The following is a 72,089-nucleotide window of genomic DNA, read 5'->3' on the forward strand; positions in this document are numbered from 1 at the left end:
TGTACCCCCGGTAAAGTCATTTTCTGGTTGAACTTGATGGGCCTATGTCTTTTTTCAACCCAAATAACTATGACTGAAATAACTACTACTAATGTGTACCCCCTAGGCTCACCTATCCTTTGGAGTGCCTCCTCCAGTGTCCCCAATCTTCTTGCAATCACTGCCAGGGGCACCTGTACCCCGTGACCCTGACAGCTTGACCCTAACTCGTACATGCCATCACATGGTGCAGGCGCCTGCCGGGGATGTAGAGGAGACACGGGACACTGGAGGAGATGATCCATAAGTTAGGTTAGTCCAGGTGGTAGACATTACATTGCTGAGGGATACACGTTAAACATGAGGAGAATGGCATCAGAAAATTAAACCCTGTTGCAGCCGTGCACCTGACCAAGCCCTTTTGAGCGAGAACTTTACAGCATGCTGGTATGATTGATTTCTGGATGAAATTGATTGAAACAATCAAACTTACGGCATGGATCTCTTGCAGACTCGATCCTAATGATCACATCTGCTGGATATCGATGCCGCAAATCGAGTAATGTATGGGCACCTTTCCTTCAGCCAGCAGTCTAGCTTATAGATATTTAAGCTTATAGATATTTATTATGATGATGTTAAATGTTGAACTGCTTGGCAGAGGCTGTGTGTTGTCATTAAAACTTTTAGATAATGATTATTAAAGTACAGATTTGTGGGTTAATAATAAATGGTGTTGCAGGCATTCTCCCCCTCTTGGGAATAGTTATTTCACTTTGACATAAGAAGCCTCCTTTAAACCTCTACCAAACCAATTTTCTGAGGCCTTGTTTCTCTAACACCCCTCTCCTGCCTTCGCAACCCCCGTCCACAGCTATTTACTTGTTCCAGTACCGCATCTATTTTCTTCTTCAGTGTCATTTGCAGCCATCCACGTAAGGCCTTTTTCCACTACACACGTATTCTACATGCAGAAAAACTGTCTCCAATGAATGTCTATAGGCCTGTTACCACTTCACACGGATTCTGGATGCAAAAAAACTGACTCCAATGAATGTCTATGGGCCTGTTTCCACTAAACGTGATTTTTCTGATGCAGATTTCCCATAGACATTCATTGGAGTCAGTTTTCTGCATCCAGAATCCGCATGTAGTGGAAACAGGCCCTAACTCACTGCCCTGTACGGCTCCCAAGATTCCTGTCTGCAAGAGCATTGGCACCTAAACTAAACAGGGTAGTGCGTTAGCAGGTGGCTGCAGGGATGAAGCGAAAAGACCCAGTGCTGGAGCAGGTTAATAGCTTTCCTGCTCTGCTGTGTATACTCTGCATATAGAGTGTCACCATACTCCTGACTGGTGACAGCACTAACTTTTATTGGTGATGGAGGTAAGGGAGTCAGGTGGTCATATTTGTTATATTTTAGGTGTGTGTGTGTGTGTGTGTGTGTGTGTGTGTGTGTGTGTGTGTGTGTGTGTGTGTGTGTGTGTGTGTGTGCGGGGTGGGGGGGGGGTGAGTTATGATAGCTGCACTTATAGGGGTACACACAGGATGTAGATGTATTTTTATGCCAGCCGCACTAGTTATAAGATATGCTAGACACACTTATAGGATGTGATCAGCTGGCCTCACTTATTATGGAGGGCAGTAGATATGCTCACCACACTTGCTATGTAAGGGCCTGGGGTGTGGAAGAGTCATATCAACCACACTTACTATGAGGGTAGGTATGCTGGTCACACTTATGGGGAGTGGTTGTCCATATGCTGCTTTCTACACTAGTTATGGAGAGAATATACTGGTTATACTTGATATGAAGGGAGAGGGGAAAATATGTTGGTTGGACGTGTTGAATGCCCATGGGGATCACCATGGAGAAATTGGAAGCCCCATTAAAATTTTACTGGAGGACCCCATGAGTTTTAGTTATGCCCTTAGGTGTATGGTCCAAATGCTCCCAGTTTTAACATATTCTTTGTCTATCATCTTTGAGCTGCTGAACGTGCAAAGGAAGAGTGCACATTAGAGAGTAGCAGATGCAGTGCTTGGTGTTTAAGCGCTCCACATCAGCTGCAGTGTAGAGATATAAGCTACTGAAGAGCAACAGATGAGGTGAACAGAAGTGTACATCAGGCACTCAGTGAGTCCAGTCTGCTTTTCTCCCTACATCTTCCTACTATAATTCCTCTGTGCTGAGGCCACTCTCCTGGACATGGAAAGCAAATTAAACTCATCAACCAACAGCAGGGATGAAGGAAATAACATTGTTCTGGGCAAAGCTAAGAAAAGTATGATGGCATACAGTTCCAGCATGAAGAAGCATGTCAGTACTATATGCTTCAAAGTAAAAAGAGATAAGCATGTGGTCAACTTTGATGATGTGGACAGGGCTTCAAGCAGAGATAGTTAGGCTTGGTGCTGCAGCCTGGAGCTAAATTCTCCCTTTGCAAGTTTAGAGGCCACATGGATCTGATCTGGAGAAAGAGTTGACCTGAAGGCCCTTTCAATCAGACATTGCTATAGGGACTTTAGGTAAATGGTTAATCGGATGGGTGGGAAGACATTATTTTCAAGAGGCACACATGTAGAGCAAAATCGCTGAAAAAAATGAAATAAAGGTCTGTATTTAGAAACAACACGTACACTGGTAGATAAATTAAACTGCTTATCTCTCATTGGGCCTAATGCATGAAAGCATGGTAATATTGCCATGCTCAGACATCGCAAGTTAATATTACTACTTGCATTGTGTACCGCAAGTTGCGCTATTAGTGCAACCCGTGGTACTAGACTAGCACGACCGTTGCAATGGTAATGCGTGTTATTTACGAGCATTACAGTTAGTAGCGCACGTTACCTTAGCAACGGTCATCCTAGTCAAGTACTGATAATTACCAATTGTGACGCCCACATGACCTGATCCACTGAGCAATATTAAAAGTTAAAACTCTGTTTCAAGCTTTATATAGTTGTTAGGCTACTGTGTTCAAAATATCAGTGATTTAAAAAGGAGGTATCCAACATTGTTGCATTTCCATTTCTACTGACTATTAAGTTTCAGTAATCAAAATATAAGGGACTCAGTCCACTCCATAACACTTTAATCTTGCCTGAAGATGTATTCTACCTAAATAACATTGTTTATAGTTTTAAGGTATCCATTTTGCTGAAAACAAACATTAAACACAAAGCTAGTTCAGGCCTTAAATGATTAATATGACTAATCTGCAATATTATTGATAAGCTATTTTCCATTTTTATTCATCCCCCGATGAGGATTTAATGGCTCCCTGTAGGCTATTCATAATTGAACAATGCTTTTAAGAGTTTAATGATACATTTTGGAAGGTGCCTGTTTTATTGTAGGCATTGTCATTTTGATCAATTATTTTGCTAATGTTTTTAAGGGTCTCAGAGATGAGACAGATTGATGGATGCAGAAAGAATCAATGATCTTTACCGTCTTGGACATCATTCAGAAACATGAATTTACAAGGACAGCTTAGAGTCCCAAGTCTAGGAACACAGACATATTCAAAAAATATCCTTATGGTGGCCATACATGGTACAATTTTTCAATTAGATAATTTAGTTCGATTATTCCATTAGATCGAATATAAAGATTTTTCCAGCATGTCCGATCATTTTTCCCGAAAAAACGGGATAATCGTTCGAATTTCTTGATCGAAAAATAAAATATTTTCAACTTTCATTCAATTCGATCATTTAGATCGAATAAACGGGAAAATCAAATGTTTTTATTGTACCGTGTATGGCCACCATTACATGTAAAATATATTTCAAGAGCATGTAGATTTTATAGTTTACTGTAGATCAGTGTTTCTCAACATTATTAATGCATGTACCCCTTTTATTAATGAGTGCACCTCAAGTACCTCACCACACATATATATTTGTTAGTACACCATAAGTCTGTATAAATGTCCTCCAAATATTCCAATTTGCTTTGAATCAACTATGAATAAATGAACACGTTTGTTTCTATTTTATTTCTTATTTTTTTTAATCTCAAAACTTACTATATTGGTTTGACTATGGCAAGTTCAAGTACCCCTTGGGCCCTACTACAGTACTCCCTGGGGTACACGTACCATATGTTGAGACCCTAGGCTGTAGATGATCCATATGTTTCAGGTATTTCTGTAAGGTCTTTACCAGCTCATAGGTTTTCCATTTCCCTAAGGCTCCTTTTACACTTAATCAGTTGGTGTGCGTTAGTGTGCGTTAGTACGCGTTGGTACGCGCTAGTTCGCGTTTTTTCCATAGCAGTGCATTGTGACAAAGATTTCAGGTAAAACGCGTCAAGTGTGAAAGGTGCCATAGAAAAACATGCGCATTACTTTGAAAATCAGTTTTCTTTCCGTTTTAACTGAGAGCAACTGATTAAGTGTAAAAGGGCCCTGACAGATAGCATAATTGACTGCTATCCAGGATTGTATTTGATTGACCAGGATAACCTTGTTATTACTATGCATAGAAAAAAACCTGTTGTGATGGAAATTGTGGCATAACTCTTTCAATCTGTGGAGTTTTCAGCACAATGACATGTATTGCACAAACAAGATTAGAAAAAAATGATAGAAAACTCTTGTTGACAAAGGCTTGCAAGAATAAGACGTTTTACATGACACATGGCTAATTGGCGATATGGCTCCTATTGACAATATGAAGAAACAGTGCTGACATATTACTCAGAGCTTTATAGTGAATACAATCATGTCATAAACTGTCACTCAGAGAAGCTCACGATTGAATCCCTAGCATTATAGCAAAATCAGTCATTATATTATGCCCCTATTGTCTTCAGTCAATGTTGGGGGGAACAAACAAACTTATCTTCATATTTTTGGAATGTGGGAGGAAACTCATAGAAACAAAGGGAGAACACACAAACTCCACACAAATAGTGTCCTGGCCTAGAATTGAACTGGTGACCTAGAGCTGCAAGGTGAGAGTACTATCCACTACACCACCGTGCCACCTGTAGCAGAGGTAAGCCCATTTTGTTGCAACTTCCTAAAACAAGTTGTGTACAAGTATTTAGATTCAGGGTAGGAAGAAGTAAAAAGAGGTATCGTCATACATCACTTCTTGTTAATGGTGGAAAATAGGAGAAACGCGATAGAATTGGAGCGCAGTCGTGATAACCAATGCGTTTCTCAGTGGAAAACAGCCCTAATTGTATTTCATGCAGGCCTCTCATTCTCTGAACATCAATCCTCTTATAATTAAAGAAACAATGCATACCTGCAGCTTGCATCTAAGAACTCTTAAGGTAGCCATACACTGGTCGATTTGCCATCAGATCATCCAACAGATAGATCCCTCTATGATCGAATCTGATCAGAGAGGGATCGTATGGTTGCCTTTCCTGCAAACAGATTGTGAATCGATTTCAGCATGAAACCGTTCACAATCTGTGGAGCTGCTGCTGCCGCTGCGGTCCCCCCTCCCCCTGCATACATTACCTGCTCCGGCCGGCACGAGTCCCCCGGTCTCCGCTGCCTTCTTCTCCGCTCCGGGCTCCAGCTTCACTGCACTTCCTGTCCGGGGAAGTTTAAACAGTAGAGGGCGCTGTACTGTTTAAACTTCCTGCCGGGACAGGAAGTTCAGTGAAGCTGGAGGAGCCGAGCACGGAGAAGTGACAGCGGAGAGAGCGGGGACTCACGCCGGCCGGAGCAGGTAATGTATTGCCGCTAGCGTTGGTCGTCGGGCATTCGAACGACGCTATCGACGCACTCCCGACCCACCGGTGATCGAGGAAAATCTTCTGCACAGACGGATCGACAGTAATCGTCAGGAACGATCGATTTCGGACGGAAATCGATCGTTCGGTCAGCGTGTGCGCAACAATTTCACAGCCGTGTATCGGCAGGAAAATCGTTAGGTGTATGGGCCCCTTTATCAAGTTATCATTATCCACCAAGAAGTATAGTGGAGGAATAAATATGTTCCTAAAAAAAGATATAAAATAAAGTATTTTGTATTTTATTTAGCTTTAGGGGTCCCTTAACTACCCTATTTTGTACTATGTATTTGTAAGGTTGAGACAAGCAATTTACATTGAATAGGTAGATATCCCGTATATATCCTTTTGTGTGTATACATAGGAGCAGAGCTGGGACAAGGTCCTCCAGCAGCCAAGGCTGAGACACCAAAGTGTGCCCCTCCATCCCTCCCACCCCAGACTTCACACACTGATTGCTATTAGACTAAGAAGGCCACAGGGCCCACAACCTCCCCAACACCTTAATATCTAGTTCTCTGGCCTGCAGTCACTGCTATGTATCCCCTTTTCTTATTTCTTTCTGCTTCATACACAATTAGGAATGACAGCTGAATGAATTGTGCGCCCCCTCCTACACTGCGCCCTGAGGCTGGAGTCTCTCCAGCCTATGCCTCGGCCCGGCCCTGCATAGGAGTAAATATAACACACACAACATTACACACAAACAACAAAACAATTCAACTATTTAAATTCACAAAAAAGAAAAATAGTTGTAATTAATGTGCATCAGAACGTTTTCTTTGACTTTGCAGGTAAAACATTCACTGAAGTGCACACTGAAAGATGTCCAAAATATATCAAAATGGCATCAGCATTGATTTATTAATGCTAGGGCATGCTGCTCTAATTGAAGAGATATCCAGGAAGTCAGTTAATGTAGCTGACAGCGATACAGGAATTTAATCTCCCATGTGTACAAATTATGACGATTTCTCTCTCACTCATTGTTGACTGTTAGAGAAATATCAAATCAATTCACATTTCTATGGATTACTACAATGGCAAGCAAAGAGAACACATTAGTCGATGTGTTCGTGTTTGAAAGACCATAGCCTGGGGTGTTACTGTATGATAATACCAAAACTCTAATAATAGCCTGGACATTGTGTGTAAGCTTGCTAGTAATGGCAAACTGAAATGTTTTTATATTTACAACATACGTTTATGGCATGCCTATTTCTCTTACGTTTGTAGCAAGGAATATTACTTTTACACTCTAGGAAAAATATGTTATTTTAATGTTAGATATTAGTTAAAACATCTTTTGGATTTGTACATTCTTGCAAACTTTAGAGACATTTATAGGCTATGGGCTGAGGGTGAAAGTTTAAATTAGGGCTAAGCATTTGCAAGCTAGTGGGTTAAGATTAGGTACAAAGTTGGAAGTGTTACAGTAACCGTACAGAAAAGCTTACAGCTAGCTTTAAAGGATAACAGAGCTGAAACATATAGTAAAAATGGGGGAGCAGGCATGTATATGTAGCAGTCCTATGCTCACCGCTCCCTCCGTTCTCCTTCCTACTCCTTTCTCCAGAAAATGCCCCCACAGCTACTTCCTGTCAGGCATTAGTGCACAGGTGCTGGCCTAGCTGCGCGGGTCCTGATCGCATGCAGACAGGCCAGCGCGTACGCATTAATGCCTGACACTGCCAACTGGGAGGTAGCTGCGGGGGGATTTGCCAGAGAAAGGAAGGGGGCAGAGGTAACCGGTGAAAACGTAGTAAAAACATTTACAAGGAGCAACTGCTGATGAGTAGTAGCCATTACAAGCGCCTCCGGAATGGCCTGATGAAGTGGGCATAGACCCAAGAAACGCATTGCAATAAGTTGGAACTGTGAATAAAGTGATTTTCGCTGATTAACTGGCTTGTGTGACTCTACTGTGGGAGGAAAATCCACCACTACTTCCCTTTTTAAACAGCTTTTAAATGTTTTAATCTAATTTTGGTGCCTCTGTTATACTGTTTATATTGCACTTGAGCCCACCTTTAGTGGAGGGGGATACCCCATCTCCTTTTCCTATTTACAGAGAACAACTTTTTAGCCCGAGTGGGGTCGGGCCTAATCTCCCCACCTGCGATCACAGTGGTTACCTTAGTGGTAACCCACCTTTGTGAGTACCAACATTTTATTATTTCAACATTATTCAGAATATCTAACATATCTAACATCAGAGGCTCTCGATCTCCCTTTGTATTCTTTTACAAGCACCTGAATAAGTTTGGGACTAGCTTAGCATAAATATGTGCTATTTTTACTGAACAGCATAAGAGTGTGATTTATAAATACATGTTTCATGGCTCCTGTCTTGTGCAGGAAGACTGGTAGAGCAGATGACTGTTGTTTAACCCTCATGGATAAGCTCATCGTAGCTTTGTGAAGGCCAGAAACTCACTCTGGATTCTCACAGCCCTGCGGTCATTAAATATTCCCTGCTGCATACACAAATAACTCTCTACTCTTTTCCTACATACAGATAACATTGAGAAATGTTAATTAGCTCAACAGCTAATAGCCCAACTTTACCCACAAATGTGAACCATGTTGCCCCTAAAACCACTGACGGGTTAGGAATAAAAACTGAAACCACATTTGTAGTAAAATGGAAAAAGGAATTAAGAGACTCTATCGCTTCAGCTGGCCGCAGGTAGGAGAAAATGAATTGGCCCTTGACTTAATCCTTATGTGGTATAAAGGGCAACTTGTGGGTTTTGCAGACACCTCGCTGACCATATAGACAGTTGATTTACTGTGGAGTCATAATTACATATTGCATGATAAAATAGAAGTGTATTTAATGACATATCCTGCAGCTTGACTGTCGAGAGACATTGAGTACCAGTCCAGATAAGTGTGTAAATGGCTGTGCTGTGCTGTGAGGTCAGACAAGACTCTGTGGAACATGTAAAACACAGAAATCAGTTTTATTTAATACTATATACTATATATCAATAATACTAATAATAATACTAATACTGTATATCAGTTAATGCAAACTTTAATTATAAACTATATGTAAAGACAGATTAAATAACAATAATTCATGCATTGAACAGACTGAATGTTTGAATATATCTGTTAAAGCCACACTGCAGGCACAAAAGTGTTCCTAGTGCTTATGTAGTAATGCTGTGGCAGGACTTGTTTCTATATATGCAGAAGTTCTGTATCTTTATAAGTCATTGTCAAATGAAGCACATTCAAAGTCCTGATCCGGGTCAGGGGTCCAGTCATCATCCACTTTCAGTTCCTGTACTACTGACTTTTATGGCATACCTACAGTCTTACCAGAAATTTCACTCTGTGCCGACCCCTTGAACAGCAGGATGATGCAATCCAAGAAGCATCAGCAGCAACCTCACACGCAGCCTGATATTAACTACACAAATTCAGCTGCTTCTCATCAAATAATCATATATATTTATGTGATTCTTGTTTTACACAAAAAAGCCCAGTTGGAACACTAAGCTATTATTATCTGTAGATCTGTTCTTGTTCTTGGACTTTAAGTGGCGAATGCATTGAATAGTCCTGTGAAATAAATATAAATGCTGATAAAGTGAAACTGTAAAGCTGTCCACTAACGGTCCAATTTCTAGCGAAAAATCGTTAGAACGATCAGAAATTCTGATCGGATTGGTTGGGGCACAATCGATAATGAACGATTATAAAAACAAATTCGTCTGATTGAATTTTCGTCGAACCAAAATTTGGATTTTCTTGTTGGTCGTGATAGATAGGAAGCAATGATTGGTTAGTTGATGATGTAGTGAACGATTTTTCATCTGATCAGAATTTCAGAATCGCTCGAACGATCTTTCACTAGAAATTGTACCGTTAGTTGCCACCTTTAGAAAAAAAAGTGCATCTAGGGGGTACTTACCTTGGGATGGGGAAGCCTCTGGATCCTAAAGAGGTTTACCCCATCCTTCTGAGCCTCAAGGATCCAGTGATGGAAGCCCCCGAAAATCCGTTGGTGGTGCGTGCATGCGCTGCAGTCATCCAGCTCTAGACCTATAACAAGCCTGTGATGTGCCTCGCTCAGGTGCACTTACGACTTTCTGTTCGGGTTCTGGCGGAATTAGCCGAGCATGCTCGGGTTCGCCCTACTGCGCAGATGTGCGCCTGCGCAGTAGAGTGAATCCAGTTAGGCTCAGCTATATCCACCAGAGCCCACCGGAAAGCTGCTCCTGTGCCTGCACCAGGCACATCACAGGCTTGTTATGGATGCTGAGAGTTCAGGGATCTCTGCACAGGATCACGCTTGCTGCTTCTGGCTGAGCAGTGTGTTCTGTTCTATGGAAAGGTGAGGGGACAGATGTTACTTGAAGTTGCACAGCATTGATGTCATAATGTATGTTAATGATACTGATGTCTTGTGAACTGACCTTTTTCTGACCATCAAATGTCTAACAGAACCACTAATTGATTGCTAATCATTTTCAAATAACATTTTTAAATTGTGAAAGAGCCCACCAGCAGTTTGTTTTATGGACTGGAGTTATGCCTTAATTTCGAGACATGGAAGACTCAAAACAGACTTCATAAAACAGATAAGTGAAATGAAGTCTGAGATGTCAGTGCACGGTTATTATCGATGATTGAATTTGGAACCTTTCAGGGCTAAATGGATCAGAGATTGAAACTGGGAGATTGTTTAACAGGATGGAAAAATTTTGATAGTAAGTCATTGTACATGCCTGAAGTGATGTACACAGGAATTTGGAGAGAGGAAAATTGCATTTATACAGTTCAATACTGTACAGTGAAATTCGATCGTAAGTGCTTTTGTTGTAAACACTTTGTTTTTATTCTGCAAATGGAATATTTAAAGATGCTTTCCATGTAAACATGCAGTGTCAGTGAGCTTATTCTTCAGATTGTGCAAAGGGAGTTTTAGGGAGTATAGGATTTGCCTCCTGTTGGTGTATTCTGGTATTACACTTTCTCCAATCATTGAAGCAAGACCAGATTTTTTAAGGCATCGATGGGGTGGTACTTATCAACAATCATAAGTGGTCCTGCAAAAAACATATCATCATTAATATCTGTTGGACCCCTGTGGTGCCTTGTTTTGAAAACATCGTACTCTTAGTTTAGCATTACAATCGCTTATTAAAGCGTAACTGTCAGACATAAAATAAAAAATCAATTCTTTATTTTTATCTGGTAAACAAGTAATAAAGATGCTAACTAGGCAATCCAAAAGTTAAAAATCACTCTTACTTTTCTTCTCCATAAAAGATCATTCATCTGCCGCACAACAGAAGTTGCAGGGCATACTAGGTTTTCTTTTTTTCTTCTTTACTTTCCCCTCAGACATAACTAATGCAGCCTGATTGGCTGAAGCCTCTTTCCCTCCCATACCTCTGTTCCTCTCTGATTGGTCAATATTTCTCATGCTGAGTGTAACGATTGTATAACGTTTTGATGTAGCAACACAGGCGTCTGATTATGTGGTGATCTGCAGAATCACCAATAATACAGACGCTATACCTGATTATGTGGTGATCTGCAGAATAAGGCAAGTATAGCTAACAGGAACACAGAATGAGATGTGCTTGGTGCAACAGTAACTGATTAGTTTAATGAGACCTCACCAGAGGAGCTGGTGGGTACTATCAGAAACAGTAACTGAGTAGATTTAACTAAACCTCACCAGAGGAGCTGGTGGGTACTATCAGAAAAGCACCTCACCAGTGGCAAGGGCCCACTGGTGAGTAGAGAGGTCAGACAGGCTAGGTTCGGCAACTGAGAGGCAGATACAGTACAGAATCAGTAGGCAAAAGAGTAGTAGGTATTCAGGCAGAGGTTCAGCAACTAGATCAGATGGGCAGAGGTACAGAAACGTTAAGCAATAGCGGAGTTAGAGATAAGCCAGAGTCATACACAGAATATCAATAATAATACAATAAACAATAGTCCTAGTCTTGTGTGAAATCCCTGGTTTCCTCCCAGATCAAAGCACACCGGATACTAGTCTATGGTCTGAGCGCTAACACGTATGTATTCGCAACCGCAGACAGGTTGCGAGTGAAGTGTGAAGGCGTAAGAAGCACAGCCGCGCCCCCAACAATCAGCTAATCCTGAGCGCCGTGAGTCCCCTCTGACGTCAGCCGACCAGCGGGTCAGCTGACGCGCCTCCTCCCAGCATAAAGGTCCTGTCTACGTGCGCGGCCGCGCGATACAGTGACCCTATGTGCAAATGACAGTTCCGTCCTCGGCGTGCTAGACGCTGGCGGAATGGAAAAAAACTCTGAGCAGGGAACCGAGGCGGCTGCGGAGACACTCTGCGTGCCCGCAGCCGCAAGCACAGCAGATGTTACAGTACCCCCCCCCCCCCTTGAGGCGTGGACTCCGGACAAGGTCCACCAGGCCTGTCCAGATGCAACCCCTGGAACTCCTCTCCAAATTTATCCGCAACAGAGATCTCAGGGAGGGAGGGGGAGGGATGCTCCTGCGATAGCGACCCAGAGAGGGAGACAGAAGAAGATCTAACCTCCCCCCCTCTGGACGGCAGGGCCCACAATATGTCCCATTCCTCAGAGTGTCTCCACTCGCTTTGTTGAGAAGAGCTCACAACCGAAGCCTGAACATCCTGAATCCCTGCACTACCCAGAACTACTCTCTCGGGAAGAATGCTCACTGGAGTGGTGGGTTGCACTGTCTCAGGTTCGAAGCATCTCGACAACGCATCTGCCTTAAGGTTTTTACTTCCCGGCCTATACGTAATGATAAACCTGAATTGCGTGAAAAATAAAGACCATCGAGCATGTCTAGGGGTGAGACATTTAGCCCCTTCAATATACTCTTAAGTTTTTATGATCCGTATAGACTGTTATGGTATGTTCAGCCCCCTCCAGCCAATGTCGCCACTGCTCAAACGCGAGTTTGATCGCCAGTAATTCCTCTCAGCGGGAGAAAACTTATTAGAAAAAAAAGCGCATGGATGAAACCTGCCTTGTAGGCCGGAATGTTGGGAGAGCACAGCCCCCACCCCAACCTCCGAGGCATCCACCTCAACGATAAAGGGAAGGGACACATCTACATGTTTCAAGATGAGGGCAGAACAAAACAACAGTTTGAATGATGAAAACGCAGCTTGTGCCTCTGACGACCAGTTGTAGGTATCTGCCCCCCTCTTAGTAAGTTCAGTAAGGGGTGACACTACAGAAGAGAACCCCTTTATAAATCTTCTGTAGTAGTTGGCAAAGCCAAGAAATCGCTGGAGTGCCTTCAGACCCAAAGGCTGAGGCCACTCCAGGACAGCAGACACCTTACTGGGGTCCATAGACAACCCTGCTGTGGAGATCACATACCCCAAAAAAGGAACTTCCGAAACCTCAAAAAGGCAGTTTTCTATTTTGGCGTCCAGGGAATTCTGACGTAACTTCCTCAAAACATACTTTACATGTTCCCTGTGTTTTGCCAAGGTGGGTGAAAAAATGAGGATGTCATCTAAATAGATGAGGACAAATTGCCCCAGAACCTCCCTGAAAACTTTATTGATTAGTTCTTGGAAGATGGCGGGTGCGTTGTACAACCCGAAGGGCATAACAAGATACTCGTAGTGCCCGTCGGGCGTGTTGACCGCCGTCTTCCACTCATCACCTTGCCTTATGCGGATCAGGTTGTATGCCCCCCTAAGATCATGTTTGGTAAATACACTGGCATCAGTAATCTGAGAGAATAAATTGTCGATCAGGGGAAGAGGATAACGATTTTTTACTATAATCTTGTTCAAACCCCTGTACTCGATACATGGCCTAAGTCCACCGTCCTTTTTCTTAACAAAAAAGAAGCCTGCCCCGGCCGGGGACATAGACGGAAGAATTAACCCTTTGGCCAAGTTGTCAGCAATATATTCCTGCATAGCAAGTTAAGCAATAGCGGAGTTAGAGATAAGCCAGAGTCATACACAGAATATCAATAATAATACAATAAACAATAGTCCTAGTCTTGTGTGAAATCCCTGGTTTCCTCCCAGATCAAAGCACACCGGATACTAGTCTAAGGTCTGAGCGCTAACACGTATGTATTCGCAACCGCAGACAGGTTGCGAGTGAACAGGGAAGGCTTAAGAAGCAGAGGAGACCTCACAGCCGCACCCCCAACAATCAGCCAATCCTGAGCGGTGTGAGTCTTTTAACTTACAAAAGATACTTATTCAGGTTTATTTTTAACAACTTCACCACTGAGGGGTTTTACCCCCTGAGCACCAGAGCAATTTTCACCTTTCAGCGTGCCTTCCATTCATTCGTCTATAACTTTATCATTACTTATCACAATGAAAACAACTATATCTTGTTTTTTCCGCCACCAATTAGGCTTTCTTTAGGTGGGACATTATGCCAAGAATTATTTTATTCTAAATGTGTTTTAATGGGAAAATAGGAAAAATGTGGAATAAAATTAGTTTTCGGCCATTATAGTTTTTAAATAATGCATGCTACTGTAATTAAAACCCATGAAATTTATTTGCCCTTTTGTCCCGGTTATAAAACCATTTAAATTATGTCCCTATCACAATGTTTTGCGCCAATATTTTATTTGGAAATAAAGGTGCATTTTTTTCAGTTTTGCGTCCATCCCTAATTACAAGCCCATAGTTTATAAAGTAACAGTGTTGTACTCTCCTGACATAAATATTTAAAAAGTTCAGTCCCTAAGGTAACTATTTATGTATTTTTTTTAATTGTAAATTTTTTAATTTTTTTTTAATTACAAAAAAAAAAAAATGGGGAGTGTGAGAGGTAATGAGTAAATTTTTTGTGTATAAGTAATTAATTTGTATGTGAAAAATGTTTAGGGTGTAGTTTTACTATTTGGCCACAAGATGGCAACAGTAACTTTTTGTTTAATGCGACAAGGAGGCTGGGTAAGCGGAAGTACTAGGAGGCTGGGTAAGTTTTTTTTTTTCACAATGATCGCGCTGCTTAGCGGAAAAGCAGCGGATCATTGCGGGGCTTAGATCAAGGAACGGGAATGGATTTTCCCGTTCATTGATCTCCGGGCGAGCGGCGGGCGGCGTGTTTACCCGCGGGAGTGCGCGCTACAGCGAGCGGGAGCGCGGGCAGCGGCGGGAGCGGGGAAAGTACGGATTTCTCCGTCCCTGGGGGTTAAAGGATGGAAAAAGGGACGGAGAAATTCGTACGGGCGGGGGTAAAGTGGTTAAATGGTTTATGCTTTTTTAATCCCCAGACCCACTGTAATCGACTGATTATGACAAGTTGAAGTACCCTCTAAAACCAACCTAGACAGATATATGGTGGCTGCAATATTTATTTCCTTTTAAAGGACAACTGAAGTGAGAAGACTATGAAGACTGCCATGTTTGTTTCCTTTTAAACAATACTAGTTGCCTGGTAGCCCTGTTGGTCTGTTTGGCTGCAGTGGTGTCTGAATAATACCAGAAACAAGCATGCAGCTAATCTTGTCAGATCTGACAATAATGTCAGAAACACTTGATCTGCTGCATGCTTGTTCAGGGGCTATGGCTAAAAGTATTAGAGGCGGAGGATCAGCAGGATAGCCAGGCAACTGGTATTGCTTAAAAGGAAATAAGTATGGCAGCCTCCATAGTCCTCTCGCTTCAGTTCTCCTTTAAACAATGCATATTGCCTTGTAGCCCTGCTGATGTCCTTGGATTATTTATTTATTGTATTTATAAAGTGCCAACATATTACGCAGTGCTGGACATTAGTTTAGGTTACAGACAATATTTAGGGGTTACATACAGCAATACAACAATACAGGAATACATGCAAACCAGATCACGCAGCACAGTTTGAGTACAAGGTAATACTTAGTCAATCACTGGATGGGAGCATAGGGATTAGGCAAGTTGAGTTCACTCATATCCATATGATGGGTGTACAGTAATGGAGGTGCATGATCAGGTAGGACACAAAAGGAGGAAGACCCTGCCTGAAGGCTTACAATCTAGAGGGAGAGGTAGGTACACGAAAGGTAGGGGACCAGAGTTCTGCTGCGGGTTTAGAGCACTAGTGAGGGGTGGTAGGCTAGAGTGAAAAGGTTAGTTTTGAGGATGGAGTAGTGTTTGAATCACACCCCTGAAACAAGCATTGGGTTAATTCAATCCGATCTGCATGCTTCTTCAGGGTCTATGGCTTAGGGCCCATTTACACTTAATCAGTTGGTGTGCGTTAGGACGCGTTAGTACACGTTGGTACGCATTAGTACACGTTTTTTCCATAGCAGTGCATTGTAAAAAGATTTCAGTTAAAACGCGTTAAGTGAGAAAGGTGCCATAGGAAAACATGGGACTTACTTTGAAAATCAGTTTTCTTTCAGTTCTAACTGAGAGCAACTGATTAAGTGTAAACAGGGCCTAAGATTATTAGATACAAAGGCACAGCAGGATAGCCAGGCAATCTACATTGTTTAAAAGGAAATACATATGTCAGCCTCCATATGTCTCTCAGTTCAGGTATGCTTTAATACTTAAAGGGAACCCAAACTGACCAGGATATGGATTTTTCCTTTTAAAATAATACCAGTTGCCTGACTCTCCTGCTGATCCTGTGTCTCTAATACTTTTAGCCACAGCCCCTCAACAAGCATGCAGATCAGGTGCTCTGACTGAAGTCACACTGGATTAGCTGCATGCTTGTTTCAGGTCTGTGATTCAGACACTACTGCAGTCAAAGAGATCAGCAGGGCTACCAGGCAACTGGTATTGTTTAAAAGGAAACATCCATATCCCTCTCAGTTTTGGTTCCCTTTACAGTACACCTAAACTGAGAGAGATATGGAGGCTTACATATTTATTCATTTTAATGTTAAACAATACAAGTTGCCCAGCTGCCCTGTTGATCTTCTGCCTCTAATACTTTTAGCCATAGACCCTGAACAAGCATGCAGCAGATCAGATGTTTCTGACTGAAGTCTGATTTAATTAGCCACATGTTTGTTTCAGGGGTGTGATTCAAACACTACTCCAACCAAAGACATCAGCAGGGCTACCATGCAATATGCATTGTTTAAAAAATATATATATTGCTGCCTCCGTAATCCCCCCAGTTCAGGTGTCCTTTAAGCAGAAAGTATACCAATCTCGTCCTTTTCTTTTAGACTGTATATTTGTGCAAAGCTCTGGTCACTCACAGTCACTGCTAGTGACACCTTGTGGCAGTACAGAGATATTGCGGGTGACCAGACGTCATGGCTAGATATGAGATAGTCAATGAGATGCTAATTATTGCAGCTTACGGGCACCGGCGTAACAATAGGGGATGCGACCCCTGCCCCTGCGGGGGGGCCTAGGGCCCTCCTAGGGCCCGCTCAGAGCAGTTTTGGGGGGCAGTAGGGGTCGCAGCATAAGAGGAGAGCGTGGCCGCAGATCGGTGGGGAAGGGGGAACATTCCCCCCCTCCCTCACCTTGGCTCTCCTGTCCCCCCTCCCCACTGATCTGCGGCCACGCTCTCTTATGCTGAAACCCCTCCTGCCCCCCAAAAGTCCCTGAGCGGGCCCGGGGGGGGGGGGGGGACCCAAATTTTTTTTGCAGGGGTGCCCGGGGATTTCTAGTTACGCCCTTGTTTAATGCAAATTGTATGCAATGGGAACTGGCCCAATCATTTGGAACCTCCTATTTATCTACCCTGGCCCAATTCCAAACTGCATACAATGGTTGTATTTGCATGCAAGCCAGAATAAGCAGTATCTCATTGACCATGTGTAGTTATGCAGATCCTGCTTTGTCCCACACATAAATAGCTGCATAACATAAATCATGTTGTCATTTATATTTTAGCCCCTCTGTCACACAATGATAAAGCACCAGCATCATGAAAAGTGCAGTGACCTGCAGTATGGCCTGAAACTCTTGATTCAGCAATCGTTGACAAATGTAATCGTACAGTACCAACATTTTAATATACATTAACAAACCACAAAAGCAGCTCTCCAACCCGAGAAGATCTATTTGTACATTTTCACATGTTGTTAAAAGCACCACAAATTACTTGCTAATGAGGCCTCACCTATCTTCTGTTCCCATTTTCTACTTAAGTATCCTGCTTTTAGCTTTACCACTGTTTATAGACTTTTTTCACTGAAATACTTACACAGCTGCTCACGCTACAGGCTGTGAGCCCAGGCTCTTGGTTTGGTATACTACTTTAAAAAAATCAGATCAATGGCAAAAATGGTAAGTTATTAACATTATTGTATTTATAATGTGCCAACATATTATGCAGAGCTTAACAATAGAGTAATAGGGAGTCAGACAACAAGGTACGAGAAACAAGATTGTGAAACAGAGTAAAGTCTTAGTGATCACATCATTCAAAACCAAGTAAGGAAGGGTGCCTGATGAAGGGGGTGCATGATCAACGTGTATATACTAAGGGGGAGGACCCTGCCAGAGGCTTACAATCTAAGTGGAGGAGGTAGGGACACACTAGACAGGACTTGCAGCAAAGTAAGTTATGGCATTGATGGGGGAAGGGGGGTAGCCTCTTGAAGAGGTGAGTTTTGAGGGTTTGTTTGAAGGTTTTGAAGGATGGGGCAAACCTGACGGGTGGTAGAAGGGAGTTCCAGAGGGTGTGGGCAGCTTTTGAGAAGTCCTGCAGTCTTGCATGGGAGTGGGGTATGCTCGGGGCGGTAAGCCGCAGGTCATTGGAGGATCGGAGGGTGTAGGGGCGTAGCAATAGGGGATGCAGAGGTTGCCCTGAGGGGCTCTCTCTCAGCCGCAGCCCGCAGTATTAACTCTTTAATGGCCCTGTGCTGGTAATAATAACCTCTATAGATCCTTTGATTAGTAGTAATCATTAACAAACTGGTCTCCATCCCCCTCTTGCGCCTCTGACATTGTGGTTGTCCCTGGCAGGTTTGGTGTGCCGTATGAATTGTTATATACTGTATAGAGTGCTTGGTGGACTCAATGTGAAATTTGCACTGGTGTCCATAGCTCCTTAGTTACACCACTTAGCAGGAGGACGCATGTCTGTGGACGAGTTCAGAGATGCAGATCGTGCAGGTCTTGTGTACAGACTGTACAAGCCAGGCAGAGCATTTTGTAGTAGAAAGTTACAGGTAGAGTTGAGTTATACTAAATCATGTAGGATAAAACAGGGAGAGAGTAATGTAATAAGAACTAGCCAATCAGAGACGTACAAATGCAGCAATGAAAAAAAACGGATGTCACTTCAAAGCACGATGTCACTTTATTTGTAAATTTCTGCCTAGATGGTGGTCACAATCACATGGCCATGTTTAACTTCTGCTTTTTGTTTTATCCGTATGTCTACTCTCTAGTCATGTGAGTAAACAGCAGCTATATTATACCTTGTAAGCTGACTTTTAGAGTGGTATTTCTCAAGAACATCAACAGATCAGCACTGTGGCTTGGTCTCCTCAGTTAAAAAAATGTGTTAAGACAAAATGTATAAAATATCAGTGTAACAAAAAGTACAAAAGTAACACTAAAATAATTGCTGCAGAATCTACTAGACTATCATTACAGGGTACTGTGATGATATTTATACATATGCACCGTTAAACAGTAACCTTGCACAAGGAAATGACCCTCTCCCCGTTCTGCACATCAGTCTCTGCTTCCATAAAAGACAATCATAGCCTAAATTTATTCAGTTAATGCATCTAAATATTGAAACACTGCAGATGGCAGAGAACTGAGATTCACTAATGGGAGATTTTGCGGTTTTAGTCCTCTACGCTTTTTTTTTCTTTCACATGAAAGATGAAATTATTTATGGCCATAAGAATATGACATCTATAGTAATCTATCCCCAGGAGAGTGCACAGTGGATATAGTTTGTCTCAGTAGCATCCCCTATTCTGGAGAGTCCATTAAACACATTTATTTATATCAATTTGAAAATCAAATCTCTAATGAGTGTATGCATACACCCTTAAGAACAGAATACTATAATTAGGTCATTAATGTACTCCAGAGTGATTTTTTTCTCTGCCAATAGAGGAGAAGCAAAGCAAGCTTTTATGGCCAAGTGTTCAGGAGTGCTTTCTGATGGCTTTCAAACTACTAGCCAATAAATTAATAATATATACATATATATTAGTAGATTAGATAATATTGTGGTAAAATAATATGTCTCTGTGTCTGCAGTATTTTGTTAACTTTGCACATTTCCAACATTAAGTCTTTTATAGGGCGCTGGTTATTTCCCTTGTGATAAAGTCTCTGTATTGTTAATCAGTCTGCCGTACAGCCAGCATCCCACTGACAGCTTGCAGCGCCTCAGATTGGAGATGCTAGTCGTGTTTCCTCATGTGTATGGGTGCAGCAGGTGCCAGCAAATGATCACTCTCAGACAGGACCAGGTGTATGCACCCTGTGACAAGGGGCACAAGCAGTGCCTGCTACCTGATCTCCAACCCTTCCTCTCCTTCCTCCATAGATACTAAGTGCAGGACTTTGGTCTGTCTCTCTATGGCTATATCTACTCATTGTCATGGGATGCTGATATTAGATAATGGTCATACACTGAAAATAATTTCCTCCAGGGGCAGCTCCGGGGGAGGGGGGGGGGGCTTTCCAGTGCTATCGCGCACCCCAGCAGCTCCATAGCATCCCCAGAGCTCCTCCATAAAATGTAGGGAATACCAGCAGATGGAGGAGAGAGGACTAGCAGCAGCCAGCCCAGTGAGAGAGAGTCACTCACCTCTCCACTCACTTACAGCACCGAAGCTTCCTCTTCCTCTCCATCACCAGCTGCCACTGTGCATCGGTAACATGCTGGCGAGTCACATGACAGAAAATGCCAGCTGCATAAACAGATACACAGTGGCAGCTGATGACGAAGGGGAAGAGTAAGCTTCGGCACTGGAGGCGAGCAAAGAGGTAAATGACTGGCAGAGAGAGCTGCTGGTGGGGGGAGCAACTGGCCAGTTATACTACAGGGGGGGAGGGAGAAGCATCTGTTGCCACCTGTACTACAAGGGCAGAACTTTACAGAGTGCATAGTCATGTCAAAGGCTGTCCTCAGATGAGCTCACAATCTAATATCTGCTATGCGTTTAGTAAGTAGGTCCTTATTTATTTATTAGGAGAGGGGTCTCATTTAGTTTTTCTGTTGATGTCCACTGTCTGTGAATTACACCGCTGCTAAGTCCATGTACTGTACATTTAGCCTGCCCATGACCCGTCATTACCAAGCCCACTTTCCAGTGCATGGACACACTCATTTTTTGCAGCCGCAGGTCAGCAGCTACCCCGCCAGTAAATCCAGCACTTGCATAGCACCCTCTATAAAAAACAATCCTGGTGCCGCCCCCCATTTCCTCTCCCTAAAATATCACACGTACTGTACATTAGACTTCTGTTGCCTGAACTGATAATGTGTGAGACAGGGATAATGTTAGGGAGACAGTCAGTTGTTTGTATGGGCATCCCTCTTCCTCTGAACTCAAGCCTGCTTAGGGTAATATTCCACACTGGTTTCTTTGGCTGGTTGCTATTGAATTCCCTTATAACGCTAACCTCCTGCTCCCCTTGTTTCCCCTCCTTGTAGCCTGTCAGAGCTATGTATATGTCTTCATACAGATCTTTAGGCAAACTGGATATAATAATCAGGTCTGACCCAACTATTATAACATGTTTGCAGCTCTACCTATACATACATGTGCCTTATAAGTGTGGACGGTGTGAATCGCTCTGACTACTGATATTCTGGGAGAACATTTATCTACAGGGCAAAAAACAAAAACAGCTAGGTGATACTAAGTGGTGTAACTAAGAAACTGTGGGCCCCAGTACAAGTCTTTCAATGGGCCACCTCAAGCACTCTATGGCCTCAATTCACTAAGCAGTTTAGACTAATCTACAGATGGTTTTTAGTCTACTGGTTTGGTGTAATGTTTTAGACCTGTTTTTTAGACCTGGTCTAACATTCATTAATTACACAATTCACAAGGGCAAACAAGGAGTAACCACGCCCATTTTTTTCTGACAGAGATTAGACCAGCTGATTTCTTGTTGTTAAAGTAATTCTGTGAATTATTTTAGATGTGAGGATGGAACCTTTTGAATTAATTATGCAGGAATTTAATTGTATGCAGAGGAGAGCTCATCAAAGGAGAAGGATGTCAGTCATAGCTACTTGTTTGTGAATTGCATCTTTTAATCGTTTCCCCTGCTTTACCCACCTAATTACCAAATGGTTTAGACCAGGTCTAAAAACAGGTCTAAGACATTTGGTAATAGTGAATTCCCCTTTGATGCAACTGACCAAACCATCAGTGGACTAAAAACCCTCAGTAGACTAGTCTAAACTGCTTATGTGAATCGAGGCCATTGTATAACAACTGATGTGGGGCACCACAACCTGCCAAGGATAGCCAGTGACAGAGAGGCTAACGCAAGGCAGGCGGATAGTTTGTTAATTATTAATACACTTATCTAAGCACATAGGTTCGTATTTAATTCACTTTTTCTCCTTTGTTTTCTCTTAGGTGTTTTTTCCCCAACTTATCAATAAATTGACTTTTAAGCCATAAGGAAGCAAGAAAACACTCAGAATAATTTTAACAGTACGTTTTCACCTACATTTTGGTACGTTTTCAATTGCAGAGTGCTGAAAAGATATTTTAAGCAGAAGATGAAAAACTATGTCCAAGGAGAAAAACTAAAAATTGAATAAGAAAGAGGATTATTATCAGATTATTACCAGTTGGAGGAGGCTCCCTTGTGGGCCCCTCTAGTCCTAGGGATGTGCTGTCACATCCTCTGCATCCCCTCTTACTACTGATGAAACCCTGTTTCATGATGAAATTGTCTGAGGACACATGTGTAACGGAATCGCTGTAAAATAGCAAATGGTGAATGGCATTTTAGCAGGCACTGCCTAGTGTTAACAGGTTCACACTGGTGCTTTATGGGAATTTCCTGGCAGTGAGAGCCACTTTGAGCAGGTGCTGACTGGCATTGAGAGATACTGATTGGGCTTTACTAATAATTTCACTGATGTTGGTAGATATTTTTTGCTGACTCCTATTGAGGTCTGATTACCTGAAAGCACTATCAAAATGCCTACAGTAGAATCGAAAAGGCTTTGGGCAAAAATTGACGTAGTTTTTCATTTCAATATGGGGCGAGGTTTAACACTAATTCCCATTTACCTGCTAATGGGTGAGTTTTTCACCCATTCCATTGCCAAAGTTACAGTACATTCAGGAACTATAAGGAAGTCATTACTTACAAGTAAAGATACACTGGAGGTACTTTTTAATTTCTTTACAGTGTTAACTGGGCTTTTACTTAAATGTGCTTATACAAATACAGTAAGTGAGGCTTTGAATAATGCAATGTATTTCTGATTTTACTTCTAATTTACATGATATATTACTGTACATCTTATGCAGCTGTTTTGATTATAACATTTGTCAGCAGCAGTTATTTTTGGTGGCTCAGTATTGCCGATGGTATCAGCACTTGTCCAGAGGGCAGTTTAGGCTCTATTTGCACCGTGTTAAAGTGGCAGTGTGTAGTATGGATGAATAGCAACATATCTCATGTCTAAAAGAACAAGAATGTTGGGTTTCATGTGTTTTGAAAATACAACTGAGAAACCTGGATACAGTGGAGACAGATGTGTGAATGGACCCATGCTTTCCTATTGCATGGGGTCTTTCCTGCATGTCCATATCCAAGGCACTGAGGGAACTATAACCTTTCTAATAACCACAAAGGATGTGAGCAGAGCTTTTATTTCTCTAGAGGAGATTTTTAACTTTTTCCTGTAGTTTAACTTTAACATTTAGGTTCATAGGCAGTGTCAGTATCAGTCTATATGTCAGATAGGCTGATCTTAAAGAGAAACCATAACCAAGAATTGAACTTCATCCCAATCTGATAACCCCTTTCCCATGAGAAATCTATTCCTTTTCTCAAACGGTTCATCAGGGGGTCTGTATGGCTGATTTTGTGGTGAAACCCCTCCCACAGTGTGATGTCAGCGCCTTACAGCACTCAGATAATGACATCAAACTGTGGGAGCCTTGTTGCATTGTGGGAAATAACATCTGTTTCCAACTGCCAAAAATGCAAGCTGCATCTCCTTCCAGTGACATCACCTGCCAGCAATAAAACTGTCACCATGTGGTAAATGTCAGAATGTAAATCAGGGAGAGGAAAGATTTTACAATGGGCAAACACTGACTAAATCATTTATGCATAATTATTGTAAAAATGAAGCACTTTTTATTACATTATTTTCACTGGAGTTCCTTTTTAAAACACAGAAATGTTAATAGTTTTAAAGGAGAACTGTTGTGAGAGGTATATGGAGGCTGCCATATTTATTTCCTTTTAAAGCGGGCCCAAACCAAACATTTTTTTAATTCAAAATATTTAGTTGCACCACTCTGACACATACAAAGATAAATAAACACTCCTTCAAGCCTATGAGCATTTCAGTGCATGCTTTTCACCATTCTCTTTTCATAACTAGAGTTATACAGGTGGCAGCCATTAGCAATTCCTCCATTGCCGCACACCACCTAATCCATCAGTTTGCCGGATTCTGTCCCGGCAATATGAAAGGAAGGGAGGGGTTCCTCCAATAAATGTAAAATATTTTATATTTGTCATCCTGCAGCTTAAAAAAGGCAGCTATTTATTATTATAATTTAGAAAATAGATTTTATTTCTGAAATGTTGTAATTTTAATTTGGGTTCACTTTAAGCAATGCCAGTTGCCTGGCAGCCCTGCTGAGCTATTTGGCTGAAATAGTGGCTGAATCACACCAGAAACAAGCATGCAGCAAATCTTGTCGTATCTGTCAAAATTGTCAGAAAAACCTGATCTGCTGCATGTTTGTTCAGGGTCTAAGGCTGAAAGTATTAGAGGCAGAGGGTCAGCAGGATAGCCAGGTAACTGGTATTGCTTAAATGGAATTAAATATGGCAGCCTCCCTACACCTCTCTCTCCAGTTCTCCTTTAGGATTAACCTATTGGCAATCCATGCTACAGTACTTATGAAACATTCATGGGTAATATGTTATATTTACATGATTAGAAAAATAAAATCAATAATCAAATAAAAGCTATTTTAGTACTAAAAAACAAATGAATAAATAAATGGGAAAAACACCATCCTTCCATTTAAAAAGTGACCTGTGGTGTGATCCCTCTCTCCTTGCCCTGGTGTCCCATGATTCCTGACTTCCTCAATCTGTTCCTTCATCAGAAGCACTCAGGCATGCCCTTGCTTCACCTTCTAGCTCCACGTAGCAATAAATACTGTATAATATGTACTTAGTGTGCTAGTGCACTGCCTAGGCATGGGGCTCTCTTGCTGGGAGGGTCAGCTGCCTGGGAATGTATCCCTCCCTGGAATATTCTAATCTGCTAGTCAGATTACATAATAATATATAATAACAACAACTTTTCAGCGCTTTGTAATTAAAAAAGCAACAAAAAGAAGATGAAAAAAAACCTGTCAAAATTATTAAATTATTTTGAGTATTTTCTTGCTTACTGGTGGGTTTAAAGGTATTATGTGGACTAGGTGTGAAAATATCACGTAGGAGAAAACTGAAAAGTAAAAGTTAATTGCATAAGGCCCCTTTGTCTTATTACTCTACTGTAATTAGCTGGTTTAAATGCACTCCTGATAGCCACTTTCCTCAACTGTTGGATTGAATTCAACATTCTGTTGGACTTCATTTGCTACCTTGTCAGGTTTTCTGCCCATGAGGTGACACAGCTGTCAGTGAACAAAGGAATGGGTTGAAACCTGTATATCGGCTGGCAGCTACATCCAACCCTTCTTCTACAAGGCAAATGTGCAGGCCACTGACCCCTACAGCTCAGAATACGCCAGAAGTACTACTGTTAAAATTAAAATGCAAAGACAGTCAGAAAACATGATTAAAATGCATTCTGTGCTCTGAAGCAGGTATGAGAGCAGTGCTGAAATTATGTACTTATTAATACTTTTTACCTATTCAAACAATTCAAGACACTATAGCCCCATCACTGTACTGTTCAACCAGACCAGCTGTGACGTTGAATTTTTAAAAAAAGAAAACAAAAAAAAAACAAATCAATCTATAGCACTCTATCAATTTCCCATACAATTATGTCAAGCTTTCTATAATTTGTATTTCACTCCTTAATCGCTCCAAAGGTTATAATTGCCATTAATAATAATATATTTATTGTCCAGCACCGCATAATATGTTGGAGCTTTATAAATACAATAAATAATAATAATAAAGGGTACTTTACATAATTTAGGTTCACACTTGGATCACAAATTATTGCAATTTTGCTGCACAGAATATTTGTGGATTTTCACCTAAGCGCTGCAGTGAGAATGATCCCATAGGAATACATTAGTCACAGCACTTTGCTGATCGCCCACGATTAGCAAAGCGCTGAAAAGCTCCCCAGAAGCACCCCAGTGTGAACTATGCCTCATTTTGAATTGAAAGGGTTCTTAAAGTGGCTGGATAGTGTACTGGTTAAGGGCTCTGCCTCTGACACAGGAGACCAGGATTCGAATCTCGGCTCTGCCTGTTCAGTAAGGCAGCACCTATTCAGTAGGAGACCTTTGGCAAGTCTCCCTAACACTGCTACTGCCTAGTGGCTGCAACTCTGGTGCTTTGAGTCCGCCAGGAGAAAAGCGCAATATAAATGTTATTTGTCTTTGTCTAAAGCAAGAGGGATATAGTGGCTGCCATATTTATTTCCTTTTAAACAATGCATATTGCCTGGATGTCCTGCTGATCCTCTGCCTTTAATATTTTTGGCCATAGACCCTGAGCAAGCATGCATATCAGGTGCTCTGACTGAAGTCTGACTGGATTAGCTACTTGCTTGTTTCAGGTGCGTGATTCAGACAAGGCCGGATTTAGGCCAAGGCCACCTAGGCCATGGCCTAGGGCACCACAGTTGGAAGGGCACCAAAGCAGCAGGCTAAACTGGTGCAGCATTAGCAAGCTTGCAAATGCTGCAATGCAGGGAGATCAGGCGAGTGCCTGACCGCAGTACTCTCCTGTGGCCTGTGCAGCAGCCACCCTGCTCTCTGTGCACATTTGCATTGTGGCCGGCAGCTATGGACTTGTGCAGCATTGGGGACGGAAAGGAAGAGGAAGCTTCTGCACTGGAGATGAACGGAGAAAAGAGTGACACAGATGGCTGCTGTGGTGTGAAGGCGAGCTGGCTACCTATACTGAAAGGTGGGGTGGGAAGGAGGGATTAAGGGAGTCATCTGGTTACTTATACTGGAGGGAAGGGGGGGAAGGGGGGGGGGTCATCTGGCTACCTATACTGGAGGGAAAGGGGGAGGGGTCATCTGGCTACCTATACTGGAGGGAGTCATCTGGCTACCTATACTAAAGGGAAGTGGAGGGGTCATCTCGCTACCAATACTGAAAAGGGGCGGCTGGTGACAGTGGCCTAGGACGGTAAAGAGTACAAATCCGGCACTGGATTCAGACACTACTGCAGCCAAAGAGTTAAACAGGACTGCCAGGCAATTGGAAAACTGGTATTGCTTAAAAGGAAATAAATATAGAAGCCTTGCTTTAGGTTCCCTTTAAACGTGGCAAGCAGTTCAGATTGTTCAGATGTTTATGAGCGTCACATGAAAGCATGTAAAATAATCTGTGTGGCTTGCTTATCTTCATACCCTACACTAACACCACATTATAAGTAGTACTTTGTACACAAGACAAGCCCTATATCACTATGGAAAGTGCTCACATGTTGAGGGAGGATATGTTTGGCAGGAGCTGTGGTCATTAAGACAGCTGCGCTCACTAATTTTTCATGAGGAACATTGTTCAAGGTCATGTTTGCATGGGAACCTCCTGGGAAGACATAACCTGCAAAAGACAAAAGTGGGTAGACACACACTTCAAGATCAATAGTTCTGAGTACAAGAGTCATGTGAAAAGCAATACAGGAAAGCAGCAGCTGGTGGGTTGTTCTTGAATATTTTCACACAATGTGAAAAGTCAGTATTCCTTTAACATCATTGCAGGAGAGAAATGACAATGGTTTTACAATAATTAGATTAAAACTATCCATCTGTCCAATTATTCAGCAAATCTCTGAATACCTATACAGGCGATAAATGCTCTGTTAGGTCACATGGGTGTCAGGCATCTTATTGGTTTTGGAACTACTACTACTACTTATTATTATTAATATTGTCATACTTTATTTTTAAAGCGTCAAAGTGTTACACAGTAATACTGTATAATGTATAATGCTGTAAAACAACTGTAAAATGTGTGTTATTTACAGTTCGAGGAATTTTTTGGATCCCTTGTCTTCATATATTATAAATGTATTGTTTGCTGTAAGAAAGTAATCCAGTTCCCCTTAAATTTTGCTTCTGATTTTACCATTGTCATCTCCCATGGTAGGACACTGCATAGCTTAACCAAATATACATGTTCCTCTTATCACACAAACAAGAACTGCAGGAGCTGCAGTAAACATGCGAGAAAAAAGTTGCGAAAGTTACTTACCTCAGTAAAGGGAAGCCTTTGGATTAGGGGCATAACTAGAAAACACAGGGCCCCCTTTGAAACTTTGGCTCCCCCCCCCCCCAGCTGTTGTTGCAAGAGGGGGAAGTGCTAATGTTAGCCCGAGGTGAGGTGGGGGGGTCGGGCCCCCTCCCACTGCTGTTGGTGCCTGCTGCTCCTCCTTCCTGTGCTGCTCCCCTAAAAACAGCCATGGAGGGCCCCAGAGCCAGGCCCCCCCTCAATCTTCTCCCCATAAAGGCCCCCTGTGGCTGCATCCCTTGCAGGGGCTATTGTTACGCCCCTGCTCTGGATGATTCAGAAGCTTCTCCAAACCTCCTCTGCCCCATCACTGCACACTGGGAGCCTCTTCTTTAAGGTGTAGCTTGACTTAGACAGTTGAGATGTTTCACTTCAGTCTGATGTTTTGATCTCCTTTTTATACATTCTAGAATTGTACTTTCCTTTCTCCCCGCATTTCGCCGTTAAGTACTTCCTCTTTGTTTATTGTTCACTGGAATTTTTAAATCTTTTTCTGTATATGCTTTGCCCAACAGTACCCCATTGGGTGCATAAAGTGGAATATAATTACCGTATTGTAAACCAGGCCCGGGTGGCTGCTGGGATTGGACAGTATGTTTCTGTCGCGGCAGAATTCAAGTCAGTGCAGGAGGAAATTGCTTCTGCCAGGAGCTAAGTTTTTTTTTTTTTTTTTATATTCTTTATTTTCAATTCACAGGGAAAGACATAGTACAGTTGTGAATTATAGCACAATAATAATATACATCTGATTTAAAGTACGATAATTGGTAGCAAAAGATTAACTGCCATTAGTCATGAAATTTGTAAAGTCCAAAACATTCTCAGTAATTCAATCCAACGCAGATGCCTATATGTACATCGATCACTTACGGAACAAACGGCACAATATCAGGATGTATAAAAAGACATAAGCATATGCAGGTTTAGGAGCATCTGTGCACAAAAGTCTGGACTTCCCTGTAAAGTATTTTAACATAATCCCCAAACCCCCCCCCCACCCACCCCCATCCTCTGGTCACCTTCGTCCCCCTCTGCTAAACACTGCTTCCGCTTGGATCACAATCATATCGTTAGCTTCTTCTTTTCACGCCTAAGGGTCAGCATATGGTTTTGCCTGTTGGCCACTGGTATTCTAATTACTGGTCATTTAGTATCTGCCGTAGTTCCTCAGAAATTCTAAAGTGGTTCCAGAAGGACCACGTTTTTTTATATGCTTCTCCAGTGTTCAGGGCTACTGCAGTTAGATCTTCCATCAATTCTACAGCATCTAATTCTTTGACTAATTCTTCAATACCCGGGGGGGTTGTTTGTTTCCAGTGTCTTACTAGGAGGCACTTTGCTGCATTTAAAATGTGCCTGACAACCGATTTCTTGTAGTTTTTCATTCTCCAATCGTTAAGATGTAAGAGGTAGAGTTATGGAGTGAACGGAACTGGCCTATCTGTGACTGATTTAATGAGTCGGTCAGTTTTCTTCCAGAAATCCAATAAGACTGGGCAGGACCACATAATATGCAGCAAAGTACCTCTTTCATTCTGGCATCGCCAGCAGAGGTCAGATCTTTCTGGGTAGATTGCATGCAGCCTAACAGGGGTGAGATACCAGCGTGTGAGCACCTTATAGTTTATTTCTTGTATTCTAACAGCCCTAGAGGACCTATGAGCATATGTGCAGATCAAAGTCTTCTGGGCTGGAGAGATGATCTGGCCCAATTCCTGCTCCCAACCCTGTATGAAGGTCAGTGTCGGGGTGGCAAGGGAAGACAACATGTTATATATAATGGATAGGGTTTTCCTAATGGGTCCTGTTGTCGAGCAGAGTTCTTCGAACTCAGTTTTACGCCTCAGTTGGGCTGGCTGGAATCTATTTTGTGTAAGAAAATGCCTGTATTGAAAGTATTCCCACCACTTTATTGACGGTGTGTTTTGCCTTCTCTTAAGGTCTTCCAGAGAGGCCCATCCATCTCCACTGCACATCTCAGAGAAACCCACATTTCTTGATTGATGTTGAAAATTTCTTCTAAATTCTGCACAGTTATCTCTTATAGCAGGGTTACCTGAGATTGGAAGCAATGGCGATGGACAGGGCGCCAAATTTAAACTTTTATTTACCCTGTGAAAAGTAGTCAGAGTAGAAAGACAGAGAGGTGGCAGGCACCATGAGGTTTTGGGTTTATTCTCAGTCCAGGCTAATCTGGAGAGAGGATAAGAAGATAAAGAGGTTTCAAGTTCTACCCATTGTTTGTGTTCCTGATGTCTACCCCAATCCACCACTCTGGTAAGGATAGAAGCAATGTAATATCGTTGTACGCTAGGGAGAGCTACACCACCCGTCTGTTTAGGGCTGTAGAGGATTTCTCGTTTAAGACGTGGGGGTTTACGTTTCCACACATATGAATTAAAGGCTGTTTGTGCCTGTTTAAAAAATTGTAAGGGAATTTTAATAGGTAAGGTCTGGAATAAGTACAGTAATCTAGGCATAATGTTCATTTTTATTACTGAAATCCTTCCAAACCAGGATAGGCCCGGGAGGTCCCATCGTTTCAGATCACTGAGGATTGTGTTAAGAATTGTGGGAAAATTAAGTTTATAAACCGATTTGAGGGAATCTGAAATGTACGTGCCTAGGTAGTGGATGGCTTTGGGGTTCCATTTGAAAGGAAAGTTTGATTTTATGTGTTCGACTTCTGCATAGGGCAGGCCCGCATTAAATGCTTCGCATTTGTCAAAGTTGATTTGAAAGAAAGATAATCTGCTAAAATGGTCGAATTCCGATATTAAGTTGGGGAGTGTGATTGTCGGATGTGTTAGAAAAAACAGAAGGTCATCCGCGTAGGCCGCCACCTTGTGATTAGTGTGACCTACTTGTATGCCCGTAATATCTGGGTTCCCCCTAATTGTGCACAGGAAAGGCTCCAGGGCGAGAGCAAAGATTAAAGGCGAAAGAGGGCACCCCTGCCGAGTACCGTTTGTAATCTGTAGAGAATTCGATAAAATCCCATTAACTTTGACCTTGGCCGAAGGGTTAGTATATAGCGCACTAATGCAGGACCGCATTCTCTCACCCAGGTTAACTTGCTGCATAACCATGTGTATCCACCCCCAGCCCACCCTGTCAAATGCTTTCTCCGCGTCTGTGGATAGGAGCATACATGGGCTTTTGCCCTGACGGGTGAGCTGGAGGAGGTCAAGGGCCCTGATTGTGTTGTCCCTGGCTTCCCTCTGTGATATAAAGCCTACCTGGTCCCAGTGTATAAGAAAACCCATATGCTCTACAAGCCTGTTTGCGAGGGCCTTGGCAAAAAATTTTATATCAATATTTAGTAATGATATGGGCCTATAACTTCCGCAGGCTGCTGGGTCCTTATTTGGCTTGGCTATTACCGAAATGTGTGATTCAAGAGACTGTGCTGGAAAACATATTCTTGTCTCCCGGTCCGCTAGACCATTAAAGAGTTTGCATAAATAGGGTGAGAGTATATTTCTAAATTTTTTGTAGTACTCGGCAGAGAATCCGTCTGGCCCCGGAGCCTTTCCTGATTTGAGACCCGAAATAGTCTTTCTAATCTCGCATTCTGTGAATGGGGCTTCCATGCTGTCCTTCATATCCTCAGTTAATTTTGGCATGTTGGAGCGGGTGATGTAATTCCTTATATCTGTAATATCTGGAGTCTTAACGTTCCCCTCTGCATTCTGAGACAGGTTGTATAGCTTATGGTAAAATTCTTTGAAGGCATTGGCTATAGACTCACTCCTAATGTGTTTTTTACCACTACGGTCAATGATGTGAGGGACATATGTTCTTTGTTGCTGTTGTTTCAAAGCACGGGCCAATAGTTTGCCTGGTTTATTACCATGTAAGAAGTATAAATGTTGGCATCTCTGCGCTGCCTGTTTAGCTTGGTCCTGTAAAATTTTATTTAGCTGTCGTCTAGTTTCTAGAAGCTTTATTAACAGAGGGTCACTGGGCTGCCTCTTATGTGTGTATTCTAGGCTACGTATTTCATCCAGTAATTTCTTTATTAACTCTCCTTTTTCCTTTTTTAGTCTAGTGCTGCGTGCTATTAGTAGGCCTCTCATGACACATTTGTGTGTTTCCCATAGAATGGAGGGCGACACATCCCCCACGTCATTGATCTCAAAGTATTCTTTCAGTTTACCCTCTATCTTACCGACTTCACCCTCTTCACGAAGTAGTGATGAGTTGAGGCGCCAAGTGAACGGAGTGTCACGTTTCTCTTTGCAGTTGAGTGACATGTGAACTGGGGCGTGATCAGAAAATGTGATCACCCCTATGTCTGAGGTTATAAAATCCGAAAGTAGGTTATGAGAGACCAAGATGTAGTCTAACCTAGAGTATACCCCGTGCATGGCGGAATAGAAGGTGTAATCTTTGGTGGTTGGATGTGTCACCCTCCATACGTCAACAAGTTGCCTGTCATGTAGGGCTCTTTTTATCTTGTTTATTTTGGCGTGCGAGATGCTACTTCTCCCTTGGGAGGTATCTATGGTAGGGTTAAGTGCGACATTCAGATCTCCACCCAAAATTACGCTGCCCTCTGCAAACACCTCCAGTTCGGTTAGAAATTTCAGTATGAATTTCTCTTGGTCTATATTAGGTGAGTAAACAGAACCCAGAGTACATTTTTTATCTTTAATCAGGCACTTCAGAAGAAGGAATCTTCCTTGTGGGTCATATTTTGTGTCAATGATGGAAAAGGGCAGATCATTGCTTATTAGTATAGCAGTGCCCTTGGTTTTGGAATTTGGAGAGTTACAATAGAAGGTGGTTGGGAATCGGCTATTGCGCAACTTTGGGTGAGTATCCCCCTTAAAGTGTGTCTCTTGCACGAATACTATTTGTGCTCTTTGTGCCCACGCATCCCTCAGGAGAATGTTTCTTTTTTCGGGGATATTAAGGCCCTTGGCGTTAATAGTTAGAATTTTCATGTGATCCATTGTGAATAAGAACCAAAGCAGATTAGGGTGGAGGAGGCGACCAGAGGAACCCCTATAAATTTAAGGAAAAACCACTTCAAATTTTGTAAAGCAAATGCTAAATGAATTTTTGTATTGTTGAACAACATTGTAACGAAGGTCTTTAACTAAAAAGGCTATAGCCACTATTGTATCCTGCAAGAGCAGGGTTATCCTATGAGGGATACAGGAAACTATTGTCCACCGCATGAGTGGGCAATCCCTTCCCTCTCCCAGCCTCGTTTTAATTGGAAACAAAGATTTAAACTTATCTAGACAGGAGGTTTTCGTATCTCACCTACCAATGGTGGACATCAACCCTCAACAGCACTCATAAAGGTACATATCATTAGCATTAAGTTAGCAGCCGAGCTCCCTACTGAAGCATAGACCTAACACCATGTAAGCCGTGGAAAATAAAAGATCAACTTTACTGATTCATATAAGAATTTGTATCTGCAGCAGCCTCCTTCAAATGGAGAGGCATGAGGATGGGACCTCAAGTTATTTAGAGAGACCAAAGTGTGATGCGGTCTGCAGAACCGATAGCTAAGGCCGGAGAAAGTGGGGATGTTATACATGTATGGGCCATGTGTAGGTCCTGTGATCCTTATGCGGTCACTGTGTGGGGAGGAGGGGGGTGACTGACTGACTAAGCGGGGGTAGATACCATATAACTGATAAATTGTTTTTCACCCTTAGGGTGTAAATAGGGGGTTGCCCATATAGTGGAAGAAGTTAAGAGGCCCCCATGGTAACGCGCCCACACAGCCTAAAAAAACGGTGCCGAGTGACGGGAAACACTTATGTATGGGTATAGGTCAGGCGCGCCCCCATGGAGAACTCGAGTATACGTGACAAGTGTCCCCTGAAATCAAGCCTACAGGTACTTGTCCTGTATTCTCCGCATAAGGTAGCTTATTTCTATGGGAATTGTATGTAGATTGAGGAATGCTTATGCGTATAGCATCACTTTATAATAAATCCTCCCCTCTTAGATTTTAAGTCCTATGTGTTGTGACCCCCCCTCCCCCATGCCTCCCGTATCATCTCATTTCCCCCGTGACAGTAGCATCTCTTCAATGGTTTCTCCTTTCTTACATCAACTCAATCATAGCAAGACAGCATGTATATCACCAGCCTTGAGCATATTACAGTCAAAATACCATTTGAACTAGGTTATCATCGGGTTCACTCATTAAGAAAGAGTATAGCCAGCTACCGGGTGTGGAGAGAGCACTATCCCCTCTCGCCCAGCTCCGGAAGAGTACAGCATATTTTCGTTCAGATGCAAGTTTTTCAGTCCAAAATGGATGACTAATAAATGAGGGGAGCTTCAAACACGAAATTATGATACAGTTGTGAGGCCCAGATCATCATTAACCCTGATCACCCCTTCTCGAGTCTCAGTCTATGCGAACCCTTAAAAGGACAAGGAGTCCCCTGTGTGTCATTTCCATTCGATCGCATTCACAGGGCTTTAGCTAAAGTTCTTGATGGAGAACATAGTCCCAGAGCGCAGTAAAAAGAAAAAAAAAGAAAAAAGGGGGGGGCTGCTGCATCCAAAGGGGGGCTGCCGGGGGAAAATATAAACAGTTAACGGCAAAAATACCACTTAAGTACTTATCTGGTGTGACGGTCTGGGAGCTTTAGACTAGCTGTATCATTCCGGTTGTTGCTGAGGCTGCTGTCTCCTATCTTGCCTTTGTTTACGTTGTCGCTGAGGTAGGCCCATTACCACTTGATCCGGCTTCCACTCCGGTAGTTCGACTGGGAGGATATCTAGTTCCCGGAAGAGATCTGGAAGGTCAGTCGGGGAGCGCAGGGTGAAGGATTTATCCTGTTTAGTAATGTGTAATTGGAAAGGAAACCCCCATTTATATACTATCTCTTCATCTTGTAGAACTTTTAAGAGCGGTTGTAGGGCCCTCCGTTGTGCCAGCGTACTCGGCGCCAGGTCCTGGAATAGGAGCAGCTTGTGTCCTTCATGCTCAATCTGGCCGGCTTTTCTCGCCGCCTGCATAATGGCGTCTTTGGCGGTATAGTGGTGCAACCGGCAAATAACATCCCTAGGAGGATCGTCCGGGGAGGGCTGTGACCTCAACGCCCTGTGTATGCGATCAAATTTTAAAATGGCGTCGTCTGGCTGTTTTAGCAGAGCATTGAAGATGGATGTCATCACTGGTGTAAGCTGCTGCGTCACAACCGACTCTGGTAGGCCCCTGATCCTGATGTTACACCGCCGGCTTCTGTTCTGTAAGTCTTCTAGGCCAGCTAAGTTTTGTTTTGAAGTCTCTGGAACCGAATGACCATGGAGACGGGGATTGGCAACACACTTGAATCTTCTGCACTTCATGCTAGTGCCAGGTGGCTGCTTGAGGTCTGGCAGGGACGTACAAGCCGGGCTGTCTTTTGCACTGAGCCACGATATTCCCCTTGAATGTGGCGCCAGAGACCTTTGTGAAGCTCTGCCCATAAACTCATACTAAGCCCCGCCCTCAGAGCTGCTCAAAGTCCTGTCTCTGAACTGTTGCTAAGCTCCGCCTCCGCAGGCATATGCCTATGTTCTGCACCATATTAAGCGCAGCCCCATCCCTGACAGACGAACAGAGGGATTTGAGGTAAATAACTCTCTCCTCTCTCTAAACAGCCCCTTCTGTACTTCTCCTCAGCAGTGGTCATTCTGTCCTCTCTCTTCCCTGACCCTCAATAGCCTCCATTCTCTCCCCAGTACCTTCAATGCATCCCTTGCAGCACCCTCAAAGAGGAACTGTCGCAAAATGTAAAACACATACAAATAAGAAGTACATTTCTCCCAGAGTAAAATGAGCCATGAGTCACTTACAGTAAGTATTAGAAATCTGACATTACAGACAGGTTTTGGGCTAGTCCATCTCTTCATAGGTGATTCTCAGCATAAAGACATTCCCTGAAAATTATTAATACAAAGATGCTGGTCAGCCTCCCTGCTCGCTGCACACTATTTTGGTAGTTGGACGGAGCAACTGCCATTCACTAAGTGCTTTTAAAAATAAAGAAAACCCTGAGAACCCTCCTATGAGAAGATGAGCTAGTCCAAAACCTGTCGGTAATGTCAGATTTCTACTACTTACTGTAAGTGACAGCAACATAGGAGAAAAGTAATTTATGGCTCATTTTACTCGGGGAGAAATGTACTTCTTATTTGTATGTGTTTTAAATTGTAAGTCCCCTCTTCCGTCATCCACCACTCAGCACCCTCACTAGTGCCCAATTCCCCACCAGCACCCTCAGTAACCCCCTTTCTTTCCCCATCTACCCCTCAGTGAGCTTTGCTCCCCCCCCCCCACACACACACACACTCAGTAAGCCCCTCACTTCCTCCCAGCACTTCAGTAAGACCCTCTCTCCTCCAGCACCCTCAGTAAGCCGCTCTCTCCCCAGCACCCTCAGTAGGCCCATCTCTCCCCCGGAGACCTCAGTAAGCCCTTCTCTCCCCCAGCAACCTTTAGTAAGCCCCTCTCTCCCCCGGCAACCTCAGTAAGCCCCTCTCTCCCCCAGCAACCTCAGTGAGCCCCTCTCTCCCCCAGCATTTTCAGTAAGCCCCTCACTTCCCCCTAGCAGCTGTGTTAGCCCCTCTCCCCCCAGCCCCCTCAGTAAGCCCCTCTCTCCCTCCCATCCACCCCTTTGGCCATTCTTGGTGGCACACCCCCTTCCCCTACAGGTCTACCTAGCAGCAGTGGCTCTTTGGAGCAGTGGCTCTTTCTGACTTCTATTCACTCTACCTCCCTCTTTATCCTTGGCCTCCCCCATGTGTCACTATGCTCCCCCCTTCCCAATCTGCAGAGTTATGGCACAGCGGGCGGGTATAGACAAATAGGGATTACAGCTCACCTTCTCTGGGCACCAGCTGCTAGAGGTCAAGGTTCCGTCTTTCTTCTCTACAGCGCCGCTCATGTTCTAGTTCCCAATCTGAGTATCAGGAAGTAGAATGAGCATAGCTATAGAGGAGAAAGAAGGAACCTGGACCTCTACCAGTTAGAGCATGGAGAAGGTGAGCTGTAATCCCTGTCTGTCTATACCCTCCCACTGTGTTGCCTGAAGAGCAGTATACTGGTTTTATGGATGGCCTAAAGACCAAAATGGAAAACTTTACTAAAACGGTGGAAACAGATAAGAGGAATAAGTTTGCTCGCGACTCTTCTGATTACACCAACGGTTTCGTGTATTCTTGGCAGAGACTTTCGGGTCCTCGTAGACCAACCCCTAAGGGGAAACCACCACGTGGTAAGAAACCTCGCACACCAAGAGGAGATTCTGATTCTGAGCCGATCTCGGATGCCTCAGCGGGTGCTTCGAGAGATCGATCCCCAAACGGCCACGTAGGGGCCGCAGCAGGAGAGGCGGCCGGAGATACCAGCGGAGAAAATGGACATCAACGCAGGGCAAGCCCACAAGGCAGGGGCAGGCCAGGCCGCAATGTGAGCCCGAGAGTACTGAGACCGAGGGCACACCATCATTAGTGGTGAACATTAGTTCCCACAGTCTTTCACCTGACGAGATTCAAGTTTTGGAACTGGGACTGAACTTTTGTCCAACTAACTCACCGAATTTCTTCGAAGTGGATCAAGAACTTTATCGTTTTTTTCGTCTCATTAAGCTCAAATATTTTTTTGCCTCCATACCCCAGTTCCCAACTTCTGGAGATGGCCCTGAGGGTTGTTTCAGGTTGCGGGAAATAGGTTTGCGAAACCCTAGTGGTTTCATTCCACCAAGTCACCCCACTATTGACTCATTTATTTCTAGAGTCCAGAATGACCTTAGATGTGTCGAGGATGATTTCCAGAGGGGTAAAATTGGGGTCAATTGTAATTTGTCACCAATACAACGTAGAGCTATTTCTTCCCTACGGGATAATGTGTCCATCACCATCCGCCCCGCAGATAAGGGTGGGGCAGTGGTGGTGATGGATACCAGTATGTACAATGAGGAGGTTTTGAGACAATTATCTGACTCTGATGTTTATGAAAGCATAGATTGTGATCCTGTGTTGATTGTTCGGGCAAAAATTGATGATTTATTAAATGAGGCATTGAGAAAAGGCATTATCGATAATGGTCTTTTTAAATTCCTCAGGGAAGAACATCCCAAGACCCCTACGCTTTATATCCTTCCTAAAATCCACAAGAGGCTGGACAGGCCTCCAGGTAGACCCATTGTTTCGGGCATTGGGTCAATATTTGTACCAATAGCTAAATTCCTGGATGGCCTGCTCCAGCCTCTTGTACATGAAGTACCATCGTATCTTCGTGATACAAGGATGTTTTTGGATAAATTACGAGGTCTTGGTCAAGTCGATGAGGGAGTGCTACTTGTTACACTAGATGTTGAGAGCCTCTACACCTCCATCCCGCATGATGGGGGTGTGGAGGCGATTGACTGGTTCATCATGACCCGCACTGACTATTCACACGAGCAGAGGAAATTTCTGGTGCGACTGTTGGAGGTGGTACTCAAGTGCAACTATTTTACGTTTGGGGGCAGGTATTTTGTGCAGAGGCGGGGCACGGCGATGGGCTCGAACGTGGCCCCCTCCTACGCAAATCTATACATGGCCCTCCATGAGGAGGCATTTGTCTATGATAATCGTCTTTTCCGCCAGCACGCTTTGTGCTGGTGGAGATTTATAGACGACATATTTTGCGTGTGGAGGGGCCCGCGTTCGAGCCTGGATGAGTTCGTATCGCAACTGCACAGTGCCTGCCCCTATATTCGGTTTACGACGCATAGTGACCCCAGTAGTGTCTCCTTTTTGGACACTCGAGTCATTTTGCAAGATGGTCACTTCGAGACGGATTTATTTGTCAAAGAGACTGATAGGAACTCCCCGTTGCACTATAGGAGTTTCCACCCCGACGGCACCAGAGATAGTATACCACTAGGGCAGCTTAAGAGAGTGGCGGACATTGTCACAGATACTGAGGTCAGGGAGAGGAGACAGGAAGAAATGAGGAGTAAGTTTAGGGCCCGGGGTTACCCTGAAAATACGTTCCAAACTGAGAAACGTGATAGAATAGGTAGAAGGAGAAGCCTTAGGTTACCTTTCGTATCCACATATAATACCTGCAGTAACATGATTGCACGTACAATTCGCAAACATTGGCACATTTTGAGTGAAGGATTCCCATCGATTCCAGAACTACGATATCCCCCGTTGATGTCCTTTAAAAGGGCACCAACAGTTCGGGACAAAATTACTAGGAGTGGGGGCCCTGTTGGGGACACGGGCAGAAGGGGCATGTACCCTTGTTTATCATGCCACATGTGTGGACATGTTATCAGGGGGGACAGTTTCTGCCATCCCTCAACGGGTGTCCCCTTTAAAATACGTGGCCGATACGATTGTAACTCTCGGTACGTCGTATATATGATTAAATGCCCATGTGGTTTTGGCTATGTAGGCAAAACCACTCAGCGACTTAAGGAGCGTTTCTCGTCGCATAAATCGAATATACGCGACCCGAATTGCACTTTGGCGGTAGCGCAACATTTTCATTTGCATAAACACGCAGTGTCACAATTGCGCATAATGGCAATCGATGGGGTCCCGGATACTTGGAGGGGCTCGGATAGGGACAAGGCCTTACTTAAAAAGGAGGCCTTTTGGATCAGGAAACTGAATACTTTTGGAGTGGGTGGTTTAAACCGCGAATATGATCTTAGTTTTTGTATCTAGTGACATCAGAACCTCCTGAGTAAATCACGTTTTCATATGTTTATTTTATGCTCTTCTTCCAGATTTTGCTTTTAATGTCCACCCTCAGCGAACCAGGTAGGAGAACAACACTGCTTTTTGTATTCTTGATGCGACGTTTTTGTCGCACTTAAAATATACTTAAACTCATTGTCTATGCGAATTATTGACTGCATTAGAATTTTTGCACACACTGACATCTTGTGGCTTAATCTTGAACTTTTCATTTTTTACTGCAGGGTGCAACTTTAATGTCGCACCGACCTTTAGTGAGCCATCTTGTGGCCACTTTTGGTAATACTGCAACCTGATCACTCCAATGACCATAATGTGTTGACTACTTCCGGGTTGACCTGGAAGTTGTCAGAGCACTGCCTGCACAGCTGTGAGTGGCTGGCTGGAGGAGGGACAGGAGGAGAAAGTGTTTCCCTTTTTTGGAAGTGATCATCCATCCATCCCAGCTTGGGGGTGTGGTGTACAAGCTAATTCAGGTATTACACTTTTTTTCAGTGTGCATGAAACATGAGCATATTTGCATATTACCATTGAAGTTCCCTCTCAGGTCCGCTCTGGGGCCCCTCCCATACAGGAAGGGGGTATTTAAAGGTGTTTGTCTTGTCACAATTTTTATGGCTTTGAGCAGTTTGATAAAGGTGTAAACCGAAACAGCAGTCTGTCACTGCTGCCACTTTGGTGCTATTAAAAGAGCTTTGATACAAGACAGCGGTGCCGGTCCTTTCTGTTTTATCTGGACTGCACTTCCCAGGAGGCACTGGGGAGAGACCTTGGGCACGCTGCATACTCTTTTTTGGAAACGGTGCTCCCTCTCTTTTGTTTATATACCCTCCCACTGTGCCGTTCTGCACATGGGAAAGGGGGGACACTGCCACTAGACACCAGGGAAATGTATAGGGGAGGAAGGATGTGCCACTAGACACCAAGGAAGTGTACAGGGGAGGGGGTACCACTAAATACCAGGGACATATATAAGGGAGAGAGGGGGTGCCACTAGACACCAGGGAAAAGTATGGGGAGGGAGGGAGGAGGGCCACTGCCAACAGACACCAAGGGAAAGAAAGGGGGCTCTAGACACCATGGAAATATAAAAGGGAGGGAGGAGAGACAACTGGGGAACACTGTATATGGATGGAGGGACTACCAGGGAATGCTTTATAGGGGAGGGGGAATCAATCTATACCCCACACTTACACAAACATTTAAAGAGACTCTAAAGTCTCATAAAATTCACGTTTTTATTTTAAAAATCCCTTTAACATCATTGCCCTACCTAAAATGCTGCATCTCCGCGGCTGAACTCTAACTAAATCCCCCCTAACTACCCCCCCCCCCCCTCCGAAAAAGGGAGGCAGAGCTTTCAGCTGCAGCTCTGCCTCCATGCGTGTCAATCCGCGCGTATCTCCGCCCCTCTCAGTGAAAGAAGACTGAGAGGGGCGGGGGCGGCGATCCGAACTGATAGACACGTGTAGAGGCAGAGCTGCAGCTAAAAGCTCTGCCTCTCACAGAAGTGTGGGGGGGGGGATTTAGTTAGTGTGCAGCCACGGGGATGCAGCCTTTTAGGTAGGGCAATGATGTTAAAGTGATTTTTAAAATAAAAACGTGAATTTTATTGTGATCAAAGTCTCTGTAAACTATGGATGATATGAATCAGATCAGGGGCGCCTCTAGCCATTTTGTTACTCCAGGCAAGAAAGCCGTCCCTTAAAGAAGTGGCGGTCCGTCCCTTAAAGAAGTGGGTACCCTTTATATGAGGAAGGTAATCGCCAGAAACTGGAAGGGTCTGGTTCACCCCTACTTCTCAGAATGGCTTAGCGAAATGGAAATTAATTATGAAAGATCAAATATCTACACACCAGAAACAAGCTCAATACAACAAAGTATAATTAAAGAAATATGGGGTAATATGAGGAGAATTGTCCAATCTAAAGATATATAGGGTAAGGCTGAGTGCTCTGGTGTGGGTAGGGAGTGATGGAGGACAAACGATCAGTATGCCATCAGAGTGAGGGTCTAGCGATGGATTTAATCCAGCCCGGAAAAATGTGACTGAGATGTGTCAGTTGGGTGATGTATGGAAGTTGCATGGGTGGTGTGGGGTTGGGGGTGGGAAAATAGTGGAAGGTAACGGGTTATTTGCACTTCCTAATTTGAAAAGGTACTATTTCAGAGATCATACTATCTTTTGGATATCTATTTGGCTCACTCATAGCCTTGATTTAAAAAAAAAAGTATTTTTCTTCTTTTTTCAAGAAATGATGCAAATAGTGCCTGACCTAAGGCAAATGCCTTATGCCAATCAGGATATAACCGGGTGGGGAGGCTGAGCTTGAAAGAAAAGAAGAGAAAAGAAAAAAACAAAAATACAAAAAAACAAACAAAAAAAAAAACACTTCCCCCTTCAACCCGGAAGGAGGAAGTGTTTGTACTCACGTGACTGCCGCGTGGAACGCATTGTGGGAGGTGCCGATGGACGGTTTGAAGAAGACGTCAGACAGGTAAGCTTAAAAAGCAGAAGGACAAACAGGGGGTCAGACATGGCACAAGGGACTGAAGAAGGCACAATGAGACACAAAAGGGACAGAATGAGGCACAAAGGGGGGGGGAAAGGATGTACAAGGCACAGAGGGATACAGTGGCAGCTGCCTGCAACTTACGCTAAGCAGATGCAGCAGAAGCAAGTAATAGAATGCATGTGGGGGCGTGGCTTAGTCAGGGAGCATGGCTTAATCCAGCAACATGGCGCCCCAGGACCAATGGCACTCCAGGCAATGGCCTGTACTGCCTATGCCTAGAGGCTCCCCTGAATCAGATGCTTGTTTCTGCTAAGGACAGACTTAATACAGATTAAATTCCAGTTTCGGGTGTATTTTACCCCTCAGAAGCTCAATCATATACATATCCTGAATAAGGTAGTCACATTTCTACATGTTTGCAAGATATTGGTTAGTATTTTAACATGTTTTGGTTCCTAAGATTGGTCCTAATAAGTTCGGGTTGGCAATGTCCTGAGTAAGATATGCAGCAGACCTGGGCCCATATGCAATTAACTTTTTCTCCTTGGGAATAAATTTTCAACTTCTTTTTAAAATAACTTTTCAGCACTTTTCAATTAGAAACAGAAAGAAAAAGATGCATAGCAGTCAGCTGCCAGGGGCAATGGGCCAGTCCTTTGCCCTCACAAAATATGCTATAGAAACAACAACAATAGTTTTCCCCGGCACTATAGCACTCGCAAGCAAGTCAGTGTTCTCAGTGAAGTCAGTGCCTGGACCAATCTTAACGTCTTCATGCGAATGCACAGTTCTAATTGACCAGCTACGATGCACTACACCACCACATCAGGCGAAACTGGCACAACTTCAAATGGCAGATACCGTACCTTCAGAGTGGTACCAACTGCAAGTCTGCCATCCCTTAGTGTAATATGATGCTTCCAAGTGCTGGTCCCATTGCAGCTGTAAACCTCTCAGTAATTCCGATATCCTCACACAGCGTTTGGTTGTGTGCTGGCAGTGTGGTGCTGGTCTCCTTCCGGCTTATGCGCTCCATCACTCTCCTCTTCCCTACACCAGGGGGCCAGTTGCTTCCTGGTACGGATAAACAAGTGGGGAAAAATAGTGCCGACTGCACAAAAGGTTGGAACCTGCGTAATGATTCAAATAACTTACTTCACAAAGAGCTTGTTTATTGCATTTAAAAAATATTGCTGCATAACCTGACCCAGGTTTTGGCCTTTGTCTTCATCAGAGGATGCGGACCTACCAGGGTGGAGTTCCAGCGAGTTGGAACATCGATCATGAGCCGGTGCTGTGGCAGGGGCAGCTCCTTCTGCACCTCTTCCAGGCTCGCTACGGCTGAAGGCGAGTGCCGGAAATGACGCACAACCTTCCTGCCTGCCCTCCTGCCTGCTGCCAGTCTGCCACACACTCAACCTCCTCACGCTGCCTGCTGTTGTATTTCCTCCTGTTGTCTGTGTCTCCACTGCCATGGAAACACATTACAAGGTGCTGCTGCTCATGCACCACCAGCTATTACGCTCAAAAATAGCTGCCTGCCCTGCATTATTTATTTTGAAAAAAAAAAAAAATTAATTATTTTAGAGACGTCCGGGTTGAAAACTGTGCTGTCCCAATTGTGTATTGGACACAATGTGGGCTTCACGACCGCTGTCTGGAACCTCATGCTGTTTATTTACGGCCCTGGTACCACCGCTCGGAACAAGGGCCTATGACGGTGTCCCTATACACAGACTACAGTACAGTACAAGTCAGCGAATACACAATAGAAGTAATATAAACAAATAGGACGGGTGTAGCACTAACGAGAGGGTGCGGACAGCGCAGACGTGCACTGCGTACACAAAGGCCCTAGGTAACGCGGTGACGGACGGTCCCTATACACAGACTACAGTACACTACAGTGCTAACTAAACAATAGAAGAATCTAGCTAAATAATAGAACAGGCGTGACTAGATTACAGAGAGCAGATACAGGACAAGTATAGCAGTAAAGCTGGGCCTTGCTAACTACAAAATATTACAAATCTATCTAACACAGAAGTAGTACAGGAGTAGGACAGGTGAGAGCACAGGTAACTAGAGACTAGAGCACAGAGCAGGGCAGGCTGCCTTGCCTAGGCACAGGGCCTAGCTGCTGGCTGCAGCTGCAGCAGTGACAGTCTCCCTCCCTAGTCCCTAATCACACAAACTAAACTGCCTAAAATACAATCTATCTACAATACAAAGCAATAGAGTTGAATATCAAGTGTTGGAGTGTAAAAACGCTAGGTTTAGAACACAATAAATACACTTGCACACAGACAAAAAGCACTGGAGCAGTCTCTCAGTACAGTTAGTCAGTAAGTCGCAAGCAGGACGAGTGAGGCAACATGGCGCCCACTATTTATAGAGGGGGGCTTGGCCAGGCTCCCCCTCTGTGATTGGCTGCAGTCAGAGGGCTGGGAGCCCTCTGATTCACTTGTGAGGACTCGAGGTGACATCTGACGTGACGCTATCCGAGCTGGTGACGCTATCCGAGCTCGGATAGCTAGGATATCTCCGGATAGCTGCTTGCTATCCGAGTGCGCTCGGATAGCACAGCCTGGATAGCTAATACTATTCGAGCTCGGTATTCGAGCTCGAATAGTGAAAAAAGAGCTAGGATATCCGAGTATCTCGGATATCCTAGCTCTGATGAGCACCACTGCTCATTACCAGTTTATACATTTAAATGGAAAATTTGGATGAATCAAAAATAAAAATATACATATAGTTTACAGAATAATGTCTGAATACTATAAATTTGGTTAAAAATAATGAAGTAAATGTGTGCTATTATTATTATTATTATTATTCACATACATTGGGCGTTGAAAGGTTGCTGCTAAGAACTAATAAAATAAAAAATAACCACGGAGCGTCCCCTTCTTCAGAAAGTGCAAAAAAAAAAACAGTCTGGACTTTCTGAAAAAGGGGGGGTTTGTGGCCCCGAAACAATTACCTTATGGGTTAATGCTGCACACCGCAGCTGGTAGTAAAGGGAGGTGCGGTTTTAAGGTGGCATATCATAAGTCTGGACACAGAAAAGCATAAAATATAATGACAGCATAAGAGAGCAGGTACAGATTGTTGCAGTGGCGTAGCTAAGGAGCTATGGGCCCTAGTGCAAGTTTTACATGCCCCCCCCCCCCCAAGCACTCTATACATAACAATTGATATGGGGCACCAAAACCTTCCAAGGACAACCACAGTGTCAGAGGTGCAAGAAGGGCATGAGAAACAGTTTGTTAATGATTACAACTATCTATAGAAGTGATTATTACCAGCATAGGACTAATAGAGAGCTAATACTGTGGTTGAGGGAGTTCCCCTTGGAGCCCCTCTGGCCCAAGGGCCCTGGTGTGGACTCAACTCCTGCACCCCCTACTGCTACGCCACTGGATTGTTGTTCAGCCTATGACCTGATTAATGCTGAAGACAGCGTTTATGGCCAGTATTAAGCAGAAAGCCTGCAAATATCATCACATAGCTTATTGGTCACTGTAACAGAGAGCTGACATATGTCTCACTGCTCAGTGTAACGTAAAGTGACCTTATGTGGTCAATGGTTTCGGGGGTTAGGATTAAATAGGATTTAAGGATTTTCAGCAGGTAGGAAAAGGGTGGTTTAACTGGGCCAAGTGCCATCAATTTGTAAGTACAGGGCACAGAGTGGACCTCCACAGATGCTGTAAATTATTTAGGCAGAATCTCTTGTCCGTGTTGTTTGTTGGGGATAATGCTACTCATTCTAGGAAATCATTAAAGATCAATAAAGAGATCGTTAGCAGAGTGACGCCCTCACTGAACAGCCAAAGCTGCAGAATTACCACTTAATCCAACTATAATAGCAGCAGCCTGAGACTTTTTTAATGGGTGTCAGAAAGATTGATTGACTTAAGCCAAAGGTTAGCAAAGCAAATGGTGACCCAGGCCACTAATGCACTTGTAACTCCTTCAAACACTTTAGTGCTGGTTAAACAGAAGATGCCCTCTAAACCACACGGAGTCTCTTCCGCAGTCTATTTAAAAGACTCTGGATAGCCAAAGCTTGTGCAGCCGACAATATAAAACCATTGCCTTTCTTGCTGATGCATGAACAAACCTAAATTGTACTAAAATGTATAGTCCTTTCTCAGAGGCGTGGTAATAGGGGGTGTAGAGGTAGCCACCGCATCAGGGACCTTGGGCCAGAGGGGCCCCGAAGGGCCTTCCCTCATCTACAGTATTAGCTCTCTATTGGTCCTGTGCTGGTAATAATCACTTCTATAGGTACTTTGAATAGTAGTGATCACTAACAAACTGTTCCCTATTCCCTTCTTGCTCCTCTGACACTGTGGTTGTCCTTGGCATGTTTTGTTGCACTGTATCAATTGTTATGTATAGAGTGCTTGGGGGGGCCCCATTGTAAAACTTGCATCAGGGCTCAGAGCTTCTTAGCTGCGCCACTGTCCTTTTTCCATTGTATTTCCTGTCCTCTTCTCTCCGTGATAAAGCTAGCTAATGATCAAAACAACGTTGTCACTAAGATAGAAAGTATATACCAAAGGAAAAAATATACAAATCACAAAAACTGCCTCATCTTCAGGCAGTACTCCTAGAGTATAAATCATACAAATATCTACTTTGCGACTCCAGTTCCAGCTTCATACTCCCGTGTTGGTACTCAAGGGTTGGATCTTTGTATAATCTTTTTAATAGTAATTCTAACATTTGTTTAGTGCTTTTCTCCTGATGGACTCAAAGTGCTTGAGAACTGCAGCCACTAAGGACACGCTCAATAGGCCACCCTGCAGTATTAGGGAGTCTTGCCCAATGACTCCTTACTGAATATGTACTGGCTTACTAAATAGGAATCAGTCTGCACTTTTGGTCCAGAAAATGGTTGGCTTTTTTGGGGGGAGGGGGGGCATCCTTTTCAGGGCTCAGGATTTAAAAGGGAAAGGAGATGCTGAGGAGAGTGGTCAGTTCACATACAAACAATCATTAACCCTCTACGCTCAAACTCACAAGAAGCTGAAACTCTAGTAATGATAAAAACAACTTGAGTGCAAATTCAATTGCATTAATGGAGGACATTTGCTTCTAAAGGGGTTTGCATGCCAGAGCATTCTGGACTAAACCCTTTCACCAATGTTGAGGTTCCCTTTCGATCTGGAGGGAATGACAATGCTGGTGAAAGGGCTTAGTACAGAATGCTCTGGCATACAAACCATTTTAGAAGCAAATATCCTCCATTAGTGCAATCAAATACAACTTGCATTCAAGATGCTTTTATCATTATTAGAGTTCTAGTTTGTTGTGAGTGTGTGAGTGCAGAGTGTTAATAACTGTTTGGAGATGCCTACAGGAGGCCGGTGCTAAAAAGGCAGCTGAGTATGGCAAGCCCCACTGCTCATTTTTTTACCTGCTGCTGTTTGACCATTCTTCACTTCTCAATACAGAGATTTTGCAAAAGTGTTTTGATTTGTGCAGATTCATGTTCTTCTATTGCTGCACATATTACATGACAAAAATGTAATAGCTTCTGTATGACACTGTTACCTTTTCACCCCAGCTACAATATATCTACAGTACATCCTCTGTGACTTCATCCAAGCCACAAAGACATAGCTATAGGTTTTGTAGCTTAAAGGGGAACTTCAGCCTAAATAAACATACTGTCATCAAGTTACATTAGTTATGTTAATTAGAATAGATTGGTAATATAATCTCTTACCCACCCTGTTTTAAAAGAACAGGTAAATGTTTGTGATTCATGGGGGCAGCCATCTTTGTCATGGGGGCAGCCATCTTTTTGGTTGAAAGGAGGTGACAAGGAGCAGGAGACACAGTTCCAGCTGTCCTGTGTCCTGATAACCCCTCCCAGCTGCACACGCTGGGCTTCAAATGTCAAATTCAAAATGTAAGAAAAAAAAAATTGCGCCAAAACAGCAGAACGAGAACAACAAAATCAGAAATCCCATCATGCTTTGCACAGCATCAGGGGAAAAAAGCCCGGGCAGATTTCTTCTGTGCAGCTAAAAATGAGGCTTGTATAAGAGAAACAAAGTTCTGATGCTGTGAAACTGTTAAAGAAACACAAAGCCTTTTCAGTGCTGCTGAGTCGATTTTTAGTCCGGAGGTTCACTTTAAGCAGTGCTGTGGAAGATCGGGCGTACCTCCATGTGTGCTTCCGCCACTTCCTGCTTCAGCACTAATTGGTGAAAGGGAGCATGATGCTTCTCACAGTGTGTGTGGAATGGGGGGGGGCTGTCTAATACAGTGGAGGTTGCTGCTTATACAAGAGGGGTACTACCTAATATGGGGGGTGCCTAATACAGGAGGGGCTGCTTAATACAGATGGGGCATATTTTGTAACCTATACTGGGGTGGCAATTACTGTGGGCACATCTGGCAATCTGTACTGGGTGGGACATACTACAGGGGCACATTTGACAAGCTATGCTGGGGGGGACCTAATACTGGGTCACACCTGGCAATCTATACTCGGGGGTGACCTAATACAGGGAGCACATCTGGCAATCTACATGGGGCACATCTGGCTACCTATAGTGGAGCGAATACTGGGGACACATCTGGCTACGTATAATGGGGAGGAACCTACCTAATACTGGAGGCATTACTGCTACCTATACTGGGGAGTGCGCAATTTGGAAAAGGGGAGTGCGCGCGTTAAAATCTCTCATGCTGGAGATCCTTGGCCAGCCCTGCCAGGGGAGCATATTGGGGAAGGGGAACAACAGGCCAAATTGTGAAATGTAATAGGTTAGGGTACACCATAATAATGGGGATGCAGTGAAATTTATTACAATAAAATATACTGTAAGACCACACTCACTTTTAAGACCACACTCTCTGCATAGTAAAAATATTAGTTAACCTTCCCCATTAACCTTTTATCTCTAATTTTTACCACTAAAATATTTTTAATAATTTCTCATTTCAAAGGGAAAAGTACACACTGAAGCAAAAACTTTTTTTTTTTTTTTTTTTAGAAATAATCAAATATCATCACCATAAATTCTAACAGGAACATAATTTAAGTTTTGTGATAAGCAGGAGAAATAGTCAAGTACATTTTGTGGTTTTTATCTACAGTAGCTAGATTTGTAAAAACTGAGAAATAATGTATGTTTTTCCTTATTGCCTAAAATGCCTAAAAAAACAATATTAATCTTGGGGAAAAAATACTGCCCAATAAAAGTCTAGTTTGTCTTGAAAAAAAAAACGATAAATATACAATTTACTGTAGGTTTCCTAAGTAGGGATAAAATTATTCCTGATTAAAGAGACACTGAAGCGAAAAAAAAAAGATGATATTATGATTTGTATGTGTAGCACAGCTAAGAAATAAAACATTAAGATCAGATACATCAGTGTAATTGTTTCCAGTACAGGAAGAGTTGAGAAACTCCAGTTGTTATCTCTATGCAAACAAGCCATTAAGCTCTCCGACTAAGTTAGTCATGGAGAGGGCTGACTTTTATTATCTCAACTGTTCCTGGACTATTTACTTTTCCTCTGGCAGAGGAGACTTCATTACTTCACAGACTGCTCTGAAAGACTCATTTTGAATGCTGTGCAGTGGCGTCCCTACCATGGGGCGGCCAGGAGCGCTCCGCTCCGGGTGTCAGCTCCAGGGGGGGTGTCATCAAGGCCTCCCCAGAAGCCTTGATGACACAGGAGGGGAAGCAGCGCTGAAGGAGGGGTGGCAGCGTCGGCGGGGAGGGGGGAAATACCCCCCCACATCTCCCTCACCTGGGTCCCCTCCTTCGGCGCTTCCCCTCCACGGGCGCCGGCAACGGGCACTGACAGGGCGGCTGATAGCCGCCCTCAGTTTACCCGAGCAGGGCTACGGGAAGATGGCCGCCGAAGCCCGCACTGGAGACAAAAATAGACGGCAAGATGGCCGCCGACGCCATCTTGCCGTCTATTTTTGTCTCCAGTGCGGGCTTCGGTGGCCATCTTCCCGTAGCCCTGCACTGATGACGCAGCAGGAGACGGCGCGGGACATTCAAGAGGAGCTGCGGAGGCTGCCTGGGATTCGGAAGAGAGGTTTCATCTGCAGGTAAGTGAATGGGTTTTTTTTCTTTTACAGGTGCACCGGCCACCCACCGCTGCTGCCCACCACCTACCCACCACTGCTGCCCACCTACCCACCAGGCTACCCACCGCTGCTGCCCACCTACCCACCGCTGCTGCCCACCTACCCACCACTGCTGCCCACCTACCCACCAGGCTACCCACCGCTGCTGCCCACCTACCCACCGCTGCTGCCCACCTACCCACCACTGCTGCCCACCTACCCACCAGGCTACCCAGCAGGCTACCCACCGCTGCTGCCCACCTGCCCACCGCTGCTGCCCACCTGCCCACCACTGCTAGCAGGCTACCCACCACTGCTGCCCACCTACCCACCACTGCTGCCCACCTACCCACCGCTGCTGCCCACCTACCCACCACTGCTGCCCACCTACCCAGCAGGCTACCCACCGCTGCTGCCCACCTACCCACCACTGCTGCCCACCTACCCACCACTGCTGCCCACCTACCCACCAGGCTACCCAGCAGGCTACCCACCACTGCTGCCCACCTACCCACCACTGCTGCCCACCTACCCACCACTGCTGCCCACCTATCCACCACTGCTGCCCACCTACCCACCACTGCTGCCCACCTACGCACCACTGCTGCCCACCTACCCACCGCTGCTGCCCACCTACCCACCGCTGCTGCCCACCTGCCCACCACTGCTAGCAGGCTACCCACCACTGCTGCCCACCTACCCACCACTGCTGCCCACCTACCCACTGCTGCTGCCCACCTACCCACCACTGCTGCCCACCTACCCACCAGGCTACCCAGCAGGCTACCCACCGCTGCTGCCCACCTACCCACCACTGCTGCCCACCTACCCACCACTGCTGCCCACCTACCCACCACTGCTGCCCACCTACCCACCAGGCTACCCAGCAGGCTACCCACCACTGCTGCCCACCTACCCACCACTGCTGCCCACCTACCCACCAGGCTACCCACCACTGCTGCCCACCTACCCACCAGGCTACCCACCACTGCTGCCCACCTACCCACCACTGCTGCCCACCTACCCACCAGGCTACCCAGCAGGCTGCCCACCTACCCACCAGGCTACCCACCACTGCTGCCCACCTACCCACTGCTGCTGCCCACCTACCCACCGCTGCTGCCCACCTACCCACCGCTGCAGCCCACCTACCCACCACTGCTGCCCTCCTACCCACCAGGCTACCCAGCAGGCTGCCCATCTACCCACCAGGCTACCCACCACTGCTGCCCACCTACCCACCACTGCTACCCACCTACGCACCACTGCTGCCCACCTACCCACCACTGCTGCCCACCTACCCACCAGGCTACCCAGCAGGCTGCCCACCTACCCACCAGGCTACCCAGCAGGCTGCCCACCTACCCACCACTGCTGCCCACCTACCCACCACTGCTACCCAGCAGGCTGCCCACCTACCCACCAGGCTATCCAGCAGGCTGCCCACCTACCCACCACTGCTGCCCACCTACCCACCACTGCTACCCAGCAGGCTGCCCACCTACCCACCACTGCTACCCAGCAGGCTGCCCACCTACCCACCACTGCTGCCCCCCTACCCACCAGGCTACCCACCATGCTACCCACCTACCCACCACTGCTGCCCACCTACCCACCAGGCTACTCAGCAGGCTGCCCACCTACCCACCACTGCTGCCCCCCTACCCACCACTGCTACCCAGCAGGCTGCCCACCTACCCACTAGGCAATCAGGCTGCTCACCCTTAACCACCTACCCACCAGGCTATCAGCTTGCCAACACTCAAATCTGCTACCGATATTGTGTATTTTGTGGTCAGATCTGCTACCGACATTGTGTATTTTGTGGTCAGATTAACTGCCGACATTGTGTATTTTGTGGTCAGTTTAACTACCGTCATTGTGTATTTTGTGGTCAGTTTAACTACCGTCATTGTGTATTTTGTGGTCAGTTTAACTACCGTCGTGTATTTTGTGGTCAGTTTAACTACCGTCATTGTGTATTTTGTGGTCAGTTTAACTACCGATATTGTGTATTTTGTGGTGAAATCTGGTGCTGACATTGTGTATGTTCTGGTCAAATCTACCGCAAGATTGAATGTTTTTTTTCTGGTCAAATCTGCCGACATGATTGAATGTATTTTCTTGTGAAATCTGCTCACATAACGTGTAATGTCTGGTGAAATGTTCTCGCATTACGTGTATTTTATGTTGAAAGCTTCTGACATTTTGTGTATTTTCTGGAGAAAAGCTGCGCAATGATGTGAATTTTCTGGAGAAAGGTTGACTAAAACTTGGGTGCATTTTTAAATTAGCTCCGCCCCATCCGGTCATAGCCACGCCCAGGTGGTGGACCGTGGGTGGGGGGGGGGTGTCTTTCAATACCTAGCACCGGGTGTCAAATGCCCTAGGTACGCCACTGATGCTGTGTTGTGTAATCTGCACATAACATAGAATGATGCAACGTTAGAAAAAACACTATGGCCTCAATTCACGGAGTTTTATCAAACACTTTATCAAACGTTTGATAAACGTTTGGTAAATTACCTCATGGGTAAAATCTAATTTTGAATTCACTAAGGTGTTATATATTTATCGAATGTTTTATCGATAAAACGTTCAACAAATATATAACACCTTAGTGAGATTTTACCCATAAGGTAAATTATGAAACGTTTGATAAAGTGTTTGATAAACGTTTGATAATGCTCCGTGAATTGAGGCCTATATACCTGAAAATAAAAGTATGAGAATATTTTCTTTGCTGCTAATCTTCTAGTAATTATTCATAGTACACAACCAATTCACTATATCATATTTTTTTTTTCGCTTCAGTGTCTCTTTAAATAGGTACAGACTAACCAGCAAGCTCATGGTGAACCAGAACTCATTGGAGTGTGTGAGGGGCTACAATGGTCCTAAAAGCCCCCTTACTAAAATACTAAGGAAAACAAAAGTTTGCTTTCTTAAAACAGAAAGAATTTGCAATAATTCAGGTTGAAGTGAGCTTGAGACATCACAAGCTCACTCCAACTTGAATTATTGCAAATTCTTTCTGTTTTAAGAAAGCAAACTTTTGTTTTCCTGATTAAATAGGGACATAGCTAAAATGACAAAACTGCTCTGGTCCATAATGGCCCATACTCACGGGCTACAATTGTCGCCGCAACAAGCGGCGCGCGCGTGTTGTGGCGACAGGTCGCCTGTGAGTATGCGGCGTTGCACGGGCGCGCACCCCGAACTGTCGCTCGTCGCTGATGTCGCCAGGCGATTGAACTGCTCAATCGCCTGGTGACAGTTGCCACCGCAACTCCGCTGCAACTGTCGCTAGTCCGCGTGAGTACGCGGACTAGCTACAGCAACAAGATAGGAATACATTGGGCTTCCGGAGCAACAGCGACAGCTTCCGCCGCATCAGTTGCCAGGTCCCTCCGCCGTGTGTATGCGGAGGGACCTGGCGACGAGCTGTCGCCGGCCTGTTGCGCACACGCTCACGTGTGCTGGCGACAGGCCAAAAAAGTTGCTCGTGAGTATGGGCCATAACAGGGAAACAAAGTCTTGATGCAAAGTGGTTAAAGTTTTTTTTATTCTAGTATCTTTGTTTGTGTTTCTGAGCATACAAGGGGGTGAGACCTATGGTGTGGAGTTTCGAATGCTGTCAGTTTAGCCCTGATAATGATGCTAAGACAAATAGCAGCCTAGGCAGGGCCAGGGCTGTTATTAAGGCAAAGGGGATAATTGTTTCAGAACCTCTGACCACTGCCAGGCCCTCTACATGCCTTCAGATCCCCCAGGTGGTCTCCCCAGGTGGTCTCCCCTCAACTGCTTCCCCAGGACCTCTGCACGATGTGTAGCTGCATTGTAATAACTTATCTGTGCCGGCTTATTAAAAAATAGAAAAAAAAACATTATTTCTTAATCTAGCTGTTTTTTACCAATCTATTCTGGTTTTCACCAATCTAGCTACTGGCTATTTATCCTGTTTATCACAAAACTTAATTTATGTTCCTGTCAGAATTCAGGGTGATGGTATTTGATTTTAAATAAAAGTGAGTTTTGGCTACAGTGTACAATTTTCACTTTAAACTGAGAAATTATTAAAAGTATTTTCATGGTAAAAATTTTTAAGGAAATTGGGAAAGGTTAATTAATAATTTTACTACACAGAGGCAGTGGCATAGCAATAGGGGTTGCAGAGGTTGCGACCACATCAGGGCCCTTGGGCCAGAGGGGCCCCGTAGGGCCCTCTCTCAACAGCAACATTAGTTTTTTATTGGTCCTGTGCCTGTGCTTGTAAAAATCACTTCTATAGATGCTTTGAATGGCAGTAATTATTAATAAACTGTTCCCCCTCCCCTTCTTGCACCTCTGACACTGTGGCTGTCCTTGGCAGGTTTTGGTGCGCCTCATCAATGGTTATGTATAGACTGCTTGATGGGGCCCAATGCAAAACTTGCACTGGGGCCCAGAGCTCCTTAGCTACACCACTGCACAGAGGGCATGGTCTTAAATGCAGGGATGATATTACAGTATAATTTTATTGTAAAAATTTTCACTGCATCCCCATTATTATGGTTTACTTTCCAGAAACTGCATGTAGCGTCTGGAAAATCTAGATCGACTACAGCGCTTGCACATTTGACAGACAAGGTCCTAGGTCCAGATTAATCTCTGCATGGAGTTTATATGTTCTCCCCGTGTCTCTAGGTTTTCTGTGGATGCTCTAATTTTCTTTCTCCTCCCAAAAACATACTGATAAGTTAACTAGTCCCACCAGAAGTTGACCCTAAACTATGGTATGGGCATTGGTCTATGACAGGGATGCCCAACTCCAGTCCTCGATGGCCATATCTATGCCAGTGTTTAGGATGGACAGAGAAATAGCAAATGTGTTCTTCTTGATGATCCACACCTTTCCTGATTCAGTCCCATCAATAACATTGAGCTGTGCCAAAACTGTGTGAGTATATCGGCCCTTGAGGACTGGAGTTGGGTATCCCTGGTCTATGACAATGGTGGGGATTAGTTTGTGAGCTCCTCAGAGGACACTCAGTGACATGACTATGTATTTTGTAAAGTGGAAGATGTTGGTGCTATATAAATACATAATAATAATATGGTAGGAGAAGATTAGACTATAACTATAGTAGGGATTAGACTGATAGCTTCTCTGACGACAGTCAGTTGGGTATATGGAGGCATCTTGCGGGGATTCATCTGGTGAGTCCCGGTCTTTAGGTGGCTTGCCACGTGTGCCAGTTCTTTGGGTGGCTGGGGTGGCGAGGAGGCCTCCTGGGGACCTTCTCCTCTCCCCTTTATCCCTGTTCCCCCTATCGCCCTTCTGAGACAAGGCAGGATATTGTATGGGGAAAGCTGTTGTGGGAGGTATCACAACCGGTCGGGGCACGCATGGCTGCTTACCGCTCCCAGACAGAACAGGATCATCTGCCATTGAGACAGCCTGGGGGGATCAAACCAATTATCCAGCGTGACCTGGTGAATCCCGGATCTTAGATGAGTCATTTGTGTGCTCTTTTACCAGTGAGGTGTTTGTGAAACAGCTATTATTTCAAAAGCTGGGCAGTAGAGTTCAGTGTCTCACAACCGCTCAGGTCACCATGTTGACCACGCCCTCTGTCAGTGCTAGCGAGATTTTAAAAAAAATTACCGACCTTATATGCTAAAATGGTGGTCAGGCAAACACATTATGCTTTTTCATTATGACAAGAAGGGATTGCTTCTAAAAGATGCCATTTAACCACTTGAGGACCCACCCTTTACCCCCCCTTAAGGACCAGCGCTGTTTGTTTGGATCTGTGCTGGGTGGGCTCTGCAGCCCCCAGCACAGATCCGCGGCCACACAGAGCGATCAGATCGCCCCCCTTTTTTTCCCCCTATGGGGATGATGTGCAGGGGGGGTCTGATCGCTCCTACCTGCAGGCATGTTGCGGGGGGGGCACCTCAAAGCCCCCCTCCGCGGCGACATTCTCCCCCCTCCCTCTCCTACCTGCTCCCCCCGGGAGATCTGGGCTGCATAGGACGCTATCCGTCCTGTGCAGCCAGTGACAGGACGTCCCCTGTCACATGGCGGCGATCCCCGGCCGCTGATTGGCCGGGGATCGCCGATCTGCCTTACGGCGCTGCTGCGCAGCAGCGCCGTACAAATGTAAACAAAGCGGATTATTTCCGCTTGTGTTTACATTTAGCCTGCGAGCCGCCATCGGCGGCCCGCAGGCTATTCACGGAGCCCCCCGCCGTGAATTGACAGGAAGCAGCCGCTCGCACGAGCGGCTGCTTCCTGATTAATCAGCCTGCAGCTGGCGACGCAGTACTGCGTCGCTGGTCCTGCAGCTGCCACTTTGCCAACGCACGGTATAAGCGTGCGGTCGGCAAGTGGTTAAATGATATTCATTCACGGTGTGTCATATAACACACAATAACATTTAAATAGCATTTTGTCTCTAAAATTTCAGAGCACTACATTCATTTATTGGCTCATATTTCTAATATGGTAGTTGCATTTATTTAATGGCCATCATTAGCCAGTCTGTCACCTACTGTATATATTTAGTCATTAATTCAAATACAATAATACACAAGCAAAAAAAAATAAAAATAATAATAAACTCCTACCACTAAAACAGCTGTAATCACAGTTGAGTTGCTTTGTGAACAAAATACAGGCTTAACAAAATGCTTCAGCAACAGCTGATGCTACGAGAATATTAAGGTAATCCTAATGAACTGGCAGAACCTAAAGGGAGACAACTGTGTGGTGTGTGGCTTGGATACCATTGTGGTAATCTTTATACACAAACTGCTGCAATTAACGGAAATCTCTTCACTTCTCCAACATTAAACTTTGTGGTCTTTCCCATGTAATGAGACTCCATATTAGCTCAGTGTACCATCAGCAGTGACCTTATAATACTCCACTTCAGCCACACACCACAATGCTGATACTAAGAATGATTTGAGGTATTAAGAAAAATTACTTATTGCAAGTAAGTGGGATAATGAGAAACCAATGTGAAGCTCAAATAATGGAAGTGTGGTTATTTTTTTCCCTTCATCCCCCATCTGTCATGCTTGAAATTATTGAATGGCATATGAAATTAATTGTTTGTTCAATGGCATATTTTTCATGAGCGCTGCTACAGTGAGTTACTTTTGTAAATACTGGGAGTTTATTCCTCAATATGTATTTGGCTATAGAAGCATACATACAGTTATGTAAGGCCTATATGCATTATGGCAAAATATATCGTGTGTGTGGGAGGTTTGGGGAGGGGTAATGGCTATTTTTTTTCACAAGTCACTTGGTTTTTTTTTTGTGTGTTTATCAGGGTGGCTGCTGTAGGGTATTTTCCAAGCAGCAAATGCTTATGTGGCTCATGCCCTGGCTAGGGAAGATATATGGAATGGCCAGAGTGCTCTAGGCAAGTCAGCATGACTACACCAGTCATTTCTCATCATTCATTTTGTTGGTGTGGGAATAAGGGCCAGATTTCTGTAAAGGCCACAAAGGCCCAGGCCTTGGGCAGCTACAGCCCAATGGGGAACCTGGACATGAAATGGGGTTGCTACATATGAAAAAGGGAAGCTGATGCTCAAGGAAACTGCACATAAAAAGAGAGAGACTGCATACATGGATGTAACACATGGAAGAGGGGGCTGCACATGGAATGGGAGGGGCGCTGCTGCACATGGAAGGGGAGCCCCAGCATACTTGGCCTAGGGGCAGTAAAAGTATAAATCCGACCTTGGTGGGAATAAGATATATAAGAGCTACTTAGGCTTTCCTACAGTATATCCACTTTACTTCTTCAGTAAAAGTAGATTGTAAGTGTACGAGTTAGCCCATCAACTACAAACTAAGCCATAGATTCTGCAGATTAATGCTGGCCTGCTGAAACTGTTGCAACTAACAAATGTCAGCCAGTGGTGCTAGGATGCACTAGTTACCATGGGTACATGTTGTTATTCTGTTCTTTGACTGAAAATGATCCAGCCTTAAAAAAATTGTGTTTTTGCCATGAACATTTTTGTTGTTCAATCAGCATATGATAAGCAATGGACCATTCAGCTGACCAGAGTATCAACTGGGTACCTTTAGGACATTGTCCGGGATTCCTAAATTATCACCATCAGAATCTAGTAGCAGTCCCCAGCTTCTGAAACATTTAAAAGATACCTGCAGACCCCTTTTTAGTGCTTCAGTTTAAACCATATTACTTGTTTTAAAATGTAAACTAAATTACTATTCAAGTCTGAAAAAAAATCAATTCGAATTCAGTTATCTGGTCAGTTAAAGAAAAATTGCACGCTTCCTTAAGATTTTATTTGGCATTATAAAATATACTGTAGCTTTACATGAATTTAAATCCAAATAATAATTTTCCAACTTGACAATAATCCCAAGTTGCATCATTTACTTTTTTTAAATCTCTAGTCTGTATGGCACTGTTTTTCCACTACTAGCCCATGTACCGTATACCCGTGAGCGGACCCACATATAAGCCCATCCCCCACTTTTGGCCTACAGAATAGGCCAAAACCCACTGCCAGTCAATTAGCCAACCCAAAATGTGGCACCCTAACCTCCCATGAAGAGTGCATGTTAGAGCATGCCAATGGAAGCATATCTACCACTCCTTCCTACAGCTCTGGTCTGCACGTCTTCCTGGCAGCATCTGAACTGGCCACCAGAGCCCCAAGCTCACTGTCATTTGACCACAGTAAGGGCTGGTTCACACAGGCTTCTGTTAAGCTTCTGCTCAGCGTCTCGTTCAAATGCTGTGTTTTTTTTTCCAGAATGCCAGCGTTTAACAGCTAAGCTTTTAATGGCTTCTGAAGGCTTTTAATGACTTTCAGGAGAGCATTGCTTTTTCTGAGCATTTGTTGGCTTTTGCAGGAAGTATAGGGAAAGGCTGGGCTTTCATTGGCTTTCAGTGGCTTTTGCTGTCTTTCAAATGCCTTCTAGAAGCTGCATGTTGCTTTTGAGATGAGACGAGATGCCGGGATCAACTGCCAGGCTTTCATGAAAGCCTGCAAAAAAATGCTCCCATTCACTTGCATGGAACAGCAGTAGATCCTTGAAAACGTTATTTTTAAAACGCCACGTTAATGCTAGCAAAACATCCATGTGAACCAGCCCTAAGCCTGCAGCTCTAGTGGCTAGTTTAGAAGTTGCTTGGTAGGCATGTGGATGGAACCTGGAGCGAGGTAGATAAGATCTCCCCACACACACACTTTACAGACAAAATTAGGTGTAATAAAAGTAGGCTTTTCTGAAGTGATATATGGTATCTTCCCCTTCCTACATGAGTAATAATTAACTGCACAGTTTGGACAAACCGAGTGGCTGATAGGAAAATCTAAAACAGCACTGACAATGTTTGTTACCTTTCGAAGTATATAAGAATTTGAAATCTTTCATACAAAGTAAGCAAATTTAAATACAGTGGACTAATAATCTTAGCAATTTGTAGAGCTTAATTGAAGTGATTTCTGTATTATTTTATATAAAGGCTGAGGATCAGCACAACAGCCCGGCAAGCAGCATTTCTCAAAGGACATGAGTGATGGCATCTTTCAAATTATACTAAATCATTGTGTTTTGTACTTTTACAAAAATAGTGTATTTTGTACATTTATGTAAAGTCTATATCTTCATGAATCAGTATCTTTTATATGCTTATCAGCAATTGATGATAGCCACGCAAGTGCTAGAACATCCTATACGTTTTTCCAGGTATCAAGCCGTTATTTTTAGAGCGTAATCTAATCATGTGCACTATGTGATAGCAAATCACCTTGTATTGATTAAAATCAGTTTAGACATTTAGCTTGTCCACAGTGAAAGTTGTTCTAGCTGTGGAGTGTAAATGTAACACGTTCTGGGAACTGCTTCACACGTTAATGGAAAAATAGTGGGAATTTCCTGGCAGGCCTATTTTTGCCAACCACATGATATTCCTAGTGAGATTTATTCATTTAGTCATGTAAAAACCAAGTATCAAATAGAAAATGTATGCTTTACTTGAAACCTGCATTATAATATTTTAAAACTAGAACCCCAGCCTACATTTATTTTTTTATATTTTGAGCAGTATGAGGAAGGGTGGAAACCTGTGTCATGTGTGTATTGATGTCTGTATACACAATGGAGACACTGCTCCCACTTCCTGTTCTTCGTGAACCTATGAGGACAGTTTTTGAAATGGTCCATAAACAGTAAGAAATTCCTCACAGATCTTTTGATACTATATCATACTGGTAAAATAGTCTCTGGTCAGCGTTTTTCAACAAGGGTTTCGCGGCTGGAAGACGGCTGGAGGAGACGGCTGGTGCCAAGAGAGGACCGAGGCGGCCACCGGGTGAGTATCTTCTTGCGGGGTGTCAGCATGCACTGCAGTGTGTCAGCATGTAGGGCGGCTGATAGCGGACCCCCGGAGTCAGTGAATAATGTTTACAGTAGGTACCCGGTGAATAATAACGTTTACAAACATACTTACAATAGTTATCGTTTCTATCTACATAAAGTTTCATAACTAGAATGATATTCTCTAGAAAATACAAATACTCCTCAAATAACTACCAAATATATCGATTTAAAAAATAATTTGATAAACGATATAGGAGTTTTAGGGTTAGGCGCTACTAGGGTAGTTTTAAGGTTTAGGTACCACCAGTGGGGTATTAGGGTTAGGAACCACCAGGGGGGTCTTAGGGTTAGGCACCACCAGAGGGATGTCTAAGGGTTAGGGATAGGTAGAGGGAGGGTTCTGTGTGAGAGAGTAGGGTTAGGTTTAATTGTAGTAAAATGTTGGTAATATTTACTAATGTTTTATTATTACGAATGCACTTATATTTTTTTTTATTGTCACAAATTATATTTTTAGATTTTATTACATGAAGAAACAATAATAGAAAGGTTATACACAATATTATACAAATATAATGATTATACATATATTATTGTTTTTAGTGTTATAAACATTATTTTCACATTTTTATTACAAGAAGAAACAATAAAATATGGTTATTGACAATATCATTACATTTCGGCTACACCATGCGGCCTTTTTTCCAGGCTCCCTTTTTTGATGTACACCTTAGAAGAGAGATTTTACCACAATTCCTATTCTTCATAGGGTAAGAATTCAGGAAGTAGTTTCCCCAAATGGAGCCCAGAGTGCAATAAAAAAAACGAATAGATTTAACAGACCTGACATGACTCTCCCTCCTCCAGCTGCTCTGTTTGTTCATAGATTGAGCTAGATGGCGGTTGGGGTTCTCTGCCTCAGCACTCACTGCTTTTCTGTCTCCCCATCAATCAGTATGCGTGTACTTTTTGCAGGAAAAAGATATATTGAATGTACTTTGCCGGCTTGCTGCATCCTGTAGCTCTGCTTCTTCTTGTCTTGTTGAGACAGCTGCAGCTTTACTGGAGAAGCTGTACAGACTCCTCCATTGACACATTGTCCGTCTGACGAAGTGGTCCTTCGACCATGGCACAAGTTGGGGATTGTGAACCTCCAAACTAGCAGTTAATCCTGGCTAATTGACCTATACCTGGTTAGGTTTGAATGGTTGTCTGACTGGGCGGCACACCTTGTACTTGTCTCCTGTTACACTCGGCGGGGACACCGCCACGGCGGAGAGCGGCATCACTGCCGCTTCCACATTTCAGCCGCCGGTGGTCCCCGTCCCACAGGCGTACAGTACGCCACACTCAGGTCTGTCAGCCGCACAGAGGTTCAGGGCCCAGCGGCAGGACCTTTATGCATTGAGAAGAAGGGTCAGCTGACTCGCCGGTCAGCTGACCTTGGAGAATGCTACTGATTAAGCAATCAAAGGTCTGAGCGCTAACACGAGGTATTCGCAACAGCAGACAAAGAGCAACTGAGCAGCAGATCCTTAAATGCTAAGGATCGTTCAGGAGTGCCGCCCACAAGCCCAGCCAATCAGCGAGCTCTCCAAGGGTAGCTGACCGGCGAGTCAGCTGACCCTTCTTCTCAATGCATAAAGGTCCTGCCACTGGGCACGCGCGCTCGTAGCCCTGAACCTCTGTGCGGCTGCGGGACGGGGACCACCACCGCCTGAAATGCGGAAGCGGCAGCGATGCCGCTCTCCGCCGTGGCGGTGTCCCCGCCGAGTGTAACATCTCCTTTGCACTGCTGCTTGTTATTATTATTATCATTATTATCTGCACTTTATAGTATAGCTTTAAGAGTACACTTACAGTATATTTGAATTCAGAAATCGGTATTCGGCAATGAAAATTTCCACAGAATCAGGAATTGGCATTAACAACCATCCCTACTTACTACAGCAATGCAGCAATCGGGGCAATTTTTCCTTCCTCTTGGCCTATGTCAAATGCACCTGACAAAGCCCGCTACCATGCCAAAACAGTTATGCAGTGCATTACTATGATACTATATTAAAAGAGCTACTGCATAAATACAGGTCGAGACCCGGTCACTTTCTTCCTTGAATTGTACTTTAACGTCTTGTTGGATCTGGACATGGACTGGGTTGACTCCCTGGCACTTGATAAAAAGAGTGGTTGGAGTAATTAGACAGCCTTCATTGTCCTATAGGCACAGGCTACGTAGTCAACAAGGTTGTAAAGACTTGCCAATGTAGCACTGACACACTGTCACTATATTATTTGTTTATTTCACTGTAGTTTCACACTTGGAACATTTCTTGCAAGTGTCTGCTGAATTGAGAGCAACAGGGATTTATCAATTTACTTTCCCAATGGTATAGTCAGTGGCAACAGACATGCATGTATGGTCTAGTAAACCAAATGTGAAGCAGGTGAAAAAGGTTAGATTAGATATTCACATATGGAGGGGAAGGCTCTGAATACCATAGAGCCTTCCAAGTCCTCTCTCCGTGCCCTCAGTCCACCGCTGTCCCCCTGTTGAAATTCCATCTCTTTGAGAGTACTTAGAAGGCTTCTGGAGCACTTTTGTCCCCAAGTGTTTCCGAAAATGGGCGGCTCCATACTGTGCATGCGCGAGGGGCCTGCTTTGCTGTGGTCCATGGGGTCCCAAAGAATCATGCACGACTGAATAGGGACTGAACAACTACAAAGTCTGATCCTCTGCCTGCAAGGACTTATTTCTACTGGATGCCCCGTTTCTGAATCGGATGCGGCACCCATACTGCTGCGAAACCTCAACTGAATCGCTACAGGGATTTGGATGCATGCTATAAAACCTAAGTTCTCAACATGTGGTACGTGTACTCCAGGGGGTACTTCTGATGGTTCCAGAGGGTACTCAGGCTTGATATACTTAACCAGGAATAACAAATTTCGAGTTTTAGAAAATGGTAAATCATATTTAAACAACGCCAAATTAGTGTTTTAGCTACTTAAAAGCAATAGCAAATTCTTGGAAATTGTTTAGAACCAATTATCATGTACTACGATTAACCACTTGCCGACCGCGCACTCATAACGCGCGTCGGCAAAGTGGCAGCTGCAGGACCAGCAACGCAGTTCTGCGTCGCCGGCTGCAGGCTAATTAATCAGGAAGCAGCCGCTCGCGCGAGCGGCTGCTTCCTGTCAATTCACGGCGGGGGGCTTCGTGAATAGCTTGCGGGCCGCCGATCGCGGCTCGCAGGCTAAATGTAAACACAAGCGGAAATAATCCGCTTTGTTTACATTTGTACAACGCTGCTAACAGTAGCAGCGTTGTACCAGATCAGCGATCCCCGGCCAATCAGCGGCCGGGGATCGCTGTCACATGACAGGCAGGAGCCTGTTAGAGGCTGCACAGGACAGATCCGTTCCTGTGCAGCCTCTGATCTCCGGGGAAGGGAGGTAGGAGAGGGAGGGGGGGAATGTCGCCGCGGAGGGGGGCTTTGAGGTGCCCCCCCCGTAAACCTCAGGCAGGCAGGAGCGATCAGACCCCCCCTGCACATCATCCCCATAGGGGGGGAAAAAGGGGGGCTATTTGGTCGCTCTGCCTGCTACCTGATCTGTGCTGGGGGCTGCAGAGCCCACCCAGCACAGATCACAGAATACAGCGCTGGTCCTTAAGGGGGAGTAAAGCGTGGGTCCTCAAGTGGTTAAAGAGACACTGAAGCGAGACTAAATCTCGCTTCGGCTCTCATATATAGCAGGGGCACGTGTGCCCCTGCTAAAACGCCGCTATCCCGCGGCTTAACGGGGGTCCCTTTACCCCCAACCCACCCCCCGCAATACTTGGTCGTAAAATGGTCGCTGGCTGTCTCTTCCTGGAGGCAGGGCTAACGGCTGCAGCCCTGCCTCCCAGCGCGTCTATCAGACGCGCATCGCCGCCTCTCCCCCGCCCCTCTCAGTGAAGGAAGACTGAGAGGGGCGGGGGAGAGGCGGAGATACGCGTCTGACAGACGCGCATGGGGCAGGGCTGCGGCGGTTAGCCCTGCCCCAACCAGGAAGCGCTCCCCCGCTGCACGGAGGGGGTTTGGGGGGACAGGGACCCCCGTTAAGCCGCGCTATAGCGGCGTTTTAGCAGGGGCACGCATGCCCCTGCTAGCTATGAGGTCTGAAGCGAGATTTATTCTCGCTTCAGACTCTCTTTAAATATATATTTGTCAAGGAGTACATGTGATAATTTTTAGTATTCTAGGAGGTACTTGGTGAGTACAGGGTTTTAAAAGGGGTACATACCAATAAAATGTTGAGAAACACTGCTATAAAAAACTGCTGCATGCCGTCTAGAATCCCACAGGCATGAGAATCATTCAGCATACTATTGAATAGAATAGGCAGCTTTTCCCCATCTGGCTGACTGGCTCTGATGCAGGGAAATGCTGTGTATTCATGCCTAGTGGAAACAACCTCTGATACCTTCTATTCCTGGAACAAGTATGCAGATCAGATGTTCTCATTATAATCTGACTCCACTGGAATCATAATTGTTTTTGTTGTGTAATAAACCAATGATCAGCCAACAGGGATATTAACCACTTCACCACTGAGGGTTTTTACCCCTTGAGCACCAGAGCAATTTTCACCTTTCAGCGCTCCTTCCATTAATTCGTCTATAACATTATTATTACTTATCGAAATTAAATGAACTATATCTTGTTTTTTCCGCCACCAATTAGGCTTTCTTTAGGTGGGACATTATGCCAAGAATTATTTTATTCTAAATATGTTTTAATGGGAAAATAGGAAAAATGTGGGGAAAAAAATCATTATTTTTCAGTTTTCAGCCATTATAGTTTTTAAATAATGCATGCTACTGTAATTAAAACCCATGAAATGTATTTGCCCATTTGTCCCGGTTATAAAACCATTTAAATGATGTCCCTATCACAATGTTTGGCGCCAATATTTTATTTGGAAATAAAGGTGCATTTTTTTCAGTTTTGCGTCTATCCCTAATTACAAGCCCATAGTTTATAAAGTAACAGTGTTGTACTCTCCTGACATAAATATTTAAAAAGTTCAGTCCCTAAGGTAACTATTTATGTATTTTTTTTAATTGTAAATGTTTTAGTTTTTTTTTAATTACAAAAAAAAAATGGGGAGTGTGGGAGGTAATGAGATAATTTTTTGTGTATAAGTAATGTATTTGTATGTGAAAAATGCTTTAGGGTGTAGTTTTACTATTTGGCCACAAGATGGCAACAGTAACTTTTTGTTTAATGCGACCTCCAAGCGTCCTTCCGGACGCTTGGAGGAAGTACTAGGAGGCTAGGAAAGTGTGTTTTTTTCACAATGATTGCGCTGCTTATCGGAGAAGCAGCGGATCATTGCGGGGCTTAGATCAAAGAACGGGAATGGATTTTCCCATTCATTGATCTCCGGGCGAGCGGCCAGCGGCGTGTTTACGAGCGGAAGTGCGCGCTAGAGCGAGCAGGAGCGCGGGCAGCGGCGGGAGCACGGAAAGTACGGATTTCTCCGTCCCTGGGGGTGAAAGGATGGAAAAAGGGACGGAGAAATTCGTACGGGCGGGGGTAAAGTGGTTAATAAAATTAATAACAATGACAACTTTCATCATTACATAATTGCATACTAAGGCCACAAAATTGTATGAAGAGTTCATGCATGTCAATATTTTACATTCAATTCAATATTTCATTCTAACATAATTGAAATACAAAGTACTGTGGTACCATTGTTATTTACTTTGATTTTTTATTGAAAAAAACTGATCAAACTAGAAATAACTGAATCCTTCAGAAAATTATCATTTTGAGGCTCCCTGCACACTGCAAATCCGATTTGCGATTCCGATTTGCGATTCCGATTTTCCCTGGATGCTATCAAAAGAAAAACGCAGAAAAATGCAGCATGCAGTACCGATCAAAAATCAGAAATCAGAGTCACATGTGAAAATCGATTAGACATCGAAATCAGAATCGCATGTAGTGTGCAAGAGGCCTAAAACAGACAGAATTGCCTCGATAATAGGCATTTTCATTTTGTTTTAGTTTTATCTTTTTAAAGTTCCCATCATTTTCATTCAGTTAGATCATTGTACAGTGGAATGTGAAAGTTTGGGCAACCTTGTTAATCGTCATGATTTTCCTGCATAAATCGTTGGTTGCTACGATAAAAAATGTCAGTTATGATATATTATATAGGAGATACACACAGTGATATTTGAGAAGTGAAATGAAGTTTATGAGATTTACAGAAAGTGTGCAATAATTGCTTAAATAAAATTAGGCAGGTGCAGAAATGTGGGTACTGTTGTCATTCTATTGATTCCAAAACCTTTAGAACGAATTATTGGAACTCGAATTGGCTTGGTAAGCTCAGTGACCCCTGATTCTACTGAGCGTGCCCAAGCTGGGCTGCAGCTCTCTCAAGCTGCTCCACATCTTGTCTCAGAAATTTGACTATTTAAATACATTTGGGCATGGACAGGACCAAAAATACAGAGGAATCCTATGCATCACCTCTCTGGCAACAACTACAGCTCATCAGAAATTATGGATCACTTTGGATGGCTGAGATTTAAACTGGATTAAAATTGGACTTGGACTGAAAATGCCTAGCCTGCTAGGAGCTGACCTCAAACTTTGAAATTCTTCAACTTTCTTCAACCCTCAGCTCCTGATCCTTCTGTAAGTAACGGAAATGGCAAAAAACACCTTGTGAGCTTTCTATGTTATGACTATCCTATTTCTACATTTATTCCAAACTTTTTAAATTGAAACAAGGAACTGTCTTAATTTGTTTTAATCTGGAGCATCTCCTTTTTTTTTTCTGAGAAGTACAGCTTGCAAAAGACTCCTTCCCTTTGATCTCAGCAGGGTGTCTATCAGCTGTCCAAATGCCACCATTAAAATACTCAGCTGAGATGCTTATCTATATTGCAACCTCTGTTCCCAAGAAACTCTTAAGGCCCATACTCACGGGGGACGGCCGTCGCCGCAACCGCGTGGCACGCGCGTGTTGCGGCGACAGTTCCCCCGTGTGTATGATGCGCGCGCCCCAAACCGTCGCCCGTCGGAGCTGTCGCCAGGCGATTGACCTGTTCAATCGCCGGCTACAGTCGTCGCCGCAACCTCGCCGGAACTGTCGCTAGCCCCGCATGTGTATGCGGGCTAGCGACAGCTACCCACACACACCACACGGAGCTTCCGGCGGGGGGGAGGAAATTCGGCGACAGCTTCCGCCGCATCGCTAATCCCTCTGCTGCCGTGTGGATGCAGAGGGATTTGGCGACGAGCTGTCGCCGAACTGTCGCGCACACGCTCCCGTGTGCGGCGACAGCTACAATTGTACCCCCGTGGGTACTTAGCTTTACAAATAGATTCTGCTTTGATTACCCCTCTAAAATCCTTTGGGATTCTCAAGAAAACAAGGCGGGGGAAGAGGGGAGGAGGTGCAGGCACCCATAAATCAAAGCCAAAGCAATCATCACATATCTATAAATCAGCTGTATCAGTAAAGGACCCAGATAACAGAGACAGCTTCCACACTCCTGATTACAACCCCCAGCCAGGAGCTAGGAACACAGACCTCAAAGTTAAGGGAAACAACATTAAAGCAGTACTCTGCAATGCCAGGTCCATAAACAACAAAACAGCAGTTATTCATGATCTAATAGAGGCTTCAGATCTAGCTTTAATTACAGAGACATGGTTGGATCAGAACTCAGGACCCACTCTCGCAGCTGTGGTACCAGACAATTACTCAGTTTTACACTGTGAAAGGCAAAACCGCAAGGGCGGAGGATTAGCTCTGTGCTTCAAATCCAGTTTGAATATTAAACCCCTTGCTGTAGCCCCCACCCACTCTTTTGAATGTCTAGCAGCCCAGCTCTCAGCTGAAAAAAAAATAAACATACTGCTTGTCTACCGACCCCCTGACGCTGGCTCAGCTTTTCTCAAGGAAATAGCAGAACTTGTATCTTGCATAACACTGAAACACCCTAGGTGGATAATTCTTGGAGACTTTAACGCACGGGTCGATACACACTCTTCCCAATTTGGAACTAAGCTACTTCTCTCCATGAATGAACTGGGCTTCTCTCAAGCCGTCAACCTCCCTACCCACAAAAAAAGGACACACTTTGGACCTCATTTTCCATTCAGAACTCCTAAAATCCAATGTGGAAATTGATCCAGTAGTTTGGACAGACCACCACACTGTCCACTTCTCCTTTACAGCACCGGCTACAAAACACCAAGTGAAAGAACTAATAAAATATCGTTCCTTGAAAGGTTTGACACCCCAACACCTTCAGAACAGCCTCAATCTAGGTGGACTGACAGATCACAACTTAGGCCTGGAATCCATGGTCCTTAAATATAACCATGATGTCTCAGCCGCTTTTGACGCCATAGCTCCCTTAAAGATTAAACGTTCCGCACCATTACATCACGCTCGCTGGTTTGACAACTCTATAAAGGAACTAAAGAAACAGGGACGCAGACTGGAACGAAGGTGGCGCAAACATCAGTCTCCTGATGACAAACTTTCCCTAATTGCTCACCTGGAAAAATATCAAACGATGATTAACAAAAAGAAGTCCTTATTCCTGTCTCACGAAATTGCAAATGCAGCCAACAGACCTGCCCAACTCTTCCGCACGGTTGACAGTCTCTGCAATCCATCTTGCAGGAAATCCAGCATCAGACCTTCACAGGAACTGTGCGAGAAATTTGCCCACTTCTTCTCAGACAAAGTCTCCTCCATACGATCTGCCATTCAATTCACAGCCCCAGAAACCCATGCAGAGCCATATAACAGGTGCAAAAATAGCCTACCACCATGGTCTGATTTTAAGGTAATCACTGAAAAAGACATCTTGGATATCCTCTCAAACCTTCGCCAGACTACCTGCGATCTGGACCCTGGCCCCACTAAGTTCATGTTGAAATGCCCTGAACTATTTACACCGGCATTCCACAAAATAGTCAACGGCTCCTTACAAGAAGGGTGGTTTCCCTCTACTCTGAAAGAAGCAATCGTCAGGCCTCTACTCAAGAAACCATCCTTAGACCCAGATGCTCTAAACAGCTACAGACCTGTCTCAAACCTCCCCTTTCTGGGAAAAGTTATTGAAAAGGCTGTCTACCTCCAACTTGAAGCCAGGCTCTCCAGAAACAACATCCTTGACCCTCTTCAATCTGGTTTCAGGAAATATCACAGCTGTGAAACAGCCCTCACCCAGATTTGCAATGATCTGCTCATTGCAAGAGACAAGGGTCAATGTTCCATCCTGATTTTGCTCGACCTCTCAGCGGTTTTTGACACAGTCGATCATGAAATCTTACTCAACAGGCTACAAGAGTACTGTGGCATAGATGGCATTGTTCTCCGGTGGTTCAACTCCTTCCTGGCTGGCAGAACACAAAGGGTAGCCTTAGGGCCCTTCCTCTCCAACCCTGTACCACTAAAATACGGTGTACCTCAGGGCGCAATATTATCCCCTTTACTGTTCACCATATACATGCTGCCACTTGGAGAAATCATACAAAAACATGGCCTGACATATCATTGCTATGCTGATGACACCCAGCTATATTTGTCATTCAAACCTGATGTCACAGACCCTACCCCACAAATAAACGCATGCTTAGCTGAGCTTCAGGAGTGGATGAATAATAATTGGCTAAAACTTAATGCTGACAAAACTGAGGTTCTTGTTATCGAGGGCCAGGGCTCAACAGCAAAGCAGCTCCAGTCTCAACCAACACCGCTAAGGATAGGGAGCTCAGACCTGAACAACTCAGACTGTGTGCGCAGCCTGGGAGTACTGATTGATGGGAAATTAAGCTTCAGGAATCAAATCTCAGCAGTTGTGAAACATTCCTTCTTTCACCTAAGGAATATTGCAAGGATTAAACACCTAATTCCTTCAGAGGATCTTCCAACCCTAGTTCATGCCTTCGTCACATCAAGGTTAGACTACTGCAACGTCCTCTACACAGGCCTGCATAAGAAAGACTTACGCCGCCTGCAATTAGTACAGAATACCGCCGCAAGGCTGTTAACGAGCCAACCCCGCCATTGCCACATAACACCAACCCTGAGCTCACTCCACTGGCTACCGATAAAATGGAGAATTCTGTTTAAGATTGACTTACTGACATTCAAATCCTTGCACAATCTGGGCCCTGGATACCTGAAGGACTTGTTGCAACTACATCACACCCCCCACAATCTTAGATCAAAAGGACGTAACACCTTGGTCACCCCCAGAGTCCACCTCAAAACCTTTGGAGACAGAGCCTTTTGTCATGCTGCCCCTACACTTTGGAACTCCCTGCCACACCCAATCAGGACAGCCCCATCCCTGGAAGCATTTAAGTCTAAACTGAAAACCTACCTTTTCAGTCTGGCATTCATGAACATCTGACTATCTCCTCTGTAACACAACCCAGCCTGAAACCCTGTATTAATCTGAGACACAGCTATGCGCTTTGAGTCCTATGGGAGAAAAGCGCTTTACAAATGTTATTGTATTGTATTGTATTGACCTACATACACAGGTGAATCCAATTATGAGAAAGAGTATTTAAGGGGGTCAATTGTAAGTTTCCCTCCTATTTTAATTTTCTCTGAAGAGTAACAACATGGGGGTCTCAAAACAACTCTCAAATGACCTGAAGACAAAGTTAGTTCACCATCATGGTTTAGGGGAAGGATACAGAAAGCTGTCTCAGAGTTCTCAGCTGTCTGTTTCCACAGTTAGGAACATATTGAGGAAATGGAAGAGCACAGGCTCAGTTCAAGTTAAGACTCGAAGTAGAAGACCAAGAAAAATTTCGGATAAACAGAAGTGACAAATGGTGAGAACAGTCAGAGTCAACCCATTGACCAGCACCAGCACCAGTGGAGTCACTGTGCATTGTTCAACCATTCGGCACACTTTACACAAGGACATGCTGTATGTGAGAGTGATGCAGAGGAAGCCTTTTCTCTGCCCACAGCACAGAGCCGCTTGAGGTATACTAAAGCACATTTGGACAAGTCA

At 44.3% G+C, this 72,089-nt stretch overlaps 1 long non-coding RNA gene across 1 annotated transcript; it reads right to left on the bottom strand.

Annotated features, from left to right (window-relative positions):
* Positions 1 to 10,011: 10,011 nt before the first annotated feature.
* On the bottom strand, positions 10,012 to 36,245 carry LOC137544354 (uncharacterized). The gene is made up of 3 exons (XR_011025827.1): positions 36,130 to 36,245; positions 27,500 to 27,621; positions 10,012 to 10,082 (listed from the first exon to the last, which is right to left on the bottom strand). It is a non-coding gene; the product is annotated as an uncharacterized lncRNA (long non-coding RNA).
* Positions 36,246 to 72,089: the final 35,844 nt, after the last annotated feature.

Source organism: Hyperolius riggenbachi, chromosome 2, assembly GCF_040937935.1.
Source record: "Hyperolius riggenbachi isolate aHypRig1 chromosome 2, aHypRig1.pri, whole genome shotgun sequence".
In the NCBI taxonomy this organism is placed as follows: Eukaryota; Metazoa; Chordata; class Amphibia; order Anura; family Hyperoliidae; genus Hyperolius; species Hyperolius riggenbachi.